This window comes from Mixophyes fleayi, chromosome 9, assembly GCF_038048845.1.
Source record: "Mixophyes fleayi isolate aMixFle1 chromosome 9, aMixFle1.hap1, whole genome shotgun sequence".
NCBI lineage: Eukaryota > Metazoa > Chordata > Amphibia > Anura > Limnodynastidae > Mixophyes > Mixophyes fleayi.
The window spans coordinates 24,721,751-24,793,839 of record NC_134410.1 but is presented as its reverse complement, the minus strand read 5'-3'; the positions used below and the strand labels follow the sequence as shown (position 1 = coordinate 24,793,839).

Here is a 72,089-nt window from a genome sequence, read left to right as displayed (position 1 = left end):
GAGGGAAAATGTGCAGATAATTTGCCATAGTAATGGTAAAAATGTGCAGTCGCAGTGTTCTAAGGAACATCGCGGCTAATTGAATTCCATTCTTACACTGCAATCTTTTCACACCATTGTAACAAGGCTTCATATTTCTATTCTGTGCTGTTAATATTTAGATGCTTGAACTGCTAATGTGTTGGCCTAACTCTACCCACTTAAAAATTGCTTACACAGGGACGGGTAAGAGTCAGCTGACTGTTGCACTCAGTATGCTAAAAGTGGCTTACCTGTGCAACTTGGAACACCAATAGTGTCTTTGCTGAGATACTCTGCGGGAACACAGAGAGGAGTTAACAAAAGCTGTGACAACCAGAAAGTCCTCAGACATCCTCTCCTGTGAATTCACTACTACATTACACTGATCAATATGAGTGAGGCTTATCGCAACAGATCCAAACCAGTACTGAATTCCCCACCACCTATCAGCCAGTATTATTACATGCAGGAAACTTGTGTAACCCTATTGTGTTATCTGTGGTATTAGTGTACCAGTGTAACAGTGCACAGCTGTGTCCTGTATTTTGTGGCACCAGTTTGTATTTTAGCACTTATTGTCTCAGGGCATCTTTGGCTAGCTCAGACTCTCTGCATTACTGAATTCTATTGGTGGATACTTGGAAAAGGGGTAAATGCAAATACAAATGCAAGTTTAAAACAAATTAAAATTAGGACCTCATCAACAGAGTTCACACTAAGCTGGCACAATTATTGGTACCATATCGGTTTTCTTTAAAATCCAAACATTAAAATCACAGAATGAGCTATTACTATTCCCCTGGAGATGGCCTTTCATGCATTGGGGAAATCAAACTTTCTCTTGTAAAATGTCTCCATTATGCAGAATGAACTCTTACACTTTATCAATTCAGCAATTTACAGCAATCTACTTTTGTCGATAAGTCTCACACATGTCACCAGTGCCATGTTCTTACTCAGTAGGCTACAATCTTTGAAGTTACACTTGCAGTTTAAGATGATTTAGTGGTTTTGGGCTTGGAGCATTATCAGTCTCAGCCCACAAATGCAGTCGAAATCTCCACGGCTCTTATTAAACGCTCACTTAACTCCTATCAGAGCTGGACTATGGGGCCTAGGCAAGAGACTAGTGGTCCCCTCCTCCGATCCATCCATAATGCTATTTACTCGGCCTATAAATGTCTCCACCACAGTAACAATATTAAGAAATAATGTCTAGGTTGTTATAAATGACATAAAAAACACACAACAAATATTCTCCCTAGTGATCACTATACACAGGTCACACTGATGTAATAAATCTGATACATACTACTCACACAGGTCACAGTCACACTGATATCATTCACCTGATACATACTGACAACTATACACAGGTCAGACTGGTATCCCACACCTTGTACACACTAATCACTATACACAGGTCACACTGACATCACAAACTTGGCATAAACTGAGCACTATACATAGGTCACACTGACCTCACACACTTGATACACACTGATCACTATACATCGATCACATCGATATCACACACCTGATACACATTGAACACGACAGACAGGTCACACTGATATCACTAACTGTATTTGCAGCTGTTTTATTTTATTTACTGCTTTTTTATTGCTTGTTTTTTTAATAATTTTATGTTATGCCCTCTCATATAGTTCCTAAATCTTTGCAGAATCCTCTCATTTGCCGACATTAATTTTCATTCCTGGCATCATTCCTGACATCTCTTTTTGAAATTAGACAAAATACTTTATTGTGCTTGTCTCAATTTATCCTGTAATGTTGACCTAATTTGTTCGTTAGCTCAGGCCACAATTAAATCACTGCTGTAATTTAGAGAGATGAGCATTGTGTCAATAAGCAAACACTAGGGCATACCATTACTAAAAATGGTGAAGATCTCATATGAAGGAACCCTTAAGATTATCCACAGTCAGCACCATAATAAGAATAATCAGAACAAACAACTACAAATTTCCACAATTAAGCAAATTTTATAATAATTAAAGGTATCCTACAGCATAGGAAACAAGTTACAGTAAAAGTCAATCAGTGTTTTGGTATATTGCTTCTATCCCACTAAAATATCTAAGGTTATAACAAAAAATAAACTACAGTGAATTTATTATTTTAAATTCAAACCTCTAATAATAAAGAAACCCCATGTTTAAAACCTATAAAATATACATAAAACATTTGTCCATGAATTTCTTGGTTTTCTTCCTTCTAATTTCTTCCTTTTTCCTATCTGCTGTTTATGTCTTAGGTTCCCCCATAGATCCCAAACATCAATTACACTGCTCTGTGTCTAACGTCATTTGCTCTGTTATGTTTGGCAAACGGTTCGAATATCAAGATGAAGAGTTCCAAAATCTTATACATTGCCTCCAGGAGAGCTTCAAAACCATGAGTAGTGCTTGGGGAATAGTACGTACTACCTCAATGTAAAAAAGGAAATATGAAATATTTAACATGGAAAAAGTGTTAGATTAATTATACAAAATATTAACTGTAGTACACCTTCACCTCAGTTTTTTATACAACAAGGTATTAACTTAGTGGGGGTGTCGGTGGGTGGATGATGGTGGTTGTGATGAAGGAGGGTTGACAGTGGCTGAGGTGCAATAGGTGGATGGCTGTAGTGGTGGGGGAAATGTATGATGTTCAGATGTATATGTGCAGATGTGGTTTATATGACTCAGTTTAACCAAAATGTATGGGTTTCTGTCTTGTTCTGTCAGATATACAACACCTACCCGGGGTTCATGAAGTATATACCAGGACCTCATAAGAAACTAATGAAGAATTATACGTTAATAACAGACCTTATCCAGAAAAGAGTGGAGAACAATATCAAGTCTTTGGACAGTAATAATCCCAGAGATTTTATAGACTGTTTCCTGATCAAAATTGAGAAGGTACTAGCATCCTTTTTATAGATGTCACTCCACACAACCTCTTTAACCTCATTACAATTACCATACCAACATTAACCATTGGAACACATGTCTTAACCCCAGTATGATACATGTTTTTAAAACTTGAATTGTATAGCTTAAAACCTCACTGACTACAAATTTGAAAACATACTGAAAAAAGAGTTGTGTGATGATTATGGAATTCTGTGTAGGTAGAAATGTGCAATTGAATTGAGCATCTCACTAAGAATGCATTACCCATAATCCACTGAGACTAGACTGAAAAGGAGATCACCAGGTGATCAGGATGTGGGACATTCCATATGTATCAGGAAAAGAGCAGAGAACAACATCAAGGCTTTGGATAGTAATAACCATCATGATTTTATAGACTGTTTCCTGATCAAAATGGACAAGGTACCACCATCCAGTTAATAGATGTCAGACAAATGTCCCTCCTGTAACTCTGTATATCCTTATACAAGATAGGCATACATCCTCTCCAAACTCAATAGCATTACCGTACAATCATAAACAATAGGAGCACATATATCCCACCGGCTTACCTCCAGCATGATACATGCTTTTAAGCTTTATCATTTAGTCTAAAACCAAATTTATTTTTTGTGTGTAATCTTTCTTGAGGTGAAAACAATCACATGTAACTAGTGCATCAAAACACATTGAAGTATAATAGCATCAATCAACCTCACAGCTTGCAATATAAAAGGACAATAAAACAAAAAGTGAAGACAGAGAAACAGGGGGAGGGGTAAGGTGAAGAAGTGATGGTTAAAGGGGAGAGAAGGGAGACAGAATATCCTCAGGGCTTTCTTTAAATTCCAGAATGTTAATAGCAAGTGGATAGATGTGAGAGACTGACCAAGTACCTGAGGAGGTCCCGTCCAGAAAGCTCAAACAGTGCAGCATGGGATTATTCGCCGTCCATAAGGGAACGACAAGAAGGGGACTCCTTGTATTCAAGTCAACGAAGCCACGGCACTGTGAAGTCATTGCACCACATTTGGCCAGACACAGAAAAGTCATCCATAGTCCTATAAAGGTCAATCCATTTAAACCATTCCTTTAAAAACGGAGACTGCCAATGTTTTGGAATTACTGCCGTCCCTGCATTGTTTAAGTGCCAGAGAAAAGATTTTTTGTATTTGGAGATTGGAACATTGGAGAAGCTCAATAACCAGAAGTCTGTACCCTCTGGCACTGGACATCCCAAAATCTGTATAGCATGTTGTCTAGCCTGTCTCCAAAAGGGAGACAGGACCGGACAGCTCCACCAAAAGTGAAGGGTGTCCCAGGTCCTGAGCCACACCCCCCTCAGGACCATGAGAGACCTGAATTCATTTTACTGAGTTGGGACTGGCACCTGTACCATCTTGAGAGGACCTTGAACCTCCTCTCGTTTATTGATAGACTAGTAGAATAGCCATAGCAAACAGCTTAAAAAGCTTCTGGTGCTGATTAACCATTTATCACAAAAACAAAATTAGTGGTCCAGCTCTCGCAGCTGTGAAGAATCTGTGAGTTCTTATGTGAAAATTAAATATAAACTAAAAAACCACAGCACTGAGAGTTGTACCCACACAATTATGTGAATAAATCCGTGAAACCAATATTAATAAAATACACATTTAATGATAAAAAATAAAAAAACAGCCCCAGACTGCAAGCAATGGGTCCTGGTTGAGGGTCATTTTATGGGACTAAAAAATAAAAAGCAAACATATACCACATAAAATGACACTAATTACTATTGATAAATAGGGAGGTTATTGTTAGTTGTCTTTTTTAATATGGTATTTTTAGATCAGTGCATTGATCAATAATACTTTTTTATTTTTTAGTCCCATCATATGACCCTCAACCAGGACCTATTGCTTGGAGTCTGGGGCTGTAGGCCATTCCAGTACTCTATTAAGTAGCACGGTCGTATTTAAAGAATAGTGGTAGTTGTAGACTCACCTGCGATTTCCGCATATAGAGGATATTGTGTTGAAATCGAGGGTGGTTTCCCCGCCAAACAAATTCACGAACAATCCTCTGAACATCAGTGAAATATCTGGGAGGAATATGAATGGGGAGCACTTGGGGTAAATAAAAAAGTTTCGGCAGCGTGTTTATTCTAGCGATGTTTATTCTCCCTAGCCAGGAGAAGCCTTTTTGACCACCAGTACCGAAGCTCCAATCGGAATTTAGGAATCAAGGGAACAAACTTGGCTTTGTATAGATATGCTGGGTCTTTCATAAGTAGTAACCCAAGGTATTTTATGTGAGCGGGATGCCAGGTAAAGGGGAAGGAGTGTTGGAGCCCCTGTAGAGCCAACAAAGCAGTCAAGAGATTTAGAGCCATAGATTAGTTAATTTTGAAGTTAGATAATTCACTGACCCACTTAAAGTCTATCATTAAATTGGGCAGAGATATCACAGGGTTGGTGACGGTAGCTAGGAGATCATCAGCTAATCAGGATTATTTATACATAATAGACCTGGCCAAGGCCTCCATGCAAAAGATAAATATGAGGGGGCAAAGTAGGCAACCCTGCATAGTTCCATTGTGTATGCAAAATGTGTCAGAGAGGGAGAGACATTGACTATTATTCTAGCTGTGGGGTCTTTATAAAGGGAAAGGATTCCATATGCTCTAGCACTACAGTGAGGAATTGCCAATCAACTCTGTCAAAAGCCGTCTTAGCTTTGGTAGACCGCAAAAGAGTGGGAATATGCATACCTCTGACTGAGTGCATTAAGTTTATGTTTTTTGTGGTGTTGTCCCGGGCTTTATGTAGGCTAAAAGAAAAACCCCAGAGATATTTAATGTCGAGTTTGCGTAGTTCGTCTGCCAGAGCTCTTCTCTGTTGTAATGTGTGCCAGGAAGGGTACTGGTATATATGGATCAGATGTCCATCAAACTTAATTTCATCAAAGCTTCTAATTTTACGCAGTATGTCCTCCCATTGGGAGTGATAGTGGAGTCTGCAAATAATATCGCAGGGCCTTGGGGCGCATGGCTCTATGGGCTTCATTGAAGATCTTGGTGAGCACATCCACTATACCATGTGGTGGGATCTTTTCAGGAATGCTTCTAATATGAAGATTTTTGTGACTGCCTCTTTTATCGAGATCATCTACTCTTGCCTGAAGATCCTTCAATTCAGAAGCTTGACGTAGTACAGATTCCTGGAGTTTTGCAATATATTTGTTCAAAGCGTCTCTCTGTCATCCTCTAAAGCTCTTAGTCTTCTGGCAAGATGGTAAATGCAAGTATAAATGCTAGAGACGGCTGTAGATACAGTTTCCTGCAGTTTTTGCTCCACGGTTAAAATGCTCTGTTTAGTTGACAGAGATTTAATGTGTTGCAGGAGCTCCTGCAGGCTAGCACCACTTCACAGTGGGTTGGGAGTGTACATTTGTTCTAGAGCAGGACTGTCGCCCAACTGAGATTGTAAAGGGGAGCTGTTGGCAGGCGGATTCATATCAGTGCAGACCATGGAAAACTTGAGATAGTGTAGTATATCAGGTTGAGGAGATTCATCTCTGCTGTGACCAGCCTCCTTTCTAGATGAGGCCCTTTTTCTTTGCTTATGAGTAAAACAGGAAGCCTTGTACAGTAGGTTGTTTTGGGTGTCTGGAACCCTAGTTACACAGATGCATGTGTGTGGGAACTGCTGATCCCATACCCAAAGCTTGGGTCAAGTGATGTTGAGGGTAGTGACTACATTACAACTTGACAGCAGGCAGGAATCGCCTGTCCTGTACTGTGCACAGAGAAGAGGCACTGTGTTATAACAAGTTATAAATAATTGCTGGGACAGTCAGTGCTGGACTGGCAAGGGAGAGCTGAATATCGTCAGTGGCCACCAGAGGGCAGCCAACTGATGAAAATTGATCTCCTGAGAGAGTGCAATTGCTCAAGAGGGGTGTCTTAATACAGGTGGCCACCTAGTGGCAGTGAGCTCTCACAGTTCAGGCAATAGGAGCAGAGTTACATAGGGCACAATGCAGGGCGAGGGGAGAGGGGACTTGCAGGAGGCCAGAGTCAATGACATATCATTCTCTGTTGTCCAGGTACTGGGTGGCAGAGTATTGTTGGTGTGGGGACACATGTACTTGATGGTAGCACCAACCAGGTCCCAAAATTGTGTCAGCTTCATCTAGTAAAAAACGTCCAGTCATCCAGTGTATCTATTTGCTGTGGGCGCAGAACCCTGCAAGTCAGCAGGTGCTCCAGGCAGAGTGATGCCTCAGTGATCACACTGATCTTCAGTCTGCCTGATGTGCTTCTGGGTGCCACAGACCCCTAGATGTCACAGGGTGGGTGGGTGGTCTATGGCAGGTCCAGTTCCCGCCCTGCCACCCGAGGCTGCCCAAATTCGAGAGGGGCTGCCCTGGTGCATGTCCTGGCCTTGTGAGTGTAGGTGTAGATGTGGCAGCTGTTGCCAGTACGGTGGATTCCTCAAGATGGTGGTTTCTGCGTAGAAGAAAAACTTGAGGGGGCCACTCACCTCCCACCACCTAGGTATGCTCTTCAGTGGTACAGGGTCCCTATCAGCATTAGTCCATAGGGGAGAGGGACGATCTTCCCTGTCAGTGTGCCAAGCAGTCTTGTGGCAGGGACCAGTCCCGGATCCAGGTACAACCCAGGAGAAAAGTATGCCTGGGCCTCGTTAACAGGGGCCGGTAATCAGTTTTCGACAGAGATGGGGCCAGAAAGCATTCCAGAGATGCAAGGTTGTAGCCCAATGTGCAGATTTTTGAAAGGGGAGTCCGCAATGCGACTTGATTTTGCCTGTAAGTCTGCAGAGCTCTCTGGACCTGCAACTGTATAGAATGGTGTCCAAACCACTCCCCCACTCCCAAACCAAATTTTAAACTGCTCTAAGAAAACAGCTTTGTGATTAGAGTTGCAGGTACATATGATTGCACAGTGCAAAAAACAGTATTGATGTGTTTAAAACCTGAAATAGAAATTTGTGTGCCTGACTGTATGTTAAAAACAGAAAATATTGTGATCACCTCTAGTATTGGCCGCTGAGGACACGAATGATATGTAGCAATGACAGTTGTACTGTACTGTAGATCATTAAAAAAAAAAACATTTTGCGTCATGACACTATCGGTAACAACTTGTAATTTCACATTACCTTTTTACTCAGGTATGGCACCAAGCAGATCAAAAGTGAAAACATCTATGACAGTCTGACTCACAAAACACACAAGTACAAGGAATACAATGACTATATGAGAAACCCAGATGTAGCAGAAGTGATACAAGGATTGACTTAAAGCTAAATCTACGTTTTTAAAATTAAAACATAAAATGCATCTTGTATAAAACAAACATTGATTTATTAATAATTATAAAATTCTCTTAAATATATACAACAGGTGTGGACCGTAGAGTGTGTGCAGTTTTAAGCAGTGATGGGATATGATAAACTGACCATTAGCAACTGATGTATAGCAATATAGAACTCTTTTCAACAAAACTCTGGTCTTATAATTATGAAATGCATATCTCCAAATTTTCCAGAATTAATGCTGATTCCCAAACTTAATGATAAAAATCCACAACAGGTAATTTAGATCCGCAAGATATACTTTTCCAACAAGGATCAATAAAGTGTCCACAATGTATTTGATGTATTAAAGTATGCTCTTATGTTAAGTTCTGAGTATAGATTGTAAAGATTGCCCTCATGTGACAGGGTGTCAGGAACTCAGGATTGGATATGGATAGCAGAGTGTCAGGAACTTATGACTGTACACTAGTAGTTGGATGCAAGAAACTCAAGATTGCACTCTGGATAAAAGGATTCCAGGAATTCAAGATTGCACATTGGTAGCAGGGATGCCAGGAACTCAGAATTGCACACTGGTGGCAGAAGTTAGAAGTCAGTAAATCAAGATTGCTCTCTGGTAACAGGGTGCCAGAAACTCCAGATTGCACACTTGATAGCAAAGGTGCACACACAGGATATCAAAAACAGGACTGAATCATCAGAACTACAACAGTAAAACAGCATAAACTCAACAATGATCTGATTCTGATTCTAGAGAGAGCCAGAGTCTTAAAGACCAAGCAACAGTTGCAGCTTGTTCATTGCTGAGTATGATAATACAGCTACAATAATGACAGTCAGCAGGGTCCAGAGCTTCAAATCTTGACACTGCTGTCTGCAGGCCAGACAGTTAATGGCTGCTCTTCATGTGGCTTGTAGTGTCACATAGTAAAGTAATGTTCTTTTAAAATTTCACTCACTACCCTAAACCCAACAAATATGGGGGGTTGGAAGAGACCTAAATCTATTCGCATGTGGTTTGTTTTCCATTGGGTGGGGAATGTATTTTTTTAGCCCAACTCCATTTGAGAATTCATCCTGGTGCTGGCTCCCAGTTTAATGTAGAGACAGTACACTTTGCTGGTTTTCAACAGGGGGGGAAGGTGAATATCATTATATAAATTATTTATTTTTTATTTTCAAAACATGCTGATAGTTATTATCATCTGCACATATTTTTATGTCATGGCTTGAGTAGATGGCGGAAATACACCTTCTAACAGGCATATCTGTGGATGTGGCCAACAGAAAATAGGCCGCACCTATAGTTCCACTTGGACGTCCCTGATCTGCCTCTCCATGTTCTTGAAGAATTGTACCCCATATTCAAACTTATAGCTTTCACCCCAACACCGATAGGTGTATACTACATAAAATCAGGCCCTTGGTGTTAATATCTTTTTGAAGTGCTGTTTGCTCTACTGATTTATTATCTCTGGAAGTGTTTTGATTGCATTATCTTGAATGGGGATTTTATGTTAACTCAATGTATTATGCAGTTTGAAATTGGTATTGAAGTGTGGGATAACCATGCTTAATTTACGGTTGCTTTTTTTAATCGTTTTGCCATGTTCACTTCCCTAAACAAGTTATAAAATGTGTCTGTTAAGGTTTTTAAACCATCTTTACAAATGTTATTTTTAATATTTTAATGCCATTGTTGTTGGAAAGGTTGTGTGCCTATCATTTATAGGTTTTCACTTGAGTGGTGTGACTTTTTGGTGGACCATACATTTATAGATTAAACTGGGTGCTCAACACTTGTGGTTTGCAAGGGTTACCATGTGTTCCTTTGTGTGACTACATAACCCTATTTAGAACTATTGATTTATGTAACTCTTCCCTATATACTCCCTTTATCCAAAAATCTAAATTACTTTTCCTACTTCAGGAAGAGAAAAAGAATTCCATCTACTATAATCACACCACTTTGTTGATGAACACCATGAGCTTGATCATCGCTGGAACCGAAACAGTGGGCAATACATTGTGTTACGTATTTTTACTTCTCTTGAAACATCCCAATGTAGCAGGTAAGTACTAGGACAGGTAAATAAGTGGATATTTTTATACATGAAGTGTATACAAGAAGTTAGTGTTGATAAGATTTTCCATATAAGAATGATGTCTTGAAAGATTGTTATGTAATATTTTTGTCCCCCCAGAGAAGGTCTACCAAGAGATAGACAATGTAATTGGTTGTCGTACTCCAAATTATGAAGACAGACTTAAGATGCCTTATACTGAAGCTTTTATACACGAGGTTCAGAGATTTGCTGATGTTGCTCCGCTAGCTCTTCCACATGAGCTGACCAAGGACACACAGATCCGTAATTATAAATTCCGTGAGGTAAAAATTATTTTTTATAGTCAAATGAAGAAAATGAAACCATTAAAAAATGCTAAAACTAATTTCTCCACACAAACAGGGAACTGTCTTCATCCCACTACTGACAAGTGTTCACTATGAGGAGACCCAGTTCAACAACCCAAAGCATTTTAACCCAAACAACTTTCTAGATGAAAATGGGAAGTTTAAGAAGAATAATGCTCTAATTTCATTTTCAGCAGGTGAGGGTAATCCTGTCTCTGCAGAAATGGCTTCTGTACTGGGAGGATTGATGGTATGATTGTTGTTGAATAGATATCTTGCATGTGGAAACTATGATTCCACCAGTGGTCCATGTTGGGGGGAATGGATGGTAATGGAATCCATATAGCAAACACTTTACATGAATGAATTAAATAGGAAGTGGAGATAATCAGTGATGTTACAATACAAATTTCAAGACAGTTAGGCCGATTTATCAAAGGACAAAAAACCTATTGGGCTTCTTTTTCCTTTGCCATATACTAGTAAGGGTTACTGCTGATTATACCGCCGGGAAACGCGTTAGGACTGTTATATGCTGATTCTCTATCAAGCGCTGGCCAGCTATTTCTAGCAAGCTTTTTTGTGATATCTGCTGAGATTCTCCTCCGTTGACTGCTTTTTATTCATTGGAGTGATCACTAACATCGGAAGTTCGGGACTTATGTTTCTACATAGGAGAGCTAAGTAAATTTATGTGTTCATTTTTGATGCCAAGAAATATTCATTAGTACTCCGGCACATTTACACTATCAAGGATTATGCCAATTCTAAACCTGACAAGCTAATGTTGTTAAATATAAAAGCAATAAGAAATATTGAAATAATCTATCTTTTATCTGGTGCCCGAACTGCACCTTGCGGTGGATCCTTTATTATTATATGTTTGGATTCCAAATTGAGCCCGCAAAGGAAATGATTATTATAAATTGCTAAATGGATTGGTATTAAGAAAAGTTTGAATTGTGGCTTCTCTTTTTTCGGAATACAGGTAATCCATACTATTCTCTAAAATTAGCTCCAAAGGAACAATTTTATCTCATCAAGCAGTCTGCGGATTGGATTTCATTAGTGGCATTTCATTATAAATATTTTTTACATATGGTACCATATGATAATTATATCTTGGCCATAGCTTGATTGTAATTCTAAGATAAGTTTGTTTTTGTACAGCTGTTTGATATATTTAGCATTTGGTTTTATGCTTAATCCATTTTAATATTTGTTTTTATTTGGAATAAATTTTTATTTAAGTACTTGGTGCTTTGCGCTCCTCTTTTTGTACTTTGTTTAAACTGGGTACACACTACACGGTTTTCGTCCAATAATCAGCCCAATCAGCCGACATACGACTGCTCGTTCAAAAGTCGGGTCAGTGTGTGTAGTGACACGATGGTCAAAAGTCTGCCCAAATGGACGATTGTCGCCTCATTTGGTTGGTCGTACCGTTTAATATTTTCGTTCCAATCTCGTTTCCATTGTGTAGTGTGTATAAACTTCCGACCGATCCACAGCAGTGAGTACGAAATTACAGTCATTGCTCATGACAACATGGCTGTAACAAGTCACTAAAGAGACGTCCGCTCTTCCCTTTATCGTCCTAAACAAGGCTAGTATGTATGCAGTCCATGGACCGAGCGATCGGAACATCAATCGCATGTAAAATCGATCGGCATAAAAAGTTGGTGGAAAATTCTGTAGTGTGTACCTAGCTTTACTCATTAAAAAGCTTGACTTGACAGTTTCAGCCTTAAAACACACAATTGGTCCCAATATGCCTGTAAATGTAATTATATTCTATGGGAAAGGGCGCTGTAAGGGTGGGATAGGAACGAAAATGAATGGGTGTAAATGGATTATTGTATTAATGTAATATTGTGGTAGGATCAGTGACAATGATAATATATCATCCTCAATTTTGACATATATATTGTATGCAAGCATTGTGACTATATTGCAAGTGTTGAAAATCTTCTTTAGCATCCATCACATTTGCCTGCATTTATATAAGTTAAGACTAGGTTAGATTTGATCCTACCATAATAATACATTAATACATTGATCAATTCACATCCATTCCTTTTCATTCCTATCCCACCCTTACTGCGCCCTTTCCCATAAGATATAAGTGTATTTAACTCTGTTGTGGGGAACTGAGACAACCCCATATGGTATGAGGCAGCACTCACAATACCCCTTCCCCTCTCCCAAAAAGGAGCGCCCATTCGCTCCCACCCTCTTTTCTATGCCTGTAAATGTACCCAGTGACTCTGCAGACTTGCATGGCTATTACTAATCTCCCACTTAGAACTTGGCCCTGCGTACCTCTCAACTGTAACTCTTGCTGTCTCTACTGTCAGCGCTTAGCACGACCTCAGCACGACTGCTAGGCAAGGTCAAGGCTACAGCAATAGGCTTGAACTTGTAATGAACTCCAACACTTGTCATACTTGAACATACTCACCCTAGTTTGGGCTGTGTAATATGTCAGACCGAATGATTTGACCATGTAAATGTTAGTGTCTGCAATAGAGTATAAGACACCTGTGTATTACTGGTAGGTCTATATGTATCATCTTTTGTCTCCATCTTCTCATATCTTTTCAGGCAAGAGAATTTGCCCTGGTATAAGCCTGGCAGTTATGGAAATTTTCTTGTATGTCACCACAATGCTGCAGAACTTTACCATCAAGTCACATGTCTCCCCTGAACATATCTCCATTGCTCCGGTGGGAGTGGGGCTTGCACATATCCCTCCCAACTATGAGATTTGCTTTTTACCACGTTCAGGTTCTAAAGAATAATGGATTACGGAATGATTTTGTTTCTGAAAATATGGATTGTCCCCTTCTTTTATTGTGCTCAGCGGAACTTTTAAGACAGGACTGTTTTCCGCTGCACCCACTTTATGGAATTCACTCCCTCGCATCACAAGACTTTCCTCTAGTCTTCAAACCTTCAAGCGTTCTCTGAAAACCCACCTATTCAGACAAGCTTATAATATTCCTCTACCACTCTCTTAATCTTCCTAGATTACTCTATTTGCACCCTCTACACAGTTAACACAAGACAACAACCCTCTTCCAACATAGATGTGTGAATGAGCATACAGCCCACTAAATTCTTTGTAGCCCTTGCATTCTAGCTGGACAAATATTCAATATGATGTAGCACTTAACCTAGTGCGGCGGTTCCCAAAGTGTGCGCCGCGGCTCCCAGGGGTGCCGCGGCGCTGTCACTGGGGTGCCGCGAGCCAGACATAAAAAAAAGAGAAAACAGAAACTTACCAATCAGCGCGGCGCCGGGACCCAGCAGCCTCCTCTCTCCCGCAGCAGCTGTCACTGACGTCTATATTCAGTGACAGCTGCGGGAGAGAGGAGGCTGCTGGGTCCCGGCGCCGCGCTGATTGGTAAGTTTCTGTCTTCTCTTTTTTTTTATGTCTGGCGTGGGGCAGAGTGAAAAGGATGGTGGCACCGGAGGGGGACAGTGTGGCAGCGGAGGGGGACAGGGTGACAGCGGAGGGGAACAGTGTGGAAGCGCAGGGGGACAGTGGACAGCGGAGGGGGACAGGGTGACAGCGGAGGGGGACAGTGTGGAAGCGCAGGGGGACAGTGGACAGCGGAGGGGGACAGGGTGACAGCGGAGGGGGACAGGGTGACAGGTGGCAGCAGAGGGGGACAGTGTGGCAGCGGAGGGGACAGGGTGACAGCGGAGGGGGACAGGTGGCAATTGGAGGGGGACAGTGTGGCAGCGGAGGGGGACAGGTGACAGCGGAGGGGGACAGGTGACAGCAGAGAGGGACAGGTGGCAGCAGAGGGGGACAGTGTGACAGCTGGGGGGAACATCAGGCAGCAGAGGGGGACAGTGTGACAGCGGAGAAGGACAGCGGGCAGCGGAGGGGGGCAGCGTGACAGAGGGCTGCAGATGGGGCAGCGTGACAGAGGGCTGCAGAGGGGGCAGCGTGCCTGGGGGTAGAGGAGGGGGACAGCGTAGCAGAGGGCAGAGGAGGTGACAGAGGGCAGAGGAGGGGACAGCGTGACAGAGGGCAGAGGAGGGGGACAGCGTGACAGAGGGCAGAGGGGGCAGCGTGAGAGAGGGCAGAGGAGGGGGCAGCGTGACAGAGGGCAGAGGAGGGGACAGCGTGACAGACGGGGCAGAGTGCCTGGATGCAGAGGGGGCAGGGTGCCTGGATGCAGAGGGGGCAGAGTGCCTGGATGCAGAGGGGGCAGAGTGCCTGGATGCAGAGGGGGCAGTGTCTCTGGATGCAGAAGGGCATTTTTGCATACAACTAAATAAGTATTTTTGTCGTGACCTAAATACTTATTACAATTTTTTGACCCAACTACTTCTAAAACAGGACTGCTCAGTAATTATTTTGGAGGGGTGCATTGAAAAAATTTGGAGACTCTAAGGGTGCCGTGAACTGCAAAAGTTTGGGAACCACTGTGCTAGCCACATGATAAACGACCGTTAGGTCCGATATCGCATATCAAAACACGTTCCCACGATCATGTTTTATCACTCCAAAGCACATTGTATCGCTTGATTTATTTTTATAAACGGAATAAAAATCTCTATATATGATGGAACGATGGAAATTCTTAAGTGTGCATGCACTCACGACTAACAGTGTAGGCTGATCTCCATAGAGTCATAATCTTTTCAGCCGATGGTTATGACTATAGATGTTCATTGACCCCCGTGTTTTGGTTTTGGATCTGGATTACCATATAAGCCGACCCGAATATAAGCCGAGGACCACAGAAAACTGGGAAAACTTATTGACTCGAGTATAAGCCGAGGGGGGGCTTTTTCAGCGTAAAAAATGTGCTGAAAAACTCTGCTTATACACACGTATATACGGTAAGTTTGTGTTTTGGTTTTGACAAAACCGCCCTTGCGTGTCGATCTTGGTTTTGGATCTGTATTTTTTAGAAAAATAGCTAAAATAAGCTAAAAATCACGTAGTTTAGCTTTTTTTTGTTCCTACATTTTTATTAATCTCTAACACTCATTTCCAGTCATTTTCAGTCAATTTTGGCCATCTCACAGGTCACAATATTATTTTCATACACCTTCGAACAAAGACTGCAGTGACCTGGCTGGATGCTAAGCGACAGAGCAACGACACAAACACATGGCAGTTCACGGCACATCTAGGACACATTGCCACACAGCAGTTGCAGAAAAGAAAAGGTGTACAAGATGGAATTGCCCTTGGTCCCTCCCAGCCACCATTATGTAAGATATTGAAAAGGACATGTACAGTTTAACAAAGCAAGAACTCCAGCAACAAGGAGTGCCACTTTTGTGGCTGAAATGGTTGGTTTGTTTGGGCCCCAACAAAACAGCTAACAATGGCCTTAAGCCACCTAAGATAACAGTGCTGTTAATGAACTCTACTGTGGCAAGATGTTGTGTTGTCATCAACCTCAGCCTCATCCTCACCCTCATCAGTGTGTACATCATCCTCACACATTATTAATTCATCACCACTGTAATTCTCCATTACAGAAGTATCTGTACTTTGATGTAATTGGCGGGAAAGGTCTTCCTCATGGAAATTGTAGTTCATTTTGATGAAACTTTTTCACATTTTGAGGAAGTAGCCTCCTACGCCAATCACTGAAAAAGTTCCTGGCTGTGCTGAAAACTCTTTCCGAGTACACACTGGAGGGTGGGCAGCTTAGATAGTGCAAAGTGAGTTTGTACATGGATCTCCAAATTCCCTTTTTTTCCTCTCAGTATGTAAAGGGACTGTCTCATGTTTCCATTTCTCTGCTGTCATTAAAATAATCCTCCACAATCCTTTGGATGTTGATAGTAGGGTCAGGTGGAGTTAGGGCAGAGGTGTCACATTTAGACCAGACCAGATGTCAAAATGTTGTGCTGAGTCATCTTCATCATCCCTGGGTCTCTTGGGAAAGCTAAGTATTTTCCTAGCAGCAGTTGACTGAGAAACTGAAAGAGGAGATGCTGTCTTGTCAGGTAACACTTGAGCTGTCATCTTGCTCACCAGGAGCTTCTTGCATCTCTTGTGATCTGGGTCAGTTGGAAACAAAAAGAAGACATAGCTATTAAACCTAGAATCAAGCACAGTGCCAAAATGTAGTGATCCAATTTCAATATTTTGATAACTCGAGGATCCTGGCAAGGCAAAGTACTTGATCTACAAGTCCGACCTACTTAGCATAATTGCTTGGTTTCATCTCCTCCTTCAGTTTCTCGAGCTGCTTTTCCAAAAGTCTAATTAAGGGAATCACTTGGCTCAAGCTAGCAGTGTCTGAACTCACATCACAGATGACTACTTCAAATGGTTTCAGGACCTTGCACAATACGGAAAGTTTTCTCCACTGCACTTGAGTAAAATACATCCTGCCTCCTTTCCCAATGTCATAGATTTGTGAAGTAAGCGTGGATGGCTTTTCCCTGTTCCTCCATCCTCAGAAACATATAAAGGATGGAATTCCACCTTGTTACCACCTCTTGCTTCAGTTGGTGGCAGGGCAAATTAAATTGCTCTTGTAGCTGCTACAATCTCCTACATGCTGTTGCCGAATATCAGAAATGTCCAGCTGTTTTACGGGCCACAGACAGCATCTCCGGCACTTCATTGTCATTTTTTAAAAAGCTCTGTACCACCAAGTTTATTATGTGAGCAAAACAGAGAATGTGATGGAATTCACCCAGCTGTGATGCTCTCACAATATTGGTGGCACTATAAGAAATGACATATCCTGAGGAGAGTCCAAGCAGGATAAGCAATGTTGCAATGAATCCCTTACTTTTTGTAATATATTGTCAGCTGTATGTCTCTTAGTAAAGCCTGTGATACATAGAGTAGCCTGCCTCTGAAAAATGTGACGTACTTGGGTACAGGCTGCTGCTGTTTCTGCTGGTGAAGGCGAATCACCAACCCAGTGGGCTGTCACAGTCATATAATCTTTAGTTTGCCCAGTTCCTCTTGTCCACATATCTGTGGTTAAGTGTACAGTAGGTAGAATGGCATTTTGTTGTCCAATAATAACATTTTTACAAACCTTCTGGTAGAAGTTAGGAATAGCTTTTCTAGTAAAATGGTGTTGTGATGGAATTTGGTAACAGGAACACAAGACCTCAATTAACTGTCTAAAATCAGCTGCATTAATAGTGGATATTGGATGCAGCTCTAATACTAATATATTCAACATTGCGACTGTGATCCGCTTTGCGACTGGGTGACAGATTTCATACTTGCTTCCTCTTGCAAAGGATTGTTTAACAGTCAAATATTGTAAATTATTAGTAGTCTTCTTGGTCTGCTTCTGGGATGAAGATCCACTCCCAGCAGCACTAGCAGCAGTTGTACTAACGCTCAAGAATTCTTCTGAGGAATCCAGGATAGTGGAGGAGTCATCTAGCCTTAGCAACGTGGATGCAGGACTAACTCTGATAGCTACTGAGGATATTGATGAGAAAGGTGTTGTGGGTATAGATTGCAGGTACCAGTATCTAGCTGAGAGAAGGGTCCTAGCTGGTGCTGGACTGCTTGTTGTTATTTTTTTAAGAATAAGTTTCAGATTTTTCCAACATCTTATCATGAACTCGCTTCAAATGGCGTGACATGGAAGGGGTTCCTTGATGGTTAAGGTCCCTACCTCTACCGACTGTGGCTTTACAAATGCTACAAATGACTAGACAACTGTTGGCAGGATTTGGGTAAAAATAATTCCACACACAAGAGGTGGATTTTTTGGTCTTATGCCCAGGCATGACAATGACCTTCTTCTTATCACGTGCAAAAACTGCTTCCACTGGTGCAGGACTTAAGCAAACAACTTCATCCTCATCAACATCCTCATTAGCGCCATCGTCAGCTACACAAATATTCTCCTCATCCTGTTGCAATTCCAAAGTGACATCCTCAAACTGTGTATCACCGGCTACACTTGGACTGCTCATCCACACATCTGGAGAAATGCTGAAAGGAGGCTTCTTTATAGGTACAGTATCAGATAGGTCAGGCTTACACATAGCACTCGTGGATAGACTCCCCTCGGGAATTTGTGTCATTCCTGAATCTGAACATAAATTTTCTTCTAATGCCTTACTGCTGTCAGGATTCCCAATAAAAACCACAAAGAGAGCGTAGTGAAATTAAGTGATTTTTATTAACACCGGTTACACAGGTTTCAGGTTGCAGTACAGTAGGGTATGGCGAAAGAACACACTGGATAACATATGTAAAATGCGCTGGTCCATATACAAGGCGTTATTACAGGATAGTGGAGTAGACACAGTGGCTGTGATGATCTGCAGATAGATGTGCTGGAGACTCAGAGAACAGGTAGCAATAATCTGCAGAGCGTTACCACAGGATTCTGGACTAGACACAGTGGCTGAGATGATCTGCGGATAGATGTGAAGAAAACTCAGAGAACAGGCAGTAAACAGGCGCCAGGGAACAGGCACAGCAACGCAGGTAATTGCAACAGATGATCTAGCAAAGATTGCTTGGGACAGGCAGGCTTATATAGGCCAGAAGCAGCTTCCAGCAATAATGAAGCAGGTAAGAGCAGTCTAAGTACCACAGTGGCCCCTTAGGTGGACAGTGGTACTACAGGCAGGATACAAATATATACAAAGGTCCAACAAAGTACCTGCAGGCAGGGGCTGCAGGATGCAGGTCGTGACAGTACCCCCTCCTTTAAGGGCGGATTCCAGATGCCCAATTTACCAGGAATGGTCTAAAAAGTCAGAGTCATAGTCCAGAATTGGACATGCAGTGGAGAAGTCTTCATTGAAGGACGGAAAAGGTATAGAAACCACACCACAAGAGAGTTGAGACCCAGAAGACCCTTTCTTCTTCTTTGCTTTCTTTTTATGAGTCTTTTTATGGACACAGGGTTGTTCAAATTGAATAGAACATGAAGGTAACTCCAAGGCTTGGGCAACTGGAGACAAAGGAGATGGCACAGAAGACATGCAGGGAGTACGACTGACAGGTGATGGAGCAAATTACTTGATCACTGCCTCAAAAAAATCTGCAAATCAGAAAGAATGGGATCTCTGGTCTCAATAAAAGGGCTTGCCCATTCCAGAGCTATTCCTGTAAAGTTGGATAACAGGTTAAACACTTGTTTTAGTTGGGTATCTAGGAGGTCAGTTACTGATGGAAAATAAGATCTAAAAAATTTTAAATGAGCATTAAATTGCTGAATATACCCATTTAAGAAAGGTGGTTGGAAGTCTGGAACAGAAGATGAATTCGGTTTAGTACGAGACTTGGTCAGCTGTGGTTGAACATACGACTCTGCGGACTAAGGCAGGACACCCTTCGCAGAAGACAGCCCGGACTAGGCGGACGACTTGGGAGGAAGCCCGCACTGGGCGGACGACTTGGGAGGAGGCCCAGACTGGGCAGATGACTTGGGAGGAGGCCCGGACTGGGCGGACGACTTGGGAGGAGGCCCGGACTGGGCGGACGACTTGGACGGAGGCCTGGACTAGGCGGACGACTTGGACAGAAGCCCAGACTGGACGGATGACTTGGCAGGAGGCCCGAGTGGGCATGCGACTTAGAAGGAGGCCCGGACTGGTGACACGACTTGGAAGGAGGCCTGGACAGGACAAACGACTTGGAGGGAGGACCGGACAGGGCAAACAACTTGGAAGGAGACCCGGACTGGGCACACGACTTGGAAGGAAGCCCGGACTGGGCACACGAATTGGAAGGAGGCACGGACTGGTCCCACAGCTTGGAAGGAGGCCCAGACAGGGCAAACGACTTGGAAGGAGGCCCGGACTGGGCACACGACTTGGAAAGAGTCCCAGACTGGGCAGCACTGTGAGAATCCTCAGAGCAGACAGCACTGTGAGAAGCCTCAGAGCAGACAGCACTGTGAGAAGCCTCAGAGCAGACAGCATCAAATTGTAACTCGGGCTGAACCACAAGGAATGGCAACTAAGGCTGAACCACAAAGGATGGCAACTTGGACTGGACTGCATGGAATGGCAACTCGGGCTGAACCGCATGGAATGGCAACTCGGGCTGAACCGCATGGAATGGCAACTCGGACTGGACCGCATGGAATGGCAACTCGGGCTGAACCGCATGGAATGGCAACTCGGGCTGAACCGCATGGAATGGCAACTCGGGTTGAACTGCATGGATTGGTAATATCTCTGGAGATGACTAGAGGGACAGGACCCTCTCTGGAGATGACTGGAGGAACAGGACCCTCTCTGGAGATGACTGGAGGTAAAGGACCCACTCTGGAGATGACTGGATGGACAGGACCCTCTCTGAAGCAGGCTATAAGGGCAGCTCCCTCTCTGGAATGGACTGCAAGGGCAGCGCCCCCTCTGGAACGGACTGCAAGGGCAGTGCCCCCTCTGGAATGGACTGCAAGGGCAGCGCCCCCTCTGGAACGGACTGCAAGGGCAGTGCCCCCTCTGGAATGGACTGCAACAGCAATGCCCCCTCCGGAACGGACTGCAAGGGCAGCGCATTCTCGGAAATAGGCTGTAAGGGCAGTGCCTTCTCGGAAGCAGACAACGTCTCTGAAACGGAGACAGAAGCTTGAGACACGGAACTGGAGACAAAGGCTTGAAGTCTTGAGACCAGAAACAGAGGCTGAAGAATCATGATTAGAGGCAGAGGCAGAGGCTGGAAGTTCAAGACCAGAGACAATGTCTGGAGACTCTGAACTGGAGATAATGACAAGAGACTCTGCACTGGAGACAATGGCAAGAGACAGTGGATGGCACCTCAGTGCTGAAGGCAGTGGATGGCACCTCAGAGCTGGAGGCTGAAACTAGCGTATTAACCTCATCCCAGGAAGCAGAACAGGCTGAAGTGTGGAAACAGGAGGGGCTGTGTAAACAAATCTGTAATGAGGAGGAGAGTAAATTGGAGACAGTTCTGTAGAATGCTGTGGTCTGCGGAGTGGACAGTCTTGTAAAAAATGTACATCTCTGGCACAGTAAAGACATAGTTTATTGGTCCTTCTGGCCCATCACTCCTCCTGAGTCAGGTGGGGGCTTAAAGCACCTGGAACCTGAAGTTTGCTACACTGTGCTTTTTAGTTGATTGCAAACTTGTAGAGACATTGAGAGGTGCCGCTTGTACAGATAAATTTAGTTGTTCCCTAGGCGGATCCATTACTGGGCAAATAACTCTTGACTCCACATTATTGCAAGATACAGTCTCTGGAGGGTATACTGCAGTGATAACTTTCTTCCTGGAAAAAGAATTTGTCACTCCAGAATTGGTATCGGAGCAAGAAGTACTTGGAATGGAAACTGGAAGTTGTTCAAGCACCTTAATTAGCAAAGAGCACACTTGAGAAATTTGAGAACGTAGCTGGAGAATGTCCACTTGGAGCGTCTGGAGAAGGGGAATTTCAGAAGAAATAGTAGCCATGTTCTCAGGATGTTGAATGCTGAGTAAAGCTAATACCCTGGGAATCCTCAAACCAAGTGTGTAAAGTGTGCAACAGCAGGCTCAATTTAAAGCCAGATCATACTGTCAGGATTCCCAATAAAAACGAAAGAGAGAGCATAGTGAAATAAAGTGGATTTATTAACACAGGTTTACAGTTACACAGGTTTACATTTACACAGGTTTCAGGTTGCAGTACGGTAGGGTATGGCAGAATTAGCTAAAGAACACAGTGGACAACATATGCAAAATGCAGTTGTCCGCAGGACTTTACCATGAAGTAGTGGAGATGGCCCACAAGGTGCGACGGTCTACCGAGCATGGCACTGAAGATTCAGAGAACAGGTAGCAATAATATGCAAAGCGTTATCCCAGGATAGTGAAGTAGACACAGAGGCTGTGATGATCTGTGGAGAGATGTGCTGGAGATTCAGAGAGCAGGAAGCAATAATATGCAAAGCGTTACCACAGGATAGTGGAGTAGACACAGAGGCTGAGATGATCTGCGGATAGATGCGCTGAAAAAACAGAGAACATGCAGCAAACAAAAGCCAGAGAACAGGCACAGCAACACAGGTAATTGCAACAGATGATCTGGCAAAGGTTGCTTGGGACAGGCAGGCTAATAAAGGCCAGAAGCAGGTATTTAAGCTTTCAGCAATAACGAGGCAGGTAAGAGCAGTTTAAGTACCACAATGGCCCCTTTGGTGGACAGTGGTACTACAGACAGGATACAAATATATACAAAGGTCCAACAAAGTACCTACAGACAGAAGCTGCAAGATGCAGGTTGTGACAACTGCTTTCTTCCAGCTTGACTTTTACACGTAAAAGTATTTGGACACCACTTTTCAGAATGACAGAATTGCTTTGTCATCACTGACCTTATAAGAAGATGCCTCAGTGACAGTTGCAAATCTAGCACTCATAGAGAAAGGCAAAGGCCTGATTCTTTCCCTGCCACTGCGTGTGTAGAATGGCATGTTAGCAATTTTAAGTTTTTCTGCAGTTAACATTGCCTGGATTACAAGTCTTTTTTTCTTTATCAAGGTAAAAGGTGTTATTTTACATTTTTGTTTCCCTGACTTAAAAACACTATGCACTTTAAAATAGGCTTTAGCAGATGACGTAGAGAGATTATTATCATCATGACTGGTGCCAGCAGCTGCTTGATGCTCCTGGTCTTCTTTATACTGCTGTGAATCTATTTTGATAACACAGTGCAATGTGACTGCAGATTTTGAAGATCACTGACAGCCCTATTATTTCTAGCACAACAATGACAGTTAGCAATGGAGCAATGGCACATAGACTGTAGACTGGCAACAACACTGGGACCTCTCCTGTTCCTGTGTGAGCTATAATAGCACAGTACAATGTGACTGCAGATTTTGAAGAACAATGACAGCTCTATTATTTCTAGCTCAACAATGACAGTTAGCAATGAAGCAGTGGCATGTAGACTGTAGACTGGCAACAACACTGGGACCGCTCCTGTTTCTGTGTGAGCTATAACTCAGTAGAATGTCACTGAAAACTACCACATTTCCTCTTTCTGTTTTAGATATGACAATGCCCAACTGCACTAGAGTCTGTCAAGAATCATGCTACCCCTTCTGTGTCTCTCTGTGAAATGGCGCCAGATCTCCGTGGAGGGCGGTACTTATATAATCCAAAACTTGCGAGACCTGACGATGCAATGATGACCTTTTACCTCGTTTTCACTTCCGAGGGCGCGTGAAAGTGCCGAGCCGAGCCGTCTCGGTACTCGTATCAGTGAAGTTCGGGTGGGCTCGGTTCTCAGAGAACCAAACCCGAGCATCTCTAGTTATGACAGATGAAGAGCACAGATCTGAAGGTAAATCTTGTAAAACGTGTATAGTGTCTACACATGAATCGGCATGCTAATCGGGACTTTCAGTCATTGGTAAAATCCTTAAAAATATCTCATGGGGAGAAATGTTCTGTGGTGTGTACCTGGCCGTAGTTCATAGGGAGTACACATATTATATAGGTGGCAATTGACTGTTGCTGAAGACTTGCATCTAAGTGAATAAATCAGTGCTAAGAAAATATTATCTGTAATCTAGTTTTCCCTTTTAGCTATAATGTTAAAGAATGCTCAGGAGCTGCTAAACTCAAGAGTGTACAATCTCCAATATTATGCCATATTCAGGAAGCCTCAACTCGCTACACCTTGCATGTACAATAGATAGCTTGCTAATGTCTCCGAATTGTCCAATAGAATAAATGCTCCTTGTAGATTAGTATGATAATACCTGAGTCTTGATCAAATTTCATAACAGTTCAATCTTTCATCTGTCCTTCCAACTTGATATCTTAAGGTTTCAACATTTCAGAAAATCATGCTACTTTCCACACTTCAATACATAAAAGTGTTCTGCAGCTTATCCACTTTTTCCCAGAAGTATAATATCGCAAAAAAGCCAAATAAAAAGGATAAATGTCTTACCCAATGTAGTGACGTGAGCTTGAAGAAAAGTCATACTCACACTGGGATTATTGTTCTGGACAGATGCTGTTTCACGTGTTCTCCTTCTGTGTTTTTATGTGTGTAGGTAAACATGTATACCAAAGTGAATCTAAGGATTAGTTAAGGTCAATGTGATTTATCTATTAGTATTAGCATACAGATAAGGTTAAAATGACATATGCAGATTTTAGAATGGATTGATAGCTTATTACAGCCAAGCACAAGCATATATCCATATTTTAAAACATTCCAATACAAGTAAAAACTTTTATCTTTATCATACTTTGTTCTGGCTTGTTGTAATAGTTGATATGTTGACATGTTCATACAGATCTAAGTATATTCAAGGATTGTAAAGTAGATATACTTAGGGATTAAACACTGCCATAAGGTATAATTAAGAGTGGTTTTAAAAAAAAAAAACACTTAATATGCAATATTGTAACAGTATGTAATAGTAATTAAATGCTTAGCAATGAAAATAAATATTTAAATATTGATTCAATATATATAAATATATATATATATATATATATATATATATACACACACACACACACACACACACACACACACACACACACACACACACACACACACACACACACACACACACACACACACACACACACACACACACACACACTATACGGGCAATCGTATTTGGCCACACCTGTTAATTTGAGTTGAGGTGTTTCAATCAGATCCGTTGCCATAGGTGTATAAAGTAACGCACCTAGCAATGCAGTCTCCATTTGCAAACATTTGTGATACAAAATGAGTTGTTATGATGAGCTCAGTGACTGCAAGCATGGTACTGTGATAGGATGCCACCTTTTCAATAAGACAGTTCATGAAATTTCATTCCTGCTGGATATTCCACAGTCAACTGTAAGTGATATTATTAGAAAGTGGAAGGGTTTAGGAACAACAGCAACTCAGCCACAAAGCGGAAGTAACGTAAAATCCCAGAGCGAGGTCAACGACTGCTAAGGTGCATGGTGCATAAAAATCACCAATGCTCTGCTGATTTCATAACTGAAGAGATTTCCGAACTTCCAATGGCATTAAAGTAAGCACAAAACCTGTGTGGTGGGAGCTTAATGGAATGGGCTTTCATGACTGATCAGCTGCATGCAAGCCTCACATTACAAAGACCAATGTGAAGCGTTGGATGGAGTGGTGTAAAACACATCGACACTGGACTGTGGAGCAGTGGAAACGTGTTCTGTGGAGTGACAAATCACGCTTCTCTGTTTGGCAGTCAGATGGGTGAGTTTTGGTTTGGCGGATCCCGGGAGAACGTTACCTGCTTGACTACATTATGCCAACTGAGAAGTTTGGTGGAGGAGCGATAATAGTATGGGGCTGTTTTCAGGGTTTGGGCTAGGCCCCTTATCTCCAGTGAAGGGCAATCCTAATGCTTCAACATACCAAGTCATTTTGGACACTGCTATGCTTCCAACTTTGTGGCAACAGTTTGGGGAAGGCCCTTTTCAATTCCAACATGACTGTGTTCCAGTGCACTAAGCAAGGACCACAAAGACATGGTTGATGAATTTGGTGCGGAAGAACTTGACTGGCCCACACAGAGAAGTGACCACAACCCCATTGAACACCTTTGGGATGAACTGGAACGGAGATTGCGAGCCAGGCCTTCTCGTCCAACATCAGTGCCTGACCTCATAAATGCTCTACAGAATGATTGGGCACAAATTCCCACAGAAATACTCCAACATCATATGGAAAACCTTTAAAGAAGAGTGGAAGCTGTTATCTCTGCGAAAGGGGGACCAACTCCATATTAAAGTATATGTATCTGAATACAACGTCAATACAGCCCCTCTTTGTCCATATAGTGAGTGTGTGTGTGTATATATATATATATATATATATATATATACACTTATCTATATATATATATCTATCTCTGTCAGTCTATCTATCTATCTATCTCTGAGGGAAAAGATCGCACTGCAGAAATAATTAAGAATTATTTATTCCACAAATTATAGCGTAGTTTTGAGACCAGTGTGGTCTGTTTTGCAATCTTGCAAGTATATATATATATATATATCACTGCCCCTTAATGTAGGTTCAAAGTATTCAAACCCTGTTAAACGCAGCTCAGTTGGATCATTTTTATGTACATCAAAGAAGTGTTATCAGACGCTGACATTTTAATTTTTATTCATAATATTACATCTGTGTTTCAGAAATCATGTTTTTAACATGCAAATAATTTGTCCTATGTGTGACTATCCACATTTACATTACAATAATGATACTTCAAATTAGAATTACAATTAGTAAATGCTGTTATTGGGAACCGTTTCCTTTTTCGGTATTACTAAAAGTTAAATCTCATATTAGCAATATAATAGCACATTATATATTCAAATCTATAGTATCCTAAAGTTTGTGTGGATAATCAAGTCACCTTTTGTGTATTTAAGCCTTCTTTGTTGAGTTCTTATTGTTTTATTAAAAAAAACAAGGAACAAGAATATTTTTTACATTTTTGGCTATCTAAAAAACACGTATCTAAACAATGGTTCAATACTGGATATAATGCATGTATTTGATTATTCTGACTAATGAGTCTTCTAATGTGTTCATTATTATCAACTAAAAATTATCCAAGAGATATTTTTCATTCTTACCCTTAAAATATAAAATCTTTTAGTATTGATGTATAAATAATATTATCTACAGCAATAAACATCTAGAAAGTTATTGGTGTTGGGGTGATGAGTACTGGCCAATATAAGATTAAATAAATTGTGATTTATGTGTGAAACAAACTCTGTGTACATCAGTATAATTCCATAGACGACCAGGTTCATCTCAAACTCACCTGACGAGTAGTATTGGTCCTCAAATAGGCCGATATAAAGATTGTCAACGCTTAGGGCTAAGCTAGTCTCCATCGCTGCGCCTAGAATTTGTAAATAAAGCTGGTGTTTAAATAAAAATATTAGTGCAGCAAAATAAAGTGAAATAAGAAAAAAGTCTACAAACTATATCCCTTCATCATGAGGAACATCACAAGCTACAAACTAATATTTGGTCTTCCATTGAATATTTTTAACTAAATTCAAAAATTGAGTAGTATCACAAACATAAGAACTCAGGGAAATAGCATAGGGCTGCAAGAAGTGATCAATAGAGTTAGAAAGATTGGAAGACTGGGAAATGTCACCAGAGACTGAAGGGTGTTCTGGTAAATTAGTGAGCTTCTTGTAAACTTTGGGGAGGTGATTATAAGTCAGTGTTATAGGGTAAGGGAGAAACAACAAATCTCACTCTTCCCTTGAAATCCCCCTATTTATCACTGCTTGATCTAGCAATCATTTTAAGTATTTTTGAACAATTGGATTGGGATCAATAGATTGTTACTCACTGGGTGCTGCTCAATTGCATAGATCGGGCATGTGCCAGTGTCACTGCTGTGTCTCCATCACCGAAGTTATGGTCATGTGACTGCTTATGTCATCAATGCCAAAGTCAACCAGGCACCAGTATTTGAAAAATTATATCATGTAAACGCACTCGCCACTTGTCAGGTGTGCGTGCTTCTTAGGACAAGAGCAACCGCCTATATTTCTCTCATAATATGTATACTGTCAACAATATTCTGAGCGCACAGCAACCTTAACAGTGTATAATAATCAAATAATACAGAAGATTGTATCAAATAAAAAACTGATTTTAATAGGATAAAATCATATAAGCTTATCCCTAAATATATCCATAAGAGTGACCTTGATAAAAAAATATTATGATGTATATCTTCCAAAATAGTTTCACCAATATGGTATCTTGCAAGTTCGGGTAAAGCGATCTACAAAAAATAATGGTTAATGAAGGTGGGTTGCGAAGCTGACAAGAGTAAATTTCCTATTACTGCTATCTATATCTCCTAATATACACACCTGTTACAAGTGCTGATGATGTCTCCCTCCTCTAATCCAATTACTTCCAATATCCTGATGATATCTTGAATGTAGTTATGTAGATGCTGAGTAAACTGGACACTAATTAGGATTTGACTAAGCATCAGCGTGTAAAAATCCAATGCAGAGGTGAAGTCCTGAGTTCCGTAGGGTGAGGTAACCGTGACCAGCCTCATTTCCGATCCTCTCACATAAAGTGATCATGTGATCATAAGTCCAATGTAACTGTTTGATTTACAGTAAAATATGCCGATCACTGTGGCCACAGCTAAAAGTCAATTAAATATTTCCTATACTGGTGATCTTTGTAGTTCCCAACAAAATTTTGGCACAACAAGTCTCCACCAAACGCGTTTCGTCCTGTCACTGGGATTTTCTCAAGGAGATGAAGTATATTGAATGTCTATGTCCTTTATAGTCTGGTGCTCTGTTGTAAATTTCCGTCCACCTTTATTAACTCTTTATGGCTCAACTCTGTGGAACAACAGCTAAGCAGTTCATCATAGACTGGGCTAGAGGATATTGTTATCCACGTCCTTATAGACTGTCGATTGGCTGATGGTCCAGTATCATTCTTAATTGAAAGCTCATTCCCTAACTTTTTAGAAGTGAACTTCATAAGTGCCAAATCACTATACTTTGGTGCATCATAACCCAACTAATATATTTACACACAATGCTATGATTCCTAGTGCATTCACAAAGCAGCAACGGAAGTATAAAGCAAAGTGTCTTTATTCAGGTAAATACATAAACAAAGATAACTCAAATCCACGGATAAGAACAGGTACCAAAAGAGACTGTATAGGAACAGGTATTATAAGTTTTTTTCAAGCAAAAATTATTTTCCCTAAAGTAGCGCTCCCTACTATCTGTCTGCCTAAATACTAACAAGATTGCCACTACATTCAGCAATACATAAAACAAAAATAAAGTACAGAAGGCGTATATAGTAAGATGAACACGTTACCATCCATTATTAGAATGACATGCCATAAAATCCTTAATTTTGTAAGTACAATCCCTATTAAGTTCAGACATGTATCAGACATAATGACAAAAGAAGCAAAATATATATAGAGAGCTCGTTTATATCGCGTGCATATATATATCGATTCACCCTTCCGGGGCTGTATATTCCTCTATATAATGTCCTTCCAATTATACAGACAGACGACAAATCACTATAAAAACTCTTTCGTCCGACAACATGCTTATATATAGGATGAATTAAAACATGGTTTTGAAAAAACCTTATAATCATACCCGGGTCAAATCAAAATATATTAGACAATATATATAAAGATACATCTACCACAGCATTTGGGGTTTCATTATATCAGGGAACCTTTCACTAATATAGGTAATCCCCCACATATGTCAGGGAGAGTACTATAAAGTAATACCTCCGCTATAAGGTCTAAAATATGTATTACTAGATGCGGGAGATAACATCATCCTAGTCGGATTAATCATTCTATAGTTCCCCATATCCCGAATAGATAAACACTTTATATATCAATGTGCATAAAAATACTTACATTGAATCGCAATAGAGACTTAGATTAAACCAAACGGATTAGATCAACATAACCAATATCGAAGAGACGGGTTATAATCCAATCAAACCTATAAGATTTAAAACAATGGAACCAAATAAATAGTACACCCCATAATGGCAATAAATCTTACAGTTAATAAAATATTACATAATAGAGGATTAGTGAGGGAAACTTTTAAAAATTCACCAATAAATCTCTATCCCCTTTTTCATAAAAACATCAAATTGGCAGCAAACAGTCTCAAAAACAATTCCCATATTGTCTTAAGGGATAACTATATAAATAGAAAGGAGTTGATCATTCCAAAAACCACTTTAGTTCGAATTCTGCGGTCAAACCATCTGGGACTAATGTTTTAAATCTGTAAATATTTTCCATTTCAGCTTTTGCTAATCTAATTTCTTGATCATTGCATCTCCAATTATTCGTTATTTTTTGAATGCCACAAAAGAATTCCATTGTGTTGAGATTACAATCGTGTAGATGTTTGCAATGAGCAGTTAAAGAATGGCTTATATTACCTTCCTTTATATTTCTCAAATGTTCTGCTAAGCGCACTTTGAGTGGTCGACCGTTTTTTCTTATGTACTGCTTGCCGCACTTACATTGGTTCAAGTATACCACATTATTAGAATGACATGTTATAAAATCCTTAATTTTGAAAGTAAATCCATTAACTGTAGATATACACTCTATGGTTGATTGCTCTGAATAGTTCTACATGGTAGGCACATGCCACATCTGTGAAAACCTGCAGTGTTAATCCGTTGTTGATTAGTTTTTCTTGGTAGTATACTCCGAACAATGTGATCTTTAATATTGGGAGCCTTTCTATACACAAATTTGGGTTCCTTCAGCAACTGATCTTTCAAAATAGGATCACTTGTAAGTATCTTCCAATATTTTCTCACTACATTCTCATAATTTCTATGTTTCCTATTATATTGTGTAATGAAAACTGTAGTATAAATAAAGAAAAGCCTGAACACCGTGCACACTTTGACAAAGACCCCAGAGGCGGGGTCGAAACGCGTCAGTCGAGCAGGGTTTACTTTGCTACAGCAGCCACTCGTTACATTGAGAAATTCGGACTGTTCAGCTGATTATGCCCGGGACTTTATATTTCTATGCTGACTTCTATCTCCCATCCGGTACGAATGTATTGACTGACTGACATTAGAATACAATGTAGGATTCTTTTTAATTGTTTTAGCGTGCATTTGTTTATCAATAAATCCCAGAGGTAATGCACTAGATGCTACTCTTCCCTTTCTTTTTTATATACTGATCGGGTAATGAATTAATGTGAGAGCTTTAGGTGAAAGAAGTTTTACCTTGGAAGCGTATTCATTATAAATACATGTGTAAGTTTATTGAAATCTTATATACTTTTTGATCCTCTCCTTACACGTGTGGTGGTGTGTTTTCTGATAACCGACACATTACATTTAGCGGTATTTCTGGACTTGTGTAATCTGTGATTGGTGATCCATTCACTAACCCAGTATTTTTCTACTCTTTGTTTAAATCCCTCATCACCATCATCCGGAGATACCATAATGAATCAAAGATAATTATTCGCTAAAGATAATCTGTATACAAAAGAATACCAATAGAATTATAAAGAAAGAACTACAAAAGGAATTTATACTTTGAGTTATATCAAAAGGACTATATGAAAAAAGAACCTTAAAGGGGATTGACTTTGAATCATGATAGAAAGTGACATTATGGTGGACATTGTGCCCGTTATTCCAGTTACTTTGAGTGTATGATGGTAACGTGTTCATCTTACGATATACACCCTCTGTACTTTATTTTTGTTTTAGGTATTATAAGTTTACCCCAGTCCAGAAGGCACATGGCATTCCAGGGAAGCAGACAGAGTCCACAGATCAAGCAGAGATCAGATAAACAAAATCCAAATAGCCAGGCAGAGATCAAGGTCACAAGCGCATAAGCGAGGTCCAGAAGTTGAGCCAAAGGTCAGGGCAACAGGCAAGCGAGCAGGGTCCGGGAATCAAGCCGAGGGTCACAACAGAAGATCAAGCAATGGAGCAAACACAGGAACAGGGCAGCAGCAGCCATGAATAAATGGATGAACTGCACTGAGTACAGGTAAAGGCAGGTATAAGAAGCTGAGAGCCAGGTGCCGTTCTAATTGGCAAGGAGTCTAACGCCTTCAGACATGGTGCAAACTCAGGAGCAGAACAGCAGCGCCTCTGATGGACCAAAAGCACTGCTGCCACATACAAAACACAGGCAGAGTTGTAACACACAACCTCCATATTTAATTTCTAGCGCCTATATGTTCCCATATTTCTACAGTGATGGATCTGTACTTACTAACTTACTGTATATTACAAATACTAAAGTGCCTGGTTACACACAACTTCTATATTTGTTGTACAATTTAAGTCAATTTTCTGTGCAGGAAATGAATGAGGTTGCATGTTACTACTTGCCTAATGACTGTTTCACATCAAAATCTATATTCAACCCCATAGGGTGTAGTGATCTAATTTTATATATCCATAAAGTCTCCTCCTTACTTATCTTCCTTAAGAAGTCCCCCCTTCTCCAGTTCCTATTGACTGCCCTGATAGCTATAAATTTCAATGCATTAGGGTTGCAGTCATGTACTTCCGCAAAACGTTTGGAGACTCTATGTAAGGTAAATCCTTTCCTTATGTTACGAATATGTTCTCCAATGCGTCTTGAAATTCTATTTTTGCGTCCAACGTACTGCAATTTAAATGGACATTCGAGTAAGTATATACTGTTCTGACTATCACAAGATAACAAAGATTTAATGGAATATTGTTCACCCGTTTGTTGGGTTTGAAATGTATCTATGCATCTTGTAGATTGGCAATTCAATGTCCTGCAATTTGTGCAGTTATTACAATAGTAGAAGCCCTGTTTTACACTTCTCTCTAACCCTATTCCCTTATCCTCATTTAAGGGTATATGATTTTTAGTCAAATGTGTCTGAAGGTTAGGTGTTTTTCTATAAATTATTTTAGGCTTTGATGGTAATATATCTTTCAATATAGCGTCCTTCATTAACACAAGTCAATGTTTATTGAAAATTTTTCTAGTTCGCCCTGCTGAAGATGAAAAACCTGTAGTAAAGTATAGATATTCTGGCTGTTCCGTTCTAACAGGCTCCCTGTAAGATAGTAGAGATTTCCTATCTCTCTATCACTTGATAAAATGCCGCTTGTACCTTTGAGTCATAAATTTCAACATCATCTTCACCTTTTATTTATATAGCGCCACTAATTTCCTAACACACACACACACACACACACACACACACACACACACACACACACAAACACACAGACATAAAGAGATAGACTAGGGTCAATTTGATAGCAGCCAATTAACCTGCTAGTCTGTTTTTGGAGTGTGGGAGGAAACCAGAGCACATGGAGGAAACCCACGCAAACGGATAGAAAATAAAAACTCCAGACACCGAAAAGGTGCTGTGAGGTACAAGTGCTAACCACTTTGCCACCGTGCTGCCCACATTTGTTAATAAATTGATGTTTCATGATTTCTCCTTGCTCTACATAATCATCCATATTATTACAGTTGCGTCTGATTCTGGTAAATTATCCGATAGGGATACCTGCTAACCAACTGGTATGATGGTGACTTGTCGCTAAGATGAAACTATTAACGTCCACCTGTTTATAATGGGTTTTAGTATTGATCTTCCCTCTTTGATATATATATTAAGATCCAAGAATTGTTTTTGTTCTTTATTACATTGCGATATAAACTTCAAATTCCTATAGTTTCGATTAATGTATCGCAAAAAATTATCTAGAGCGGTTTGATCTCCCCTCCATACAAACAGAATGTCATCTATATAGCACTTGCAGAGCACAAGGTTCGCCCCAAAATCGCCATCCGTCCATATATAATCCTCCTCCCATTTACTCATAAACAGATTAGCGTGACTCTGGGCGAACTTCGAGCCCATGGCAGTTCCTTGGTGCTGCAAATAATGTATTCCCTCAAACCATAAGTAATTATGGTACAGTATAAAACTGATACCTTCAAGTATAACTTGATTCTGTATTGATGACAGTTTACCCAATTTGTTTAGAAAATATTCTGTACTTTCAAGCCCTTGTTTGTGATCTTTTATAGCATATAGTGCAGTAATATCCGTGGACACTAACCAAAGGTCACCAGTTCATGTGATATCCCATAATATATTGAGGACATGTGCGGTATCTTTTAAGTATAATGGTTGTATTTTGACCAAGAGTTCTAAATAATGGTCCAAATATTGTGACAGATTGGAGGTTACTGAGTCTATCCCTGAGATAATAGGGCGTCCTAGTGGGTGTGTTGGATTTTTGTGCAATTTAGGTTAGTAATAAAATACAGGGATGACAGGATTCATGTTTTTAAGATATGCAAATTCGTGTTTATTAAGTATGCCCTGGTCATGTCCCCTTTTCAAAAGCACTGTAAGTTTTTGGTGGAACTCTATAGTGGAATCCTTTGTTAATGGAGTGTATGTTCTTACATCGCTAAGAATATTATGTGCTTCTTGTTTGTAATCTCCAATATCTAGGATAACTAATCCACCTCCCTTATCTGCCATCTTTATCACCATGGAATTATTAGCCTTCAATTGTTGTGAAACCTCTCTCTCTGCTTGACTCAGATTTATATTTTGTCTTTCCTTGTTGGGATCTATCTTACCTAAGTCTCAATTAGCAATTTCTAAAATGTCTCAATATAATTACATTTTACATGATAGGGATAAAATGTAGAGTTGGGCTTCAATCCTGTATGTACGTAGTGATCGTTAACAGGATTGTTCGCAAAATGTGTTAAAGATTTTTGCTGCACAAAATACTTTTTCAGGCATAATTTCCTGATGTACTTATATATATATCAAGGTATGTCTCAAATGTATTCATTTTTGTTGTGGGTGAAAATGCTATTCCTTTGTTCAAGAGACTAATTTCAGAACTGGTAAGTGTATGCCTACTTAGATTAAATATCCCTACAGGGAACAAAAACTACATTTTACAGTTGCCCCTGATTGCAAACACATGTTATAGCATGCACAGGAGACTGTCATCACTAGTGATCAGGACTTATACACACAATGAAAAATAGTACCTCACAGCGCTAAGTGGATCAGGCATAGACAGGGTCCATCGGAAGAAAACAGTATTCCCATGAAGGTACTATAACAAAACAATGAGTATACATAGAGTAGTACTGTAACAAAGACAGTGATACAAAAAAACGTCTATATAGTGTCCCATGGGGAGGGAAAATCCCAATGGGACACTATATAGACTTTTGTTACATTATTCTATGTCTGGCGGCTTTTTCTTCTCATTCTGGTATAAATGTATGTTTACATATCCATCATCTAGAATTGAGAGCCTAGCAAACTTTCTACATTACACCTTGCGCCCTGGGTCATAACTTTTCACAACTTCTATCTAGAGTGTTGGAGTTCCCCCTCCCCAGAACCCTGAGTGGCAGCATCTTTCACAATTTAGAGAGGAGCACAGATTCCCAAACGGTGTAACTTACTGCATGTAGAGCTTCTACCTTTACTCCACTTTACAGTTGCGTATGAGAGGACTGAATTTACTGTTCAAACATAGTATAAAATAAAGGAGTATAAAGTCCAATAAATGAGTGGCCTTTCCCCAAGAAAATATACCCCAGTGTTTAAAACATATGTAATCTGTGATTATATCTATCTATCTATCTATCTATCTATCTATCTATCTATCTATCTATCTATCTATTGAGATGCCTATATACATCCAAAGAGGCCAATGTCACTTCAGGACACTTGTATGAGTGCTACATAATTTAGCCTTGTTTTTTAATTTATTCTAATTATAATGACAATTCTCTAATAAACTGTTAATAAATGAAACAATATGTTAAAGTTGGATCTGGGACAAGCCTATCTTGTATTATTAGATTGGTGTTCTATGTAGTTTGCAATGTTTTCCTGGCTCCCAGCACATTAATGTGAAGACAAGTCCAGACAACTATTTAAACATCTCAGAGAGTACTGTAAAGCTGCAGACTCAGTGTTTTAAGGTAAGCAACTTGATATAGTCCTCAACTATGGCTTTTCCACTGTTAGGTTAGTTAACGGTAGGAAGCCAATATTAATTTGAAAGACTGTTCCTCTACAATGTATCAAACTTGCTACCACAGTCTGCAGAAGACAAACCTCATAATCTACCTCTTGATCGATCTGGTTTGGTCCATGTAGTGAGAGAGAACAATTATAACCTTATATAGTATTATATATGCCATGAATGTCTTGTGCAAAATCTGACTGATTATTTAACTTTCTAATACAAAGTCTTATTCGAACTCCACTTGATCTATTGGAGCTTCTATTTCCCTCATCCAGCTCATTTCTACCTGTATACAGAACTATAGCACCTGTGCTGGTGAATTGCTGTGTAGATTTTCATGGTCACCCTGCTATACTGCAGAAGATTAAACATTCAAGCTGAAACTTTTGTCTTTATATGCTGTTTTTTGGCTAAATATTTTAACGTCTTATGCATGAGTAGCACAGTGATTTAATATAATTTTCATATACATTATGGGCCTTACTTAAGCTTTCTGGACAAAACCATGTTGTAATGCAAGGGGTGCAGATTAGTTTATTATTTTGCGCATACAGAAAATATTGTCTGGTTTTTTCATGTAGCACACAAATAATTGATAGCTTATTTGTACACTGAAATTTAATGTTGATCTAGGACATGGACCTACCCCAAATATAAATCTGCCATCACATTTTAAATTTACCTCCCCCTCCAAAGCAACATGGTTTTGCATTACTTTCTTACTTTTGCTTAAGTATCCTTAATAAATCAGGCCCATATTGTTAATATGCAGTATATGCTCCTTCAACTTTGTGGCTATAAATTTAGGCTAATAGTGCCTATCATAAACTTTCAATAATAAATCCCTTATGAATAAAGTACCCAGGGGTTCATTATAACGAGTAAGTTTTCGACTAGTAGCCTGGTGCCCTGTGCTGTAGGAAGGCTCAGATGTCTCCCACTTAATTGACAGAAACTGTTAGAATAAGGCAATCTTGAATTATGAAATACTTGGCATTATATGTTGTTTGCAGTTTATGCAATTTATTTCTGGCACCCAGCACTTTAATGTGACTCCAAGCCCTGTTGACTATTTAAACCAGTCAGAGAGCACTGTAAGCTGTAGTTTCAGAATCAGCGTTTTAAGGTAAGTGACTTGATATGTTCTCAAAACTGTTCTACCATCAGGTTAGGTAGCAACAGAAAGCCAATATAATGAAATCACTTATTCTGTAGGTTTGCTTAGTCATTCATAGACATGGAGCATTGCAAGTAGTATCTCATGCATATAGATGTCCTGAAGTGATGTGGCACTGTACTGCAGAGTCTATGGGTTATAGATGAGGAAGGATCAGGATGGTGAAGATAGATGGTGTCGGCTGTTAAGGTGTGCACATGTACATAAAATATTTAATAATTAATGTATTATCACAGCTGTGTTGTGTGCTGATGTACCTTCGGGAGTTTAGTTTGGATTTGACCGCCTGTTGCTTGACAGCTGCGGACGGTCTTGTCCGAGAGTTTACATTTGTATAGTGGAGCAGTCTTACAGCATGATACTTATCACTTTATTTCATCACTATATGCCCGTGTAATTTACATTTGAGATTACTGATCGGAGACTATATATTGTTTTAAAGCTTTTTCACCTTGATTTATCTTGTGTGAACAAACATCTACAGTGTACTTTCAGCTTGGGTCCCCTCAGGAGACTGAACACTCAAATAGGCTGCGTTTTTGCTTTAAAGTGAGCCGGCAATATATTTTGTAAACAAAGATCACATATTGCATCATTTATTTTGTACTCAAGTAGTTTGTCTGTTTGAACACATTTTGTATTATTTGCCCTATTATTAAATAGATTGTTTGCCCAAACTATTTTCCTCATGACAACCAATTAGCTCAATTATTTGTGCATGCGAATCAGTAGTATATATAAGATCTAATAACTCTTGACATCGCGTTAGAAGTTGAGTTTACTAACAGGGTTTGTATCTGTTCATTTTTAATAATGTTTTTACTATAATGAATACTAAGTATTGCATATGTATCTATGTATTGTTCTGTTGTGTTTTAAATATTATTTATATTTAAGCTTGTGATCTGTGAGGCATGTTTGGTATCTATGTTTTTTATTAGTTTTTTTAAGATATATTTTTACTAATATTATTTCATGATTTTACTTGGGTTTTTAGCGCTGTAATATTATTATCTTTACGCATTGTGTCTGGCACCGTACCCGTTGACCACCCGGTCTGGATCCGGTGCTCCTCGTTGGCCTTTCACAGCCGTCCTCTCTCCCGAATGCGTAGCGTGGCTAATTTTGCCATCACTCCTGCGCATGCGCGAACTGTGATCTTTTGAAAACTTTCCTCATTCATTCTATTGGCTAATTGCCTGCCTACTCGTTCTATTTAAAGCACCTGCGGAAATGCATAGGTGCCAGATCTTCAAGTGTCTCCACTTATTAGGACATGTTCTCCTCTGGCTGCAACATTGTCTCCATTGCAGATTACCTTTCCCTGTGCTACTCTAAGTTGCTTGTTACACTGTGCTTCATTCAACTGCGGACCAACTTACCTCTGTGTATCCCACAAATACACTCTGTGTATCTGACTACTACTTGCCTGCATACTCAGACTTCAAGACTTCATTAATAGATCTGCCTAAAGACCATTGCACCCACAAGCGATCCTGATTCAGGACTCCCAGCTCTGCAGGACCTTAGTGCTTTATACACCTGTAGACCATTGTACCACCAAGTCCTTCCACGTTATCATTTACCTGCTTACCTAGATTGTGGTGTTTTGTCCGCTTGCAGACCATTGCACCCTCTAGCGAATTGGACCCAGAACACCTAAACTCTCCTGGATTACAGTGCATCATTACCTGCAGACCAACTCATCTTTGTGTGTTCCAGGCCTTTACTCACCTGCATAGCAGTATTACAGTCTTCAGACCTCAGTACAGCATCTACCTGCAGAAACAGTCTCCTCTGTGTGATCCTGTTCATTCCTTATCTGGGTAGCCAGCCTCCAAAGCACTTTTTCCCTGCGGACGTTTACACCTTCCAGTCACTCTTACCTTGGACTCCTAGGCTCTCCAGAACCCGAGCAATGCTCATCCTTTGTTCATGTCATTGTCGTGTACCTCCTACCTATTCTACCACTTAATCCTACCAGTAATCCTTCATTCTCCAGCTCTCACCTCATGTTCTCAGCTGGTCTCATTTGTTACCATATTAGAGGCCCACGACCTGCAGGGTGGAAGCCGCGAAAACCTGGCAACAACCTTCCTCTCCATTAGACTCCGTGCCTCTCTGGGGGTAGTGTCAAATCAAGTAGACTCTGAGGTCCTTACAGACCCTCGTGACCGTGAAACATTGTGTCACGGGCACTAGGAGTTCTACCCAGGATTCACCAGTTGATAATGCTTACCAGAGGGGCGGGGTTTACACAGCGGTCCTCTGGGCAGTAGGGTGAATGGTAGGAATGTATATAACAGCAGATGGAGAGAGAATGCCAATGGAATAGATGAGAGTCAGTGACTTGCAGCTATACTGGTAGGAGAGTCAGCGACTTGCAGCTATACTGGTAGGAGAGTCAGCGACTTGCAGCTGTACTGGTAGGAGAGTAGAGTGGACGTGAACAGGTGCAGGTAGGTAGCGGGAGATTCAGTGGTCTGGGTACAGCAAGTTGTACCACTGCTGTGTAGGGAAGACTTGTCCAGGTGCAGGTAGGTAGCGGGAGAGTCAGTGGTCTGCGTATAGCAAGTTGTACTACTGCTGTGAAGGGAAGACTTGTCCAGGTGTAGGTAGGTAGCGGGAGAGTCAGTGGTCTGCGTATAGCAAGTTGTACCACTGCTGTGATGAGGTGAGGACTTGTCCAGGTGCGGATAAGTGGAGGAGTGATAAGAGTGTATAACTGTATAAATACAATTGGAGAGCAGAGGAGCTAGTCCCAAACAGATATGCAGCGTCACAGCTAATAGTCTATAGCGGGTATGTATACCGCTGCTGAGTAGAGAGGCTTGTCCAAAGCGGATATGCAGGATAACAACTGATAGTCAATAACAAGTATGCATATCGCTGCTGAGTAGAGAAGCTTGTTCAAACAGATATGCAGCATAACGGCTAATAGTCTATAGCGGGTATGGATACTGCTGCTGAGTAGAGAAGCTTGTCCAAAGCGGATATGCAGGATAACAGCTGATAGTCAATAACAAGTATGCATACCGCTGCTGAGTAGAGAAGCTTGTCCAACGAGGATATGCAGGCACAGCAGGAGAGCTGAGAGACTGTAGCGGGTATGGGAACCGCTGATGAGCAGAGCAGGTAATCCAGCAGACAGCTGAAGACACGAGCAGGACACAGGAGTCAGTAGCGTGTATGGGAACCGCCGATGAGCAGAGCAGGTAATCCAGCAGACAGCTGAAGACACGAGCAGGACACAGGAGTCAGTATCGGGTATGGGAACCGCCGATGAGCAGAGCAGGTAATCCAGCAGACAGCTGAAGACACGAGCAGGACACAGGAGTCAGTAGCGGGTATGGGAACCGCCGATGAGCAGAGCAGGTAATCCAGCAGACAGCTGAAGACACGAGCAGGACACAGGAGTCAGTAGCGGATATGGGAACCGCCGATGAGCAGAGCAGGTAAGCCAGCAGGAAACTGAAGATACGAGCAGTACACAGGAGACACCTTCAGAGACTCACAGGGAATGAGACTCACAGGGAATGAGACTCAAGATCAGGCCACGATACAATGGCCACAGGTGCCTTAAATAGGAAGAGGTGATTGATCCACCACTTAGGTTAAAAGCAAGGTCATAAGAGTTCATGGATGCTGCGCATGCGCAGTCCATCAAGATGGCGGACGGCCGTGGCTCAGGACAGGCGCCGGCAGGAAGGATAGAGAACCACGCACCAGCGCAGCGGCACTCACGGTCCGGTGAGTGACACATTGTCTTCTTAAGACAGAAAGTTTTGGCAGCCAATTCTGCATCAAAGTCAGTTATACATACTTACTTGTGTGGGAAGGCCAACTATTGGCCCATCTGAACTGTCTGCTTTACATATTTCCTACACTTCACTAATATAACATATACATATTATGTTTACATTCCATATTTATATAGATTCAATATATATATATGTATATATATATATATATATATATATATAGGTCTTTGGGACCACCTTCGCTGCAAGTCTTGGGCAGTTCCCTTTACTCCGGGGTTGTGCAATATGATGGTTCAGCCACCACTGTATTTTCAGGTCACCTATGGGCCATGTCCCCTGGAGGCACAGGCACCTCGGACTCCAAACACGACCGACCTTTCAGCATCAGACCAAGAAGACCCCGCCCATTCAGGGTGTCCTGATCATACTGCACAAGGTCAGATACTGCACTTGACCTTTGCCAAAAGATCAACTTGATATTGACATTTTAATCTCAAACTGGACAGGGTAACTGGCTGTAGATATACATGGTAATTGTCAAATATATCAGAGTCCCCTTGTTTGCTTCACAAGCGCTGCATTACGGCACAGATCTACCTTACTAGTTGTATAAACAAACAAACACTTATAAGTAAATAAATGTATTTGAAAGCTCTACTCTTGTCATGCGTTGATGTGATGTCTTGTGGCTACTTTTGTGCATGTACCTCAGGATTTATGAGAAAATGCATTGATTTCACGGACAAAATGGCTGCACCTACAGGGTTGCAAAAAGTTTGCACCATCCAATGGGAGTGGTTGGATAGATTTGCTGAGTGGGGATTAAGAGCATGAGTGTGGCTACGTTTGCACCAACGTGCAAAAATTAGATTTTATCTTGCAGGACAAGATTATTTTAAAGGAGATAGACACAATTACAGTGGCAAACAATCTTTTTAATTCTGTCCCACCAGTTCCAGTTCAAGTCCCACCACCAATGCATTTTCAGGTCACCTCCAGGACCTGTCATCATCATCATCATCTTCATCATCATCACTAACATTTATTTATATAGCGCCAGAAAATTCTGTAGTGCTTTACAATTGTGTAATTACTTGCCTAAATATGTACTGATGTCTTTGACCATCTAATGAAATGTGATTGTTACTGCCTCTTCACTCTCCAGGATGCAAATTTAGAGTGCATGTAGTGTTCCATCATTTTTATCTCTTGCACCTTACGTTTCTTACACTAAATTTTTGTTAATTTATCTAATTAAATAAATGTATTATCCTTACATACCCCATACACTGCACCCCACCCTAAAAGTCCCTATTTGCTTGATTCACAAGGGCAGCATTACGGCCCACATCTACCTTACTCATAGCATAAACAAACACTTCAGTAAAACAAGGTATTTTAAAACTCCGCTCTTGGGCTCAGATGAAGGCTCTGCCCATCAAGAAGTGCATAGTACTAGTCTTTGAATTTTTTAGAGTGGGTGCAATACACCTTCATCTGTTTACTTTTATAAATGTTTAATTGTATTAATTCATACCACTGTCTATCCAATGTTTGCTTTTGTAGCATCAGTGTCTATGATGGATGTCCTATTATGCTCCAAATTTATTGTGTGTGCAGTCTGTAAAGTTTTTTAAGTTATTGTGCAGACCACTTTCGTCTATCATCATCAACATTAATTTATATAGCACCAGCAACACTTTACAATTGGGTATCTATCTGCTTGTCTAATCATTTACTGATGCTACTGTACATCTAATGAAATCTGATTATTACTGCCTCTTCACTCTCCATGATGCATGCCGTGTAATGTTCCAAATTTAGTGTGTGTATTGTTTCAACATTTTTATCTCTTGCACCTTGCACTCCTTAAACTACAGTTTTTTTAATTTAATTTATCTAATGGGCTTGCTTCAGTTGGTGGCAAGGCAGATGACATTTTTTTTGCAGTCACCACAATGTTCTACATGCGGTCTCTGAAAGTCAAAAATTGCCATAAAAACCCTCCCATGCAAACACCCTTTTTCCCATTTAATATAGATGTCACTGATTGAAACTTTACAACTTCATAAGTATTGAAGAATATAATTTTTTTTAGAATAGAGTAATTGTTTGTAGTGATGTCACTGCCCCATACAATATTACTTTCACTAGAAATACTAGAAATTTAAAAGAAATAAATCTCATTTTTCTGCTGCTAATAGTTATACAGCTAAAGCACACTGTTTTTCTCCACTAAATACTTGTTAGTTCAGAATGATGTCTAACTACTAAAGCACTATATATGGAAACATAGATCTGCAAATTATTCTACCTCACTGATCTCTGGAGAACTAAACTGCATTAAAATAAATTATAATCAATCATAGCTATATTATTCTTTTCTCTGTCTAACACTGTAGTCTTTAGTTTAAACGTGATTTCAGAGCAGAGCACTGCTGCTGACATCCTCCCTACATGCTATCTATTGTAAAATGGCACATGAAACACGAGGGACGGCTATATATAGAAGATACAGATATAAACCTTGCGAGATCCGACATTTTCCCATAAATTACTTTTTTTTTTCAGATCCAATTTAGGCGCGAGTCATAACTAGGCTTCAATTGGAACCCCTAATCTCAGATCTCTTGGATTTCTCTGAACCGCTCAGCTCTAACCATTACACCAACTGGGACTGTAATGGCATTGTATTCAAATACATATACTTTAATGTGGAGTTGGTTCCCCTTTTACAGCGATAACAGCTTCCACTATTCTTGGAAAGCATTCCACAACATGATGGAGTGTTTCTGCAGGAGTTTGTGCCCATTCATTCTGTAGAGCATTTATGAGGTCAGGCACTGATGTTGGACGAGAAGGCCTTGCTTACAATCTCCGTTCCAGTTCATCCCAAAAGTGTTTGATGGGGTTGAGATCAGGGCTCTGTGCGGGCCAAACAAGTTTTTCCACACCAAACTCATCAAACCATGTCTTTGTAGTCCTTGCTTAGTGCACTGGGGTACAGTCATGTTAGTAAAGGGCTTTACCCAAACTGTTGCCACAAAGTTGGAAACATAGCATTGTCCAAAATGACTTGGCATGCTGAAGCATTAAGATTGCCCATCACTTGAGATATGGGGCTTAGCATAAAACCCTAAAAAACAACTCCATACCATTATCCCTCCTCCACTATAGTTCACAGTTGGCATAATGTAGTCAAGCAGTTCTCCCGGCATCCGCCAAACCGAAACTCCCCCATCTGATTGCCAAACAGAGAAGTGGATTTCTCACTCCACAGAACACGTTTCCACTGCTCCACAATCTAGTGTCAGTGTGCTTTACACCACTCCATCTGACGCTGGACATTGGTCTTTGTGATGTGAGGCTTGCATGCAGCTGCTCGGCCATGAAAACCCATTCTATTAAGCTTCCGCTGCACAGATTTTGTACTTACATTAATGCCAGTGGAAGCTCGGAACTCTTCAGCTATGGAATAAGCAGAGTGTTGGCGACTTCTACGCACCATGCGCCTTAGCAGTCGTTGACCCCGCTCTGTGATTTTACGAGGCCTTTCACTTTGTGGCTGTTGTTCCTAAGTGCTTCCACTTGCTAATAATATCACTTACACTTGACTGTGAACCATCTTATTGCTATGGTGGCATACTATCACAGTACCACGCTTGAAGTCACTGAGCTCTTCAGAACAATACATTTTGCATCAAAAATGTTTACAATGGAGACTGAATAACTAGGTGCTTGACTTTATACACCTCTGGCAACGGGTCTGATTGAAACACCTCAATACACACCTCAATTAAATAATTAACAGGTGTGGCCAAATACTTCTGTCCATATAGTGTATGTAGGTACAGAAATGGAGTTATTGATATGCCAAATTAATAATGACACATCCTAGAAACAACTGATAAATGCCTGTGAGATATATATATATATATATATATATATTTATTTTTTCTTGCTTATTCAAAATGCCTTAAATAAATCATCACAAAATCTTTGAATAAATATAGTACTTGTTATAAATGATATTTCTCAAGTCTCTGTTATCTTGTTGATGAATTTTCAATAATGTGATAATATTCGCGCCAACATTCAGAAACCAATACTTGAAACTTGTGCTCTTTCAGAATTCCTCCCAAGGATATGTGTTAGAAAGAAAAAAGAAAGAACATACCGTAGTGTGATAGCGCATGATTAAACGTATTAATATTTATAAGGTTAGTGAAAATATGTAATCTGTATCTTAATGTGATCTACAAATGAATACATTCAATTATAGTGATTTCAGTAGATTAAGTGAATTAATTATAGGTCAATTTATCATAGGTGACATTTCCAGCCAACACCCCACATGAACAGACAGCACACGTCTGAGATTGCTTGTCTCCCCAAAAATCTGTGAAGTAAAAGTATGGGCAACTCGAATAATAACAATGGGCTTTTTTTTCTTCACATGGATAGCATTCAATTTGGGGTAAGAGTTCATCCACATACGTGTTGCAGGATATTGAATGGTAATTGTTTTGGGAAAATATCCCTAGATGTAATGATTTTTTCGGCTCTTAATAAAAAGATAATGCACTATGAGTACTATTCTCCTTTCTATATGGCGTTGAACAAACTGCAAAGAATAACAAAGAAGCAGAAAATAATTCAGTAAGCGATACATGCTATCTGGAGGATGGAATCTTGTAAGTGAATTCACTGACGGGTGCAGTGTACATTTCCCTGTTTATGTTGGGTGTTGCATAGAAATATCACCTATGACAAATTGATTCACTTAATCACAGTGGCAGCAGGAGGTTTTTTCTACCTGTCCCGATATCTGGATCCAACTTAGGGTTGGGGAATACCGTATTTCCCCATGTATAGGACGCTCCACTGCAGGGCCGTAACTAGGGCTGTGCGACAGGGGGCGACCGCGCAGGGCGCAACGCTGAAGGGGGGCGCAATTTAGGAATATTTTAGGTTAATTTGGTTAAAATTGAGGGCTAGGGGGGCGGCATTTGTCTTTCTCGCCCTGGGCGCTAGAATCCTTAGTTACGGCTTTGCTCCACTGTATAAGACGCACCTATATAAATCATGTGAAAAAATTGAGGATAAACATTATCCTCAATTTTTTCACAGAGTATTTGTGCAGCTTATACAGAGGAGAGACAACGCTATAGTGAATTCTGACTTACCCTGTCAGATGATTCCTCTGTCTGGTAAAGTCTTCTGTCTTCTCTCTGTCTGATCCTGATGCTGGAAACCCGATTAAGGTCCTCTCTGCGATGTCCGGATGTCCTTTCAGGACCTTGACAATCCTTGCAGGACCTCAAGGTCCTGAAAGGCATGTCCTGAAAGGACATCCGGACATCACAGAGAGGACCTTAATCGGGTTTCCAGCATCAGGATCTGACAGAGAGAAGACTTTACCAGACAGAGGAGTCATCTGACAGGGAAAGTGCTACTACCCCTGTATAAGACGCACCCAGTTATTAGACCCAAAATTTTGGGGGAAAAGGTGTGTCTTATACATGGGGAAATACGGTATATCATTGTGTACCCAGCTATGTAGGAGCTGAGCTGACATGTGTCTGCTCCATTCAGCTGGCTAGCCACCCCACCTTATTCATAACCTTTTAACTATTAATCATTTATTAATATGAATTAAGTAACTAGGGGTTGATTATAATAAGGAAGTTGTAAGAGGGCTCAGATTACTATTCAAACTCAGTGGAGCAATATATGGCCATTACAAAGGATAATGTTAGTTTGGGTTGAAGGTCTTGTCTTCCTGAGCTAAGGCTTAATGCATGGTACTACTCCCAATATCCAGTCATTTCCATTGGTTTCATTAAGAATGATCATCTGATGCCTGATCTCTGTTGACAGGATGGATTTCTACTCACTATCCACAGTACTCCTGGTGTTTCTCATCACCTGCTTGTTGGCTAAATATACAAGGATTATGTTGGAAAAAGCCAAACTTCCACCTGGACCAACACCTCTTCCCATCATTGGAACTCTATACAAGATGAGAATCAGCAATATTGTGTATTCACTAATGGAGGTAAGACAGGGACATATCTAATTGCAGGAGAAGCAACATGTTCCAGTGCTTGTCTGCTATTTGCACTGTGTTATAAAAAAAAAACTTTTAACGTTAATTTAAGCAGATAAATGTAAACTGTTATTTCAGCTGTTTGAAAAATAAAATAAGACTTACTAAAGCAGAACATGCTCACATGCTCCTGTCCTAAAATAATGTATTATAAACCCTCCAGAAAAAAACAGAGATTTAACTATTATGGGTCATTTTAGGCAGGACATTGGCGCACTGACTGGCTTGCACTTGTAATGTCTGTGACACATTATGTGATTGAAATGTTGAAATTCAAAATGAACCTGTCTCTTGTGGCAATAGAGGCAGGTGTCCCGGACATTGCTAGTTTGGGGTAGCAGGGTTTAACACTGGAAAAAGGTAAACATGGAAAAAAAATGTCTTTGTACATGAATGCTTGCTTATCAATTGCTATAAAACTAGGATTAATTCTCAAAAAATAAAATAAAATTTTCAATCCTTGCCTCATGGGTGGTGGAATAATGCAAAACACTCATAGTAACCACATCACATTGTATGTACCATTTTTTTTGTACTCCTAGTTGCATAAAACCTATGGAGACATATTTACTATATATCAAGGGCACCATCCTTATGTTGTGCTCTGTGGATATAAAGCTGTAAAGGAGACTCTGATTGACAAGGCCGAAGAATTTAGTGGTCGAGGTTATTACCCGTCTTTCCATGACTTTACCAAGGGAGATGGTAAGTACATTATCCAGTAATAAATGTAGGGAATGTGGAACTCTCTTTAGTCCTATACCTGTGTGCATCCCCAGATCAGCTTGTAGTTTTGGTTCTTCATGGATGGTTGTACACTAACCTTCCTGATGTTTGGCCTAATTAAAGAAATTAGACTTATAGGCAGATTGGAATATCAGCTGGACATTAATTCTTGGGGGTATATTTACTAAACTGCAGGTTTGAAAAAGTGGAGATGTTGCCTATAGCAACCAATCAGATTCTAGTTATCATTTATTTATTAGATTCTACAAAATGACAGCTAGAATCTGATTGGTTGCTATAGGCAACATCTTTACTTTTTCAAACCTGCAGTTTAGTAAATATACCCCTCGGTTTTAGTTTGAGCATGGTTAAACATGATTAAGTTAAAAGTTTGTATAAAAAAAAAAAATCATTCACCACATAGTTTCAGTTGGTCAGTATACCATGGCATCTAATGCAAGTCGTGTCGTATCATTGTGACTGTGTTGTAAAAACTTAGCTTTCTTTTTTTTGGCTTCTCAGGCTCATGTGATACCCATGATGGAACATTTTAGTCACATTACTTGCACTCCCCGGCTTGTTATAGTGTTTTGAGAGCATGCACTGATGAATACATACATGCAGATAGCACTGAAGAACATTAGTTGTTAATGCAGTTACAGTAATTCTTAGCCCACATGGTTGCAGAAAAGCTTCAATGAGCAACATGCATGTTGAAGAAAGGTGCTACAGGATTTGGTGCAGTTTTACAAACTGATTGAGCAAGTGTTTTCTACCAGCATTTGGATGAACAGGTTGGTTATACAAAGAGGATAATAGGAGGATTTAGTGAGGTTGGAGATGGCTTCCTGACAATATGTGATAAATAAAGGCTTTCAGCTCAGTGCTTTGGTCATGGTATTCCTCATTGACATGTAGCATTTTTACAGCTACAGTAATACATTCATTCTCCTCTATTATATACATACTTCATGCTCTCAACTGTAAATATTTATTTTGTACTTGACAAGCTTACCAATGCCAATTAAATCTCTTACCTCCCCACCCCATACAAACTGACCTTCTATAAGCACTTCCCCAACTTCCCAAAGTCATGTAATGTAAAGTGTTAACTTAACACAGTTTGGCTGTTATTATCATTAGCTGGTGTTTCTTACCTTTCCTCCACACTCTTTACATGGCATTACGAAGGTGGAATAGGTAGCTAAAGAAAGTCAGTGTGTGGGGTAGGTGTGACAGGATGGATCGCCTATGCCACCCTGTCTGTTGTTGCTGGCAACCAGCTGGGCTTACTTTGCCACCACCCCCTTACTTTCTCCCAAATTGTACCCTCTAACCACAGTAGGAGGGGCTTACGATGCTGCCACCATTAGGCTCCTACACTGGCACCTAGAACCGCTTCCTTCTGAGTAACTGTCGCTGCTAATGTACCCCCTCACTGAGCACCTGGGCTGGTACCCCTGACCACTTTCGGTAGATCAGGGAGCTGTGTATGGTGCCTCCCCAGGATATCACACTGGCCAGAGCTGCTGGGTAGTGGACAGAGCGTTGGTGCTAGGCGCTGGGTTCCAACCGCAGAACAGCTGGAGAAAGGATTAGATTTGGGTCTAATCATCAGGTCACAGGAATTACAGCAGGGAAGCAGTCGCAGGATCTTGAAGCAAAATGATGCTAATGAGCTCAAGGGCTATATTTATTAAGCTGCTGGTTTGAAATAGTGGGGATGTTTCGCTATAGCAACCAATCAGATTCTAGTTTTCATTTATTTAGTACATTCTACAAAATAACAGCTAGAGTCTGATTGGTTGCTATAGGTAACATCCCCACTTTTTCAAACCCGCAGCTTAGTAAATCTAGCCCCAAGTGTCTTAACAAGGTCAGTTCACACTGGTTTAAGGTACCAGTGATCAAAAGGTCAGATGGAACAATGATTATACATTTCAGTACAAACCAGTGCTGTTTTTATACAGATTCTGTCACCCATGTCAGCAGGGGGTAATGCTGCCCCCCGATCCTCCCTGGCCCCATAATGACTGATATAATATTTTCAATAATTACCATCAGAATGTAATATATTCTGTAGATGTGGAATTAACAAAATTTACATTGCTTTCCTAAATGAATTTCTGGTTGCATTATTCATGTAGTTTGTCTATCTTGCATTTAACACAATTGAACTTACAAAAGTCAATCTGTGACTTCCTCACATTTTCTGTTTACATCGCTCAGACAGGTTCTAACACACAGGACAAAAGGCCACTCAGGAAAGAAAGGTGAAGCCCCCCTGCTGTGTTTTCGGGCTAAAACACTGTTGGCCACTTCACGTGAAAGAGTCTTCTGCTATCAGCAAAATAGACTTCCTCTGGCATAATACATTAGAAATCCATACCTCAGAAATGAATGCATTTCCTATACAAAGTGCCACACAATATAATAAAATCAGTACAGTTGCAAAGATATAAATAAGCGCCCTATTTCTTTTAAATAAATTTATACAATAATTTTTTAGAAGTGATCCAGCCACAATAGGTAAGTAGAATGAATGACTGTGCAGTTTTTTTTACTTAAAAACAAACTATATTTTATAGGTCGCAGAGTTCCATAATCTATGTGAAATAGAACTCTGGTGAACTTCTGGTTACATTTAATATTGTTTTAATATCATTATAATTTAGAGCAGTTGGTTCAATACACCATAAATAATTCACTGTTGTATTTTTTTTATCCTACAGAATTGGTGTTCAGTAGTGGTGAGAAGTGGAAGGAGATGAGGCATTTTTGCCAGTCAACATTGGCTAATTTAGGGATAGGGAAACGTGGCATTGAAGAGCGGATAAAGGAGGAGATTGAAGTTCTCACTGATATGCTGAGAGAAAGAAATGGTAATTTACATGGGCTCAGAACGCTACACATGTGGTAATTTAATCAGCCTCATATACTAATAAGATGTAACAAAGATGGTCACTCTTCATCGTAATGAGATATGTTACATTCTAGTTCTAATGAAAGTTTCACTTTTAGTTAATTATATGAACTCTGTTTAATCGGGGTGCTTTTAGACCATAATCTTAAACACCAGTTTAATAGGAGTTTCATATTACTATTCTCAGTGCTTTTTTGTAAGAAAAAAAGGTGTCGAAACTCACAGCACGTAGTCAGTCACTATACATACATGTCAGTTGTGCTCTATAAAAAAGATAATCCTCTATAAAAAAGATAATACTCTATAAAAAAGATAATTTGGAACTAGAAAGGGTTCAGAGAAGGGCGACAAAATTGATAAAGGGTATGGAGTCATTAAGTTATGAGGAAAGGTTAGCCAGTTTAGGCATGTTTACTTTAGAAAAGAGGCGTCTAAGGGGAGATATGATTACTATGTACAAATACATTAAGGGTCAATACAGAGAGCTTTCATGGGAACTTTTTACCCCAAGGACCATACACAGGACACGTGGTCATCCTCTAAGGTTAGAGGAGAGGAAATTTCACAACCAGCAAAGGAAGGGGTTCTTTACAGTAAGGGCAGTCAAGATATGGAATTCATTGCCAGGGAAGGTTGTGATGGCAGATTCAATAGATATGTTTAAGAAAGGGTTAGACAAATTTTTAGCGGAAAGGTGTATCCAGGGATACGACCGTTAATTTAAAATAAAGGATAGTAGTGGATATAGGGTAAAATTGGATTGCAATATTGAGTCTGGGGGGATTTTCAAAATTGAAACAGATGGGCGGTTGCCTACTCTGGATTAATTTCAAATATAAGTGCAGGATCGCAGGAGATCCAAAATAGGTTGAACTTGATGGACTGGTGTCTTTTTTCAACCTCATCAACTATGTTACTATGTTACTATGTGTAGTGAAACATAACAGTTGCCGTCTGCAGTAAGCACTCAGCGCGCAACCACACGACCAATCACAAGCTGAGCAGCACCACAAGCCAAGCAGTGCCTTCACAACCAGTGCGGACGATGTACACATGCATCAGACTCGACACACAAGCAGCCCGCATGCACTGTTTTAATGATTTTGCCTCCAACCTTCTACGCTTGACAGGGCGATTCAAGTCCACGTGGACCAAACATCAAATGTTCAAAAGTTACTTTTAAAACTTGGAAAATCCATCTAAAAAAGGTGCTGGAACTCAGTTCCGGTGAGTTCTATGACAACACAAGCACTGCCTATTCTGTCCTGTTCTTAATATTTAGATGATTGAACTGGCAATGTGTTGTGCTGGCCTAGTCCTACCCACTTCAAATTTACTTATGCAAGGACAGGTAAGATTCGGCTCACTGGGGTGTTTGGCGGGCTAAAAGTGGATAGACTATGACACTTGAGGTTAACAGTGGCTGACCCGTGTCACTTTGAGCATTAACAATGGCTTTGCTTAGGCACTTGTTGTAAACATAAAGAGGGGTTAACAGAAGCTGTGATAATCACAGTCCTGGCACTTGTTCTCCTAGCGAAGTCATTAGTAATTTACACTGATTAGCCAGTATTTTCCTTTGGTGTGGTACTAGTATAATAGTATAATAGTTCACAGAAGTGCCCTGTATGTGGTAGCACAAGATTGTATTGTAGCACCTACATAGTCAGGGCACGTTTGGCGAACTTACACACTCTGTAACTCTGAGATGAATGGGAGGCTACTTGAAAAAGGGGTCCTTGCAAATGTAAGTTTGTCACAAGTGAAAGTTAGAACACCTGCAACACAGTTCGCAGTAAGCTGGCACAATTATGGGCACCATACAATTTTTCGTTAAAAGCCACACTTTAGTCAAACCTTCGGCACAAACTTAAAAGAAGCAATAAAATGTGTGCTATTCCCCAAGAGCTGACAATTCATGCATTCGGGAAATCACACTCTCTCCTGCTAAATGTTACCTGTAGCAGCATTGTCGCTTATGCTCTCTCAATCCACCTACTTCTCAGTGCTTTGCTTAGATGTCACCAGTGCCATGTCCTAACTCAATAGGCTAGGGTCTCTGAATGTATACATGAAGCTTAAACTGATTTATTAAAATCGAACTCTCACTTAACTCCCTGGTAACTATCTCTAAGGACTCTGCTGACTACCTCTGATCAGTTATGCAAGAAGTCCACAGCTATCAAAAAGCTTAAATTTAAAATTAACTCAAGCTCACTCTATAAACACTCTCTAGAGGTTAGTTTGGTAAATTTCAACTGCAGACCTACATGTTACTACTGCAATCTCTTTCTCAGCTCATTTCACTTGCACCTCTAGGACTTTCCATGCTTCCACTACTTCATCTTCATCAGACAGCAGCAGCTTCCTCCTTTGAAGGTCACTCACTAGCATTCTCTCTTTCTCTCCCTGCTTTTTCTTTATCCAGTATACAGTATGTATCCATAAGTTGTGTTCCACCTTGGAGATAAACATTAATGGTGTGTGTGTGTGTGTGTGTTTGGTGTGGTCATATACACCCCTGTTGAATCTGAGCTAGTTGCTTAGTTCATGTTCTCCAGTATCCAAAGCCCATGCTCTGCAACCTGTTATCCCTACTTCCACAATCTAAATATCTATATCCGGCTTCTTGCTTGTTTCCTTTACCAACCCCACATTATAACACAAGTGATGTCACACACATCCCTTCCCTCATCTACTCAGTCACACAGTGGAAATGTCACCCACAAACACTGTAATGAGCACATGCATCTTCTGAAATTTTTCTGTACTGCTATTAACACTGAAATGATCTGACTGGCTAAATGTTCCATGTTCAATATGTACTCTGATCCTGTTAAAATGCACATCATATAAATGCAGTTATATGTGTACTGGTCATCATGATCAGAGGTGAGAGAAACTGAAGCGGTTTGATTTGCATATCAGTACTTTAACTTTGGCATCATTTAATGTCATGACACAGAGTTTTACAATGGCCAATTTCATGAAGTACAATTCTTTTGTGAATTACATGTACTACTGGCGACCATAATACTATACACTATACAAGATACTGCAACTGATCTTGACAGTATTAGTCTGTAGCACAGGGGAAACTAATGGTAGAGGCCTACTTGATAGTATGCATTTGTCACTGATTTCATGGACTATTTTATGTCACCCTGGATTTGTACTGCAATGATAGAGGCCTAAAGTCTAACAAAGCCCCTGGTCTTCGGCAGGGTCGTTTGCAAGGAGGTTTGGGCTTTGCTGGTGGGTCATAACTGAGCAAAACAGGATCAGATGCAAAGTCAGCAAGCAAGAGAATTGTCAGGTCTGATGTCAAAATACACATGATCAAGTCACAGTGGTTTAGGAACACTGTAGTACAGGGAAGTAGGTCTACTTATTAAATGTGTATATTATTAAATTATTGTCAGGACTGATTGGAGGGAAATATGATCTATTTATCAAATGTGAGTAGTATTATTTTACTGTTGGGGCTGGAGGGAGGCCTAATTATTAAATGTGGGTGCTATTGATTTAATGCTGGGGCTGGTTGACGCTTTCTAAATTTCATGTACCTATTATTTTTTTAAAATAGGGCCTCCAGCATTCTAGACAAGCAGCAACCAATCTAAAGAAACCAGCAGCCACAGGTGGTGAAAGTGACAAGAACAGGTAGGAGAGAGCAGGACAGACTGCCAACTGTCCTGAATCTGGTGGGGCACTCCCGAATTTGGATGTCTCCCTCGCTTAGTCAGGATTTGGTTAGACAGCTAGGACAGTTGGGAGATATGTCCCGCTTCACACTGTACTGCTCGTGAAAGGCAGAGCTGCGTGTATCTAACAGTAGTGCACACAGTTTTGCTGTGTATTTGTCTAAAATGTATCTAAAATGATACCCCCCTATCTTAAGTGCCCCGGCCACCCCAGAGCCTTATTCCAGCTCTGGTGATACTTTAGTGGTTCTTACATTGATTCCATTGCCTCCTCCTCCCTTGCCCTGGTCCCATTCTCAGACCATAATGTTGAACATATGGCCAGCCCCCATCGCACTGACAATATCATTAATCCTGCCCCCTTTGCACTTATCACCAGCAAACACTTGGAATAGCTTTCCCCTTTGCTTACGCCATTGTCTGTCAACCCTCCTTGCACTGTTAATTCAAACCATCCCCAATCGCAGGGCACATTTAGGGCTCATACACAATTGTTACAAAAGAAGTATTTTCTTGCAGATGCTAATTCACCATTTATTATAAAGATTATTATTATTATTAATGCATTATTGAAACACACGGTACACATATTTATATATTATATATATATATATATAGATATTTAACTGCTAGTTTGCATCTTATGATGTCAGGGAAACAACAGTGCGTGAGGTGCTCATATGCTACTCTGGCAGACTGATAAAATACGATTATGCCAAAATGTTTCGTAATAGTTAAACTTATTAAACAAAGTCAGGTATGTTTCTATGAAGGGAATTTTGGAAGGATGTATTAGTAGGCAACTAAACAAGTTGGAGCACAGAGGCATTAACCAGTCGCAGATGTAAAAGGATTAATGTAATTTTATAGCACAGGACTGGCAGCTTTTGCCCTGCATTGCTTTAGAGATGACCCACTGTGTGTAAAGTCATCACATGTAGGTTTTCCTAAATGTTAGTACAACCAACTTCCAATAGTTCTAAATCCCGCCTATTTTTGTGTTGGCCACACCTACAGTTATTTTGGTCCAGCCCACTTCAATAATTTTCTCCAGGGCCACTTTAAGTTTCCAATTCGCCCCTGAAATCGAGGCTTTATATGATGCTTCACAGACATATAGAACATAGGGAGATGAGGAGGCCAAACCCTTTGGGGGCACCGAGAGTGGCAAAGGTGCCCCCAAGTGACTACTTGCTCCAGTTGAGGAATGGGAGATTTAAATGAAAAATATAGTAGGATTTTTAGTGAAATATGCAATTATTTGTATTATTAATGAGTAATTTAAAAAACAAAAACAAAACAATAGATGTTTCAAATCTATTCATATAGTATCAGTACTAACTATGCATGTAGCAGACAAACCCACCTCCTAAATTACATGACCACTTGATATGGACATAATAATATATAACAATTTCCTTTTTTTTTAAGAATATACTTACATGCACAGTAGACCCAGACTTAGTGCAAAGATGTACTGAGAAAGGAAAAATATGTCAGCTAATATTTGACATGGTAACAACCATAAAAGAAGTTTCCAGAGAAGTAGAGGGAAAACCGATCATTCACTTGTAGAATATTCTATAATGAATGCTGTTCTGGAGCAACACAGGCAAAGTCCTGAAGGTGGGAATTTGAGGTGGTGACAGGTGAGGAGAAGAGTTGAAGGTTATTTACAGAACATAGTGTGTGAGTAGGGCAGTGTTTCTTGACAAGGTCGGAGATGTAGGAGGCAGGGCCATCTTTTCCATTGGGCATGATGGGCAGGTGCCCGGGGGCCCCACGGACAAGGGGGGCCCATAGGCAGGGCTCTTAATTAGAATAAATAATCCTGAAAAAAAAAACCCTGCAAAAAAACCTTCAAGGGTCACTGAGCAAGTACATCTGTCTATCTCTATCTCTATATATCTATATCTATATCTGTATCTCTATATATCTATCTATATATCTATCTATATATCTATCTATCTATATATATATATATATATATATATATATATATATATATATATATATATATGGGGGCCCCGGTGCACTGCTTTGCCCGAGGGCCCATTATGTTGTTAAGATGGCCCTGGTAGGAGGGGGGATGCATTAAAGATGGCTTTATAAGTGAGGTTGAGCAACTTAAAATATATTCTGTAAGGAATGGGGAGCCAATGGAAGGCAATGCAGAGAGGCACAGCGCAAGAGGAAAGTCGGTAGAGGAAGATTGACTGCGACAATATATTCAGGATAGATTTCAGGTGGGACAGATGTTTGTCAGGCAAGTCAGAAAAGAGAAGATTGCAATAATCAAGGCGGGAATTAACAAGAGCATGTATGATGGTCTTGTTGGCATCCATGGAGAAGAAAAGGTGAATCGTGGCATTGTTGCAAAATCAGAGCCTAGGCTCTAACTTCATTCTCACTTCCACATTCATGCAGCAGTCACTGCCAGTCCACTACAGTATTGTAGTGCAAAGTGTGACAGTCTCATACATACTCTATGCACTACTACAGTGTTATAATAGTGTGCCAGCAGCTCCTGCAGCAACATATAATTTCAAATGGGGATTTTGTCAGGATTTTGCTAAGGGGCTCTGCCAGGCCATTAGTGCACCAGTCAGAACCTGCTACTCTACACTACACAAAATGTGCACTCTATCTTAGAATGAGTCACTGTACTACAAACAATCCTAATATCAAATACTGCAAGAGTGTACTCCACAGAAGAATCTGCTACTCTACACCATAACAACACCTGGTATTCTGCATTACAAGATACCATAATAGCATACAATATATGAGGCCCTGATAATCTACACCACATAAGAAACTTAACTTGTACTCTACATCACATAAGAATCTGTACAAAAGTGAGTACAAGATACTCAGCTACTCTACACCAGATAAGAACCTTTTACTATATACCACATAATAACCTGGTACTCTGCACTACAAGAGGCTCTGCTACTCCCCACCACAAAAAAAACTTGTACTATACACTACTAGTGACCCTGATACTCTGCACTTAAAGAGAGTCTGCTGCTCTACACCACATAAGAACCTGCTACTTCACTCTACATGAAAACCTGCTATTCTGTCCTACCAAAGTCCCTTGTGTTCTGCACTACACAAGGTTCTGTTCCTCTGCCCTACATAAGAACCTGCTACTTTGCACTGCAAAATTAAGAGACCCTCATATTATACAATATACACAGTCATATTGTAACAATAAAATTGGTTATGTGTGTCTGAATCTCTCTTATATTACACACATAGTTGGATAAGTTGCAACTATGTATCCAAAGTGTCTCTTGATCTCCTGCAAATTGCAACATCAAACGTATAAATATATCACTCCTTTATTACATACATAAATATATTACACCTATATATCAAGGCATTTATTCTTTAACCTCATGCTTGCTGTACATTTATTAATAGTGCCAAATGTGTATAGATGGTAATAATGGATACATATTGTTAGTGTATCATTCTTAGTTGTTGTTTATCTGCTAATTGGATATATAACACTTTTCATAAACAATCCTCTCCCAAGATCGCATATGTCGTGTTTTATTAAGGGATCACTAAATATATCATTCCATTATTAGTATTATACCAGACTGTTGATATTAACTAACTCACATTGGATCTTAAATTTATGTCCAATATAAATTCTACTAGTTAGAGCAAGGGTCAGGGAACTTTTTTACCTTTTACCCCAAAATATATTTAGATACGCCAACGTTACCCCCTTGATATGAAAGGAAAGAAATCATATTATTATTAATTATTGGAATTCAAAATTTAATTGAATTTATTAAAAAATTCTTTAAAAGCTTCAACTTCAAAACTTCTGGTTTTCGAGAAATTATGTTGCTTCATTTTTGATACGAGAGCATCAATATTGGGGCATTTTGATGTCAGAGCAATTTGGATACAGTCTTCAGCATCCAATCGATTTCTCTGATTTGTTTTTATGTTTGTTGGAGTAGAAAATCCTTGTTCGCAAAGGTAGGTTGTTGCAAAAGGCAGCAACTTTTTGACTGCCTCCTCATGTGCAATTTTGAATGCCTTTGCAGCTGTTGACATCCAAAAATATGACAGATCTGCTTTGTTTTCAAATGCAATACGTGCTTTATTATTGCATCGAAGTTCAGGAAGTGTCTCTGCCAATCCTTGAGGCTCTTCTGGTACAACAGCAATTTCACATTTAAAGGGTCTACAATCCAACTGACAGCATGTGAATCGGCAGCATTACCCCCAGGAATTTCATTTTTACCCCATTTGGGGTAATTTACCCCTGTTCCCTGACCACTGAGTTAGAGAGTTCAATTCAAATTGAAAATAAATATGAGAGCAGTGGGTTCTTGATTAATATCCTATATCTATCATCTGATAGAGAGACACCTTTCTGTTTTACCGAATATCCCACTCTTGCATCCCCAGCATCTGTATATCGGTGTTTCAATAATGATATTGCTAAAATGATAGCTCAATGTCGGTTGAATGATGGAAATTACTTCTGCTCTTTAGTACTAATGGGATATAAATTAGGTTAGTCTAATAAATGCTGGTATATCGGCAATTAATGCGTTTGTTAGGGAGTAGAGAGTGGCATCGTCACTTACTGACCCCACTTCCGAGTTGTGATGTCACTTCTGATGTCAATTGCCTGACGTAAGTTTCCCTGATCACAGCTTTATCATGGAACCTCAGATGCTGGGGATGCAAGAATGAGATAGTACTGAAACCACCAGAATACCCACGGCTGCTAGGGCATGCTGGCACTTTGGGTTCACAAGTGCCAGCACGCTCTGCCACTCAGAGCCCACTGGTGCTTATAGTTTAACAAAGTAACTTGGAAAAAACAAACAAACAAACATAAAAACAGAAGGGTAAGCAGATTAAAATTTAAATTGAAACCACCACTTCACAAGGGTATTTCATCTAACATCCCTATATTCTGTGCTAAATAATAAACAATGAAAAACTAGCTCCTAAGAACTCCACTACAATGTTCCTGTTCCTAACAGGCTTCCCTTTCAAATGCATAGCGTACGCACCATACGTAGATCCAAGAAGTATCTAGTGGATTTAAGAAGACACATGTTAATACCGAAGTCATCAAGCAACGTGTATAATGATCTTTGCCTTGTTGACTCTGGAGTACGCAGAGGCGATTTACGTACGTTTCACACGCAGGTTGCGCTCAGTATATGTACCTTTATGACTCAGACCCTTAGAGCTAAAGTCCATCAGCATTCTGTTATTTTGCTTATGTTACACTATATAGATTAAGTTAGAGCAAAAAGCAAACTAAAAGGCATTTATTATGTATGATTGTGTTTTATTTTAAATTAATATTTATCTCTCCATGAATATCTTGGTCTTCTTCCTCCCAGTTGATTTACTTTTTCCTATCTGCTGTTTATTATGTCTTAGGTTCCCCGATAGATCTCAAATTTCATTTACGCCGTTCGGTGTCTAATGTCATTTGCTCTGTCCTGTTTGGGAAACGGTTCGATTACCAAGATAAAGAATTCCAAATACTTACACATTGTCTCGAGGACAACTTCAGACTCATGAGTAATCCTTGGGGGCTAGTACGTATTACATCTTTGTCAAAAATGAACATTATATATTTAATTAACAGGGTAAAAAAAAAAAAAGTGTCAGCTTAATTGTCCAAAGTATTGACTGTAGTACACACTAACCTCAGCAGTTTATACAACAGGATAATAACTTAGTGGTGGTGGTGAGTGGATGATGGAGGAGTGGCTGTGCTTGTTAGAAGTGGATGGTGGTAGCAGTGTGTATGTGTAGTTGTGTATTATATGATTTATTTAAAATGTGGGTTTCTGTCTTGTTTTCTCAGTTATACAACGTCTATCCAGGGATCATGAAGTACTTACCAGGACCCCATAAGCAAATTATGACAAATTATACAATTATAATAGATTTTATCAGAAAAAGAATGGAGCACAATATCAAGGCTTTGGACAGCAATAGCCCCAGTGATTTTATAGACTTTTTCCTGAACAAAATGGAGAAGGTACCATTCTGTTACCATTGTGTTAATAGTTGTCAGATGAATGTCCCTCCTGTTATACCATATAGCAGTGATATAAGATAGGCACACAACCACTCCAACTCCAATAGCATTACCATACCAAAATTACCAATCGGAGTACATGTATCATACCAACTTAAGCCCAACATCTTATGTGTGTTTAAGGTTTGACATTTTATAGCCTAAAATGCTGCTGACTTCAAATTTTAAACCATAAAAGCGGTGTCATGATATAGAATGTGTGTGTAGATAGCTATGGAAATTGAATTGAACCTCGCACTATCAATGAGCTACCCATAATCCACTGAGACTAGATTGAAATAGGAGATCACAAGGTGGTCTGGGTGGTGGGAAGTATAAGCTTCCCGTTCTGTCACTCAGGAAAAATGTCAGCCAGTGATTAACAAGCTTGGTAGTGCAACATGAACTCTTTCAACATGAACTCTTTCTAACAGATTTGAGGCTTTTTCTCACTTTAGGCCTCTTTTAGAGATGGACACATTTTGTTTCCAAAATGTTGGCATAAAAATTTGGCGTCAAGATTGCAGCCTCATGCATGTAGTTTGAGCTTCATGTATTTTAAGATGTGTGTAGCTCAAAGTACTGTGCACAAATGCAGCCGCATCAAAATGAGCTTTAAGAGGTGCATGAAAAAATTAGCTAAAATTAGCCCTGTTTTCAGTCGTGATGAGCATCGTAAATCCCATAATTGAAAAGCTCTCCTAGCATAAGTTGCGGATAAATGACATAAAAGCAGCTTGCACTACTTTGAATCGTCCCCTTAGAGTAGCAGAATAAAACTGTGCTGGTAGCAGGGAAAGTATGTGCGGCTAATGTAAGGAAGAAGCATTATCAGCCACCAATATTAAAGCAGACATTAGCAACTGGCATTTCTGTACAGCTACCAGTGGAGTGGTATGATTGGAATCAGGAGAGATAGTGATGGAGACATGAAAGATCAACCAGTTGCTGCAACCATGACTGTCCTACACACCAACTGAACCTCCTTTCTCTTCTGGTTCTCTAGAAAGATTTTGCTCATGTGGTTATTCTTCAAATTAGAGTAGCTGTGTGTCCAATATTTTTCTTTGGCATCGTGGTCACTTCAGGAAACAAAGCCAGGACCTTGTTTCCCAGTTTTGTAGAAGTTGTGGTGGCAACTGCTTTCACTAAGGAGGCTGCAGGGATCACCAAGGAGGAACAGAGATGTCAACAGCACTGAAAGTTGAACTCTCTGGGTCCAGCAGCTTAACTCAGTTGTTATTCCAGTAGATCATCCAACAACCAGTGCCAACTTGAAATTGTCTTTATATCTATATCACAGTGTTATAAAGCTCATCAGCATTATTGCCATATTTCAATTTATTTTTCCAGTTTATTTTTTGTGAGGGTGTGGTCAGGGGCTGGCTGGACTGGGAGGTAGGGGGCATCTATCCCCCAGGCCGGTCCATATTGGGCTACCTTGGGCTGGGTCACTGGACCACCAGCATTTTTTAAAATAGGCTGCTGAGTCGAGTCTTATCCCCCGGGCTAAAATCTGCCAGCCCTCCCCTGGGTGTGGTGGTACCTCCTTGAGATTTGACACTGCTGTAGAGCTGTTTGTATATTAGAAGCGCAGTGATTATTGCTGAATTAATTTCCAGAATAAATTAATATTGTTGAGTCCAATTGTAGATTTTGCAATACAAAAAATGTACTTACTTTACAAAGTTACAAAATGTATAGCACAGTAGTTCACATAATACCTGTCCCTTCATGATCCTGGCAGACTGAGAGGCCCATGAATGGACTACAGGTTAATTTAAAAACTTTTACAATGGTGGGTGTGTTTACAAAATGATGTCTTCACAGAGGTCACATGGATGGTTTACAATGAATCAGCATTCACTTCACAGATCTATTTTATTAGAGATATTTGGACAAGATATAGTTTCTAGCTATTTAATAGTATTTTACCAGCAATTCCTCAAACAAGAAATATATAAAATAACAATAATATATAATAATACTGCTATTCAGGTTGCTCACAATAAATTATATTATTATTATAAATACTACTTCAACATTATTCTGATTTCTATGTTTTACAATTTATTTTTTCCACTTCTGTGAACTTTCATAGCAGATCTAACTTGTTAAGATATAGAGAAAGACGTCACAGTTTTTCTTTAGAGTATAACAAAAACTTACCAAATTACAGGAGAAAAAATTAATACAAATAATAAGGAAAAGGACTGGAAAAAAGGGGGGCAAAAAATGGCCTAGAAAAATAAATGAACAATAAAGAATGCAAACAATACACTTAAAAGGAGAAAGATAATTATATAAAAATCCATGACAAAATTAAGGAGAATACAAAAATTTACATCTGAAGTTTTCATTCCCTTTCAAAGGAAGAGGAAACAGTCCTCAAAAAGGCGTAAAATAATCCCTACAAATTAAATATATTTTTTTTAAACGTTCATTGACATTAAAAGTTTTTTTAAGAAAACTGCCTATTAAAAGGTTTTTGTTACTAGTAGAGGAGAGGTGGACAATAGAGAAGATCTAATTAATAAAGGTAATATAGCAAGCTCAAGATTTAGAGCTAAGTTCACTTTGAATACTTTCATTATAGGTGGTGTTTCCTAGAAACTTTTGGGGGGCTGGTTACAGAGAAATATCCCCCAGCACACTGCTAGAGCCAGCAAAGGAGATGCCATTTCTACTTGTACATAAAAATGCAAAAGTCTCAGTTGCACACATTTGCAAATGTATGTTAAGCCACCCGCCATTCCACAGCGCTTTTGCTAATAGGGTGATCCTAACTCTAAACAGTGAGAGTCCCATGTATTTGGCCATACATATATGTGTTTTTAAATTGAGAACTAACTTACCATGCGGTACACCAAACGCCTCCAAATTGCAATACAGCACCAGCACTCTCCATCAGCTAATGATACCAACATGCCTCTCAAACTTCTGTATTGTTTGGTTATGGTTAGTTTTGTTATGGTAATGCCATTGTGGTTGAATGGGTTCTGTGTCTATTATTATAGTTTTTCAGTTTGGTAGTGTACCTTTTATGTGGACCATACATCTATAGATTAAACTAGGTGCTCAACACTGTTGTCGTTTGCAAGATTTATCATGTACTAATTCCTTTTACTCCATTAGGCCTTTTAATCTGTGTAACTCTTCACTCTATCCAAATTACTTTTCCTACTTTAGGAAGAGAAAAGCAAAGCCACCTACTATAATCACAATACTTTGATGATGAACACCATGGTCATACTCTTCGGCGCAACTGAATCAATGGGCAATACAATGAATTACCTCTTTTTACTTCTCTTGAAACACCCCAATGTAGCAGGTAAATTCCAGGTCCATGAAAGGTAACTAAATGGATCTCTATATACAAATGTCCATTTAGAAATGATTGGATTTTCCACACAAGAACAAGTGCCTTGAAAGATTGTAATGTAATATTCTGTCTCCACAGAGAAGGTCTACCAAGAGATAGACAATGTCATTGGGCAACGTCCTCCAAATTATGAGGACAGGCATAAAATGCCTTATACTGAAGCTTTTATACATGAGGTTCAGAGATTTGCTGATGTATTTCCCCTAGCTCTTCCACATGAGCTGACCAAGGATACCCAGATCCGTAATTATACATTCCGTGAGGTAGAAATTTATTCTGATAATTGAGTGAAGAAAATGAAACAATAAAAATGCTAATACTAATTTCCCCACACCACCAGGGAACAGTCTTCATCCCACTACTGACAAGTGTTCACTATGACAAGACCCAGTTCAACAACCCAAAGAATTTTAACCCAAACCACTTTCTGGATGAAAATGGAAAGTTTAGGAAGAACAATGCTGTGATGCCATTTTCAGCAGGTGAGGGTAATCCTGTCTCCCTACAATTGCCCTCTGTACTGGGACTATGGATGGTATAATTGATGTTGAATAGCTAGACATTTCTCATGTGCAAGATCTGATTCAACAAGTGTTGGCCATTGGGATGGTTGGGAAGGGATTTCATATAACAAACAATTTGCATGAATTAATGTAAATGAGAACTGGAGATAATCTGGATATAGCATTTTATTAACGGGCAAGGGCTTCCCTGTGCAAAGCCAATTTAACAAGTATTGTGGTGGTGTTTGTACTGATGCAATGCCTGTTCTGTTATCATGATCTCAGGATAAAAATCATTATAGATGTAGCTTTTAGTTCCACTGCGCATGTCCAGCTGGCTAGCCGTATCCTGCATGCGCATATCTGCAGAAACTGGTCTAGTCAAGCAGTAAGTTGAGCCTTACTGCACCAGTCCACTATCATGATGACAACTATGCTATACTGAAATTACAATTTTTTTTATATAAATTGCCCCATCACAATAAATAGGCCCCTAAAGATGGTTACTTAACATAGGATCTTCAGAATACACCAGTTTGCGTCTGCAGATCTCCAGGATAATATAAAAAATAATTGGCTGTACATTATGTCACAGTATGTGACTGTCTGCTAACACTACCTGAGGTTGTCACTACTGGCCCAAGTCAGACCTTATGTTTCTACCATTTAGATTACAACTGTTTAAATGGAGATTTATTTGGGCATTGGTAAGCATTGAACATATTAAAGGGGGATCAAATTAAGTAATTAAAAATAAACTTCAGTGAGCATCACCAGCATACACTGTAGTACTTAGGAACAATTGTAATAAACAAGACTGGGTATTAAAAGACAGACAAAGAGGTAGGAAGGTCCCTGCTTGCAAGCTTGCAATCGGTAGGATAATGTGGATAATGTGGATGAGTTGGGAGATATTTTGAGTCAACTGAAGAGATATATGTTGGTGCAGTTTTGTTAATTGCCTTGTATGCTAGTAGAAGTATTTTATATTTTAGAATATAGGCACACAATATAGGGACTGACAAAGCAGAACAGCAGTAGGAAAAGTTTTGTGAGGAAAATAAGTTTAGATGTCACATTCAAAATTGTACAAATTGCATAGATTGTGTGGGTGACAGTCTGATTGGGGAAAGACCAGTAAGAAGAGAAGATAATCAGCACATGAATACAATTAATAAAAAACTAACAGTGTTGTATATGAGATATGTGCATATTCTGGATTTTAGATGTATTTATGGACAGTTCTGAGTCAAGGATGATACCTTGAAGTGACCTTGAAGGGTAGGGGTCATTGTTAAGTTGGTAACAGAAATAGCAGTAAGGTAGACAGCTTCTGTTGACTCGTGAAATATTATTGGTGGTGAGAAGACATCCAAGTTGAATTGGCAGAAAGACATTCAGTAACAATGGCTAACACAGATGATGAGAGATTTGGAGAAAATAGATGAATTTGGGTATCATCCCTATAGATATGATCCTAAAATGCAAATGAGTTTGTTAGTTTGCAAGAGAAGTAGCATAGAAGAAGAAGAGCAGAGGGCCTAAGACTGACCCTTGGTTTACTCCAACTGATAGTAGAGGATCCCGATATACTATCACTGAAATAGCGATTTGTATGAAACAGGATAGGACAGTGTCGTAATGGCCTATATAATGTATCATTTGTATGAGAAGTGAGTGGTCAATAATTTGAAATGCAAAAAAGAGGTCAAGGACAATTAGAAGTGAGTAGTGTCCTTTAGATTTAGCAATGATCAAGTCATTGACTGTGTTAGTCAGTACAGTCTCTGTTGAGTGTTAGAAATGAAAGCCAAATTTGCAAATAAGTAATTGACTGTCTCATAGGCTATTCAGAATAACTGATAATCTCTTGATCTCTACACTGTCCTTTTTAGCAGTTTTCCTGACCTCCCAACAACAGGTCAGTCTTCACTTCATTTGGCTCTTCCTTGCCCCTTTCAGCAGGCACAGGTGTGTCACACAAGTTACAGGCACCTGTGACATATCCTTGTGTACAGGGTCTATAGCTTCACAGTCTTACTCACTAAAGAATTTGTCTTTACAGTTTTGGCCTTGGCATACCATGTGTCCAAGTATGCCTGCAAATGTACTCAATGTCTCTGCAGCTCCCCTAGATCTTTCTAGTCTTCCACTCAGAATTAGACGTACATATAGCTTTACTGTAGTTTTTACTATCTCAACTAACAGTGGTCAGCTTAGTAAACCTCCACTCGACAAGGTCAAAGTTCCAAAATTGTCTTGAACTTGGACTTGACTGAGCATTAGTCATTCTTGAATAGATTCCACAAAACTTGGGTTGGGTAAATCATCTGACTACTTGAACCTCTCAAACCTCATGAAGAACTACTGCTTTCAGCAGGAATAAATAAGGGTCTTTTTATTCCTCCAATCCTGGTACTTACTGTTGATCTCTTTCACAGGGAGGTATAACCAATATATTTCACCTATTGGATGCAGTCTTCTAAATGAAGCATAGCCCAAGGGGTGTTACATATACTTGGAGCTCTCTATTAATCCAATTTATGGTTACAAATGAATCTTTAGCTAGGCAATATTACAGGTCTTATTTGTGTGTCATCTTTTTTACACACCTTCTCCTATCTTTTCAGGCAAGAGAATTTGCCCTGGTATGAGCCTGGCGGCTATGGAAATTTTCTTGTATGTCACCACAATGCTGCAAAACTTTACCATCAAGTCACTGGTCTCCCCTGAAGAGATCTACACTTATCCAGCAGGAGTGGGGCTTGCACATATCCCTCCCAGCTATGAGATTTGCTTTTTGCCTCGTTCTCAAGAATAAAAGGATTAAGGAATCATTTTGTATAAATCTATGAATGTGGTTTGTTTTCTGTGACTTGCAGAAAATAGCACCAGTGAAGAGGCTAAAGGATAATAATTTGATATCGACACCTAGGGCTAGATTTATTAAAAATCCAGTTTGGTGGTGGTTTGAAATCGCCACCCATCGCCAGCGGTTTAGTGGTCCAAATCGCTGCATTTACTATAGGGCGGTTTGAGGCTTCAATTTAAAATGAATGGCGCTGTATGGTGGATTGAAAAAGTAAAACTGCCATCAAAACCACCATCCAAAAGACAGGACAGGACAGTTTTAATACCTGCTTCTGAATGGCTTGATAGCTCAAACATTCTGTTTGAACTAATTTACCATTCAGAACATAAGAGAAAGCACAATTGACATTTATATTATTTTGGCCAATCATTATTTATTGATTATGGGGCAGATTTAATTTAATATTAACTTATGAGGGGAAAAAAAATCATTATATTAAGGGGACAAAATTACTTAATTATTATATAATATTTGGGCACTATGTAATGGCAAATTGTGCAGCATAAATAATTATATCCACTATTAACAATTAGTTAATATTATTATATATTCACATTTCCCACATAATATAATGCTATAATAGTGGTGTCCCATTAAAAAAATGTTAAAAGAAAAAGTCCCTCATAAGTTAATATTAAATTCATTTTGCCCCTTAATAAAAATAATGATTGCCCAAATAATTTAAATGTCAATGATGCTTCCTTATGTTCTGAATGGCAAAATAGCTCAAACAGTTGATCAATCTCGCCATTCACAACCACCTCTTTTATTTTGGTCATTTGGATGGCTGTTTTGCAGCGGTTTTGAACACCCCAGCTTAGTAAATCTGGTGGTTTACATGTTCATCATTGTTAAAATTGGGATGGAGATTTGTAAAGCGGTGGTTTTGAAAAATGTCAATTCTGGACGTTTTAACAGTGGTTTGGGCATCAGTAAATTCAGCTGTTTCAAAACCGCCGGAAAAGTAGCCAAAATGCAGCGGCTTGAGCAAACCGCCCTTTAGTAAGTCTAGCCCTTAGGCTTGGCCAGAGGGAACAATTATGATATTTAAAATATTGCACAATATATATTCTTTGTTTTATTCAAGTTCCAAGACTGCTAAGTCATTTGTGAAAATAATGTAATTATAGGTCTGGGTAAAGGGATAACTATACTGTAGGACTGTGAGGGGTGAGTAGATATAACTAACATTTCTGTTTTTTTAGTGTTTATTTTCTGGGGAATTTGGTGTTTATATTTCCTGTTTTTCCACATGTAAATCATCAATGTTGGGTTAAGGAAACAAATGAGCCACAAATATTAAAAGCTCCATATAATTATGCGTTTATCTTTTTTATAGTGCTTTATTTGGTATAGAAATAAGTCATATGTATATAAACAATATTAATTGGCAAAAAGGTAACAAAATAATCATATATTCAATTTTAAGTAATAATACAAGTATATTTTAACAGAATGCTGTAAACATGTTTCATTTTAATAAAGCTGTACATTGAAATGAAAAAATAGCCAGTACTGCTGTTTCTCCAGTAATGCTATGTAAATAGTATAAGGTTAGGGGAGGATAAGTGGTGGTGAGAAGAATAGAACAGGATGACATGGGAAAAGTGGTAGCCAATAGGGTGTAGGTTCAAAGGTATTTGGAATTTAGAAAGTGCCTGGTCCAGGAGAGTTGTTTAATTAAAATTATTTACCAGACCAGTAATGTATGCTATTGATAAAACATACAGATACAACTTCCTGCTATCTGACAATTTGCTGCATTATATATATATATATATATATATATATATATATATATATATATATATAGTGAGAAAGGGAGGTGTTTGCCACAGGCTTCTCAAATATATATTAATTTATTTGATTCTACCAAACCAAGAGATATAGAATGTTTTCCACTCAGATCTTGTTGCATAGCATTTAGTATGGGAGTATAGTTTACATGATATACTGTAATTTAGCGGGATCTTTAGGTACAACTAGTCTTAGGTATTGGATCACAAAGGGATGCCACAGAAATGTAAAATTAGATTCTAACCCTTTTGTACTTGTTGAGGTTGGAGCACAAGACCTTCCAATATTAAAAGATGTAATCTATGTAGCGGAACAGGACACCAGGTTTACACCATATTCATAGTCTCCCCATATGAAGGAATCCTCCTAATGGTCCATGAACAAGTTGGCATAGCTTGAGCTGAATCTTGCACCCATTGCGGTTCCGATATTTTGCACATAGTTATCTTTAAAATAGAAACTTTATTTGTGAGTATGAAGTGTATTCCTTCCATCAAAAAGACATTCAGATCATTATCATTTTGTGACATTCTGTAATTTTCAACCTTGACTTACATATGCCTTTAATAATGTGTAGTTATCATCCTCTGTAATATTTTTTAATTTGTTTATTAAAGATATTTCAAATATGATGTGATTGTCACCACAAATGGTTGCAAATGAAAATTATTGTAATGAAATAACTTGGCTGTAATACAGTTAGTACCTGCCAACAGAAAGATGGGAGAATGTACAAAACTGGAGTTTAGTTAATAATTTATTGATTTACATTTTTGTTTTATGTGTTTATTTGGTTATCCTTTTTTAGGGAGTGGTGTGGTTTGATTATAAACATTATCTGTAAAACATTGCTTACTGTGTTAGCTCTGTATGAATTAATAATAATAATAGTAACAATAATAAGTTTGGCCTGATTACTCTATCTACTGTCCTTTAACATCACTTCTTCTTTAATTACCTACCATAACCACCTGCTCTTACCAACTACCGCTCACACTCTATGTCTCACCTTACCTCATGGTAGGAAAGTCCTTTTATACAGACTATCTCTACTGTCTCTATATTCATTCTTAGCATGTCTAAAATTCTCGAAAATAATACATTTTTTTATAGAGAGCATTGATTGGGTACTTTCACTTTTCTGTTTCAGACAGCAGCACCCGTCACACCGTAGTACATGCTACTCATCACTGTTGACAGCTCAAAAAAATAAAAAGATTCAACAATTTATGTGTGGTAATTATGGTGGACATATGTAATGTACAAACATGTGCCTCTGTTTGTGATTAGGTACCTTTAACATTGAACATGCTCTACATCTATGCTACCTTTGCACTCATTGAAAATAATGCTTATGCTGTGCACTTGTCTATCTGTGTTCCTAATGCTCATTTTAGTTATTAAATCAACTCTCCCAAATTATTTTTGTTTAGCTTATCATTTGATTCTCAAATGATTTGGATTAAACAATTTAGAGAATGAGGGAACAGGGGACTGCGCTGTTATTGTGTCAACTCTGTCACTTAACTATCCATTAAAAATATCTGAGTTTCCCATTCTCCATTTATCCACTAAAATTTAATTGTGAGCATCATATCTCTCCTTAGACATCATGTATCCTCTAATACGAGTGTCATGTATTATGGAAAGTGGAAGACTTTTTGGGATTATACTGGTGTTTCATTGTATCTCATGCATCAGTGTCAGTGACTATTTTGCACTGGTTTCTTCAATCACTATCTATCTCCTGGAGTACTGCAATAATCTATACACACACAGGTGTCACATCTCTTCTGTGGAACAGAGAAACAACAGCTATAACTCAATGGGTCCAATCTGTTGTGACCAATTCTCTACAAATCACCATCCACCCTATTATTCATTACAAAGGCACACACAATCGCCTCAACACTCCAACTTCTGCCCAACACACATAAAACCTCATATGCAACCAATGTATGATGTTCCATAATAACATAATAACCTAATAACACTATCTAACACTGTACCCCCTTTGCACTACTCTCACCTCTTGTATCTACCTGCTGCATGTGTTCTCACTGCAAGTTCCCTTTGTTCATAACTAAATGGGACTGGTACACTGTAAGGTCTTTCACTCCTACTCACTGAAGAAATCTCAATCACTGCTGCTCATGTGGAACAAAGCCTGGACCTCCATCAGCATGGAAAATCTAAAGGACATAATTATGGCATGAAACAAAGTGGAGGCACCGTGATGGAAAGAGGTACATTGATAGAAGACAGTGATTGCATAAGTCAAAGTTGTTGGGCACAGTGATGGCATTGGACATAGTGATTGCTTGTGGCACCATGATCACATGAGTGAGGAACACAGTCATTCTATAAGCTAGAGTGAGAAGGCACATAAGACTGTGGTGATGGCATAATGTAAAATAAGGAAACAGAGTAATGGAATTATGCAAAGTGAAAGGGCACAGTGATGGCTTAGGGAAGAGTTGAAGCATCATAATAGATGTACAGTGGCATGTGGTGGAGGACATACTACTAGTATGGTTTGGGTGCCACAAGAATTGCATAATGTGGGGGACACAGAAAAGGAATGATGTGGAGAGCATGATGATGTAGATGGTATAATTATGACATTATGCGAAGAACACAGTGAGGCACAAAAAACAGCAACTGGACTTGCTAGCCGGGTCATCTGTCATTTCAGGCAAACGCCCTCTCCAGGCGCATGTAAGTACCAGAAATGCACAATATAGGCACATATGTGTGTAGCTACTTTTTGGTCATGCGCAGAGTGATT

General features: G+C 39.7%; 2 protein-coding genes across 6 annotated transcripts in view; both read left to right on the top strand.

The window, feature by feature from the left end:
- Window positions 1-13,954, top strand: part of LOC142102263 (cytochrome P450 2F2-like) — a 24,717-nt gene extending 10,763 nt beyond the window's left edge. The window contains exons 5-10 of the mRNA XM_075187006.1: window positions 2,300-2,460; window positions 2,775-2,951; window positions 10,200-10,341; window positions 10,474-10,658; window positions 10,738-10,879; window positions 13,287-13,954. Of these exons, the coding sequence (XP_075043107.1) occupies window positions 2,300-2,460; window positions 2,775-2,951; window positions 10,200-10,341; window positions 10,474-10,658; window positions 10,738-10,879; window positions 13,287-13,483 (1,004 nt within the window). The 3' untranslated portion in view covers window positions 13,484-13,954. The remainder of the gene's footprint in view (window positions 1-2,299; window positions 2,461-2,774; window positions 2,952-10,199; window positions 10,342-10,473; window positions 10,659-10,737; window positions 10,880-13,286) is intronic.
- Window positions 13,955-36,161: 22,207 nt separating this feature from the next.
- LOC142102262 (cytochrome P450 2F2-like) lies at window positions 36,162-67,484 on the top strand. 5 transcript variants are annotated; one of them, XM_075187004.1, is made up of 12 exons: window positions 37,316-37,391; window positions 45,334-45,423; window positions 45,533-45,897; window positions 47,084-47,261; window positions 47,855-48,017; window positions 50,771-50,920; window positions 60,099-60,259; window positions 60,532-60,708; window positions 63,937-64,078; window positions 64,208-64,392; window positions 64,470-64,611; window positions 67,263-67,484. In XM_075187004.1, the coding sequence occupies exons 4-12, from the start codon at window positions 47,085-47,087 to the stop codon at window positions 67,451-67,453; spliced, it is 1,488 nt and encodes a 495-aa protein (XP_075043105.1). In that variant the 5' UTR covers window positions 37,316-37,391; window positions 45,334-45,423; window positions 45,533-45,897; window position 47,084; the 3' UTR covers window positions 67,454-67,484. The 5 variants fall into 5 exon arrangements, with proteins under 5 accessions (XP_075043106.1, XP_075043104.1, XP_075043102.1 ...); XM_075187003.1 differs by lacking the exons at window positions 37,316-37,391; window positions 45,533-45,897 and adding an exon at window positions 36,199-36,218; XM_075187002.1 differs by lacking the exon at window positions 45,533-45,897.
- Window positions 67,485-72,089: the final 4,605 nt, after the last annotated feature.

Excerpts from the sequence above, each read along its gene's own strand:
- LOC142102262 (XM_075187001.1), top strand. The coding sequence starts at position 37,282 with ATGCAATTTATTTCTGGCACCCAGCACTTTAATGTGACTCCAAGCCCT. Across the intron at positions 64,393-64,469 it reads GTAATTATACATTCCGTGAG|GGAACAGTCTTCATCCCACT; the intron begins GTAGAAATTTAT and ends CCACACCACCAG. Across the intron at positions 64,612-67,262 it reads TGTGATGCCATTTTCAGCAG|GCAAGAGAATTTGCCCTGGT; the intron begins GTGAGGGTAATC and ends CTATCTTTTCAG.